The 72,089-nt window shown below is 43.4% G+C and overlaps 1 protein-coding gene across 3 annotated transcripts; it reads right to left on the bottom strand.

Annotated features, from left to right (window-relative positions):
- Nucleotides 1-25,834: 25,834 nt before the first annotated feature.
- Nucleotides 25,835-55,546, bottom strand: GATA6 (GATA binding protein 6). Of its 3 annotated transcripts, none has more exons than XM_037031811.1 (8): nucleotides 55,245-55,546; nucleotides 52,728-53,890; nucleotides 48,174-48,340; nucleotides 44,513-44,638; nucleotides 43,497-43,584; nucleotides 43,298-43,401; nucleotides 27,162-27,293; nucleotides 25,835-26,997 (listed from the first exon to the last, which is right to left on the bottom strand). In XM_037031811.1, the coding sequence occupies exons 2-8, from the start codon at nucleotides 53,851-53,853 to the stop codon at nucleotides 26,944-26,946; spliced, it is 1,797 nt and encodes a 598-aa protein (XP_036887706.1). In that variant the 5' UTR covers nucleotides 53,854-53,890; nucleotides 55,245-55,546; the 3' UTR covers nucleotides 25,835-26,943. The 3 variants fall into 3 exon arrangements, with proteins under 3 accessions (XP_036887706.1, XP_036887707.1, XP_036887708.1); XM_037031812.1 differs by lacking the exon at nucleotides 55,245-55,546 and adding an exon at nucleotides 54,605-54,689; XM_037031813.1 differs by having other exon boundaries at nucleotides 25,835-27,293.
- Nucleotides 55,547-72,089: the final 16,543 nt, after the last annotated feature.

Here is a 72,089-nt window from a genome sequence, read left to right as displayed (position 1 = left end):
CTGAGGCCCAAGCTCACTATAGAGACTGCAGCATGAGCACTGGACTGTGAGTCTGGAAACAGATTCCAGGCCTCCCGTTTCCACCATTCATCTAGAAGGTCACCTGTAAATCCCTCCAGCCATGAAGCAAGTGATGCAATTGCTGGTTAGGAATAAGGACTCTGGGAACTGCCATCAGAAGCCACTGGGTTAGCCTAAGAGACATGGGAGCCCATCTCCGCTGGTAGAAGGGACCCCTCTGCCAGGCATCCCTGCAGCCACTACCTGTTCCTTTGAGGAGAAGAACCAAGAGGCTGAGGTCTGGAGAGGACAGATAGTGTCTCAGACTCTGTAGGCCTCCCTGCGGTGGAAGCTGGTCAGGAAGAAGTGATCCCAAAAAGTGACAGAAATACAAATTGGAGAGTAAAAGCATAACTGCAAGATATTCCTAACCCTAACACTAAAGTGAAAGGATTATTGAATAATATTAACTTGACACAGCATTTTGGAGAAAGGCTCATAGGGTTTCATAGGAGGAAGAGTTTCCATTGCCCTTGCCTACAAAAACTTTAAAAATCTTCGTTAGATATTTCTCTGCCACTTTCTCATCTGCTGTCCCCCCTCCACTACCACACGCATTTCTGTTTCTGCCCCTCCTCCAGGGACTGCCTGGTCCTGCTGACTCCTGTCTTGTTGAATTTTTTTCCTCTTCCAGCCCCACAACTTCAAATTATTTTTGCCTCCACTCTATAGAGCTGATCAACTCCAACTACCTTGTAATCCAAACCTGACATATTTCTAAAGAGGGCACCACAAGAAGCTGTCCTAATAACACTCAGCATTGTTAGAAGGCAGCTGTTGTTGTAGAACAGCCAAATGGTCCTTAGCCCAGCATCCATTGGGCCCCCTTTCAACTAAACCCATACCCCCCTCCTGACATCTACCCTCCTCCATCCAGCCCTGTGCTTCAGTAGATGCTGACCTTTATCCCAGCTCCAGTGGCAAACACCTTTGCCAAAGGATGGGTATAGGACTAATCAGGGACCAAAAAAAATGATGGCAGACTTTCGGAGAGTTTCTGGGGAAGGAATTTCCTTGCTTTTCTGAGAGAGCTACAGGATGCCAGCTCTTAACCCTGACTGCTAACTGCTACCCGCTGCCATGCTGCAGCCTGAGGTGAAGCAGCCATGCGCTTGGCAGAGGGAAATGACTGGAAGCACCTTGGTCTTAGACCATGGTTTTGAGCCCCTGGATCTCTACCCTAAACCAGCCCTACCTCTGATATCTAATTACTTGACCAACTACTTGTTTATGCCAGTTCCAACAGACATTTTTATCCTTTGCAGTCAAAAGCATTCTGAGATAGGACTCATTGTTTCCTATGTGTTGATCTTCATGCTCAACTAGACCACAAATTCTTGGAGGACAGAGATGTAGATTTCTTTTGTACTCCCCACTGCCCTTGGGACAGCACAGCATGGAGCAGGAGGTCCAGCTTTTGACAGTCGGCTGGTTTGTTGGTATAAGGTCCTTGAAATAAGGGTCCTTGGTGTTTGTACACCACCCTGTAGTATCAGTTTGAGCTCAGACACCCATCAATAAACAATTATTAGATATTTAAAAGAGTGGCTTTGGATATTCTAGAATTTTAACCATTTGGGAGTCATGATTATACATTACAATTCTGAGCCTCAGGGAATTTGAACATTCTCTGTCTTATTCTCTATGTTCCTAAGAATCAAAACCCACACAGGCAGGATCTGGCAAACCCCGAGTTTTTAATAAATGTATTGTTGAATTTGGAAACATGGATTTCAATGAACATATTAATGAACTTTCTAGAAATAACACTTTCAAGGTAAATTCAGATGAAAATTCTCCAAAGTCCAAGACAGAAATAAAAACTAGCTTAATCAAGCAACCAGTCAGTGAGTGGCACTTGCTACCCCATAAGATGCAGACTATACCATTTCAGGAACCACGCAGCAAACAAAACATTCAGAAGCACCCAGAGACTGTGAAAGAATTGCAGCATACAGCAGCACTGTGCACCAATTCCAACCAGACTCAGTGGTGTACATCTTTAGCAGATACATTCCACCTGCACAGAAACCCTGCTCAGAAGCCACACACATCCTCCTGAGCCTTCAGTTAAGACTCTGCATGTACAAAATGACCTAGAGTTTGTGCTGCATTTAGGAAAAGGAAAATGTTAGGATTTCTTACAATGCATTAAAATTCTCCTGGATTAACCCAAGCCAGTGTCTTGGGAATTCATGTAAAAGCTTCTGCATATTTCAGCAATCAACATGCAAATTTCTATTCCCAGCTCTGCATGCTCTCTAAAGCTTCATCCTGTACCCAGAATCCACTACCGCTCATCTGGAACTTCCATGCTGTCACTGCAAAGTCCCCAAAGCCCCCATTTGCAGCCACCCTACCTGAAAATAAACTTCACAGTGTTTCCCATCACTCACCCCACAGACTGCATTTACCATAATGGAATGCTTAATTTAACATAGGTATTTGTTAACATTTTCAAAGTGTTTATATCTACATTGTACCATTGATCATGAGTTTCTAAATGGTGAGGATCTTGTCAGAGTCACTCAAACTGAACAACAGGGAAAAGACACAAAGCAAGGGAGCCTTTCATCGTTCCTTCTGCTTCGTCTGGCATGCTGCTTCTCTAACACTCAGTGCTGCAGAATGTACCCGGCCTCTGGTCATCTGCTGTCTCTCCCTCCTTCCCCATTTCAAAATGGATCTGTCCTTTGCCCCAGCACCTCAAACTTCTCCTCTCTGCTAAATTCTCCAACAAGCTACATTATAATGAGCATGTGTTTCTATGTTATTCCATCCAGTTGGCATGAAAGCAGTATAAACAAAGGGAATTTGAGGAAACATGACGAGGAGATATTTTGACTCCAGTGGCCTGCAGAGTTCCATCAGGTGAGTATCTGTTTACGTTGGTAAGTGTTAAAGCCAGCCTCAGAAAATGCCTGCCATGGCACCCTACAAAGAGCAGAGCTTAACTAGCTGGTGTTAGCAACAAGGCTATAACAGTAAGAGTCACTTTTCTATAAGTACTTCTTTTACTGTTTACAAAGCACTTTCACATACATTATCTTATTTTAATCATGATCATTCACACACATGCATGGAAACAAACCCTTAGAATCCAAGTGGCTCTTTAAGCGCACCAATCAGCATGTTTTCACACAGGACAACAAAGCCATTTGTTATTTTTTAAGGCAATTACTAGAAATCCAGGGAAACTACTATTTTGTTTGTAAGTTGACTCTTCTACTTCCTCTAGAAAGAAACGACCTGAAGTTATTCTCATCTTATTTTCTATTATTGTTTTGCTGTATATTATTTTCTATTATATGATCATCTCCACACCTTGGGAGGGAAGGAGAAGCTATTTCTTCCTGCTAAGAAACCTGATAGCAAGGCAAGCAACATGTCAGGAAGCAGTGTTCTTCCGCAGAGGAAATGCTTATGACTCTTTGACCCTCACGGACTACATAAAGGGAAATATCCTTCCTCATCCCCTCCCCCACACCTCCATTGCCCCATTTAGGGTGGGATGAGAGAAGTGACTTCAGAGAGAGGGTGGAAGCTGGGGACCCAGGAAACAGGATTGATTTCACCAGGCATTGCCAGCATGTTAGACCCAACCCAAGAGATCAGTTTCCAGCCAGGACCTCTGCACCGTCACACAAACACAAACAGCATAGGGGTGTGCCTGCCGAACCTCCAGGTGGTAGTGCAATTCCTGCCTTCTCCCCAAACACGTCCATTCACAACTCCCTGGATTGCGACTGGGAGTAGGAGGCAGAGAGTGGAAAGGCAGGTCAATCAGATACTTAGAGATGAAACATCCCAGGTGTGAGGCCAGAGGCCAGGTGGCTCTGCATGAAAGAAAGGTGGCAGTTTTTGTTTATCTACAAAATGCAGGAGGGAAGGACTTGCATACTCAAGATACCTGTTTTTCTATTCTTTCCATCCAGACTAAAAGTCCAACTTCTCAAATCACCGGAGAGAGATGGGATTTCACAATACCTCATGGATACAACAATTCCTAGTCACTGCTCACCAAAATTTTACAGATCTTCACAAAATATCCCAGGAGATAAAAAAGCTAGTCAGGTTAGGTTTTATAGGAGGAGTACTAAAGGGAATTCAAGAGTATTGCACAGTTCACTTTTGAGTGTTCCCAAAATTTTGCTCCACAGAATATATGAGGTACTGTAGTCAGACTAAACGGAGGAATGCTGAATATGTTTCTCCTCCCCCACCCCGTGAGGGTTGGGGGGACATACTCATTTTGGATGAATGGATGAATGGATGAATGAAAGGATGGGTAAAGTAAAATCTCCATATCAAAAGACAAGAGATAACAAGTGTTGGTGAGGATGTACAGACAGGGAACACTTGCACACTGCTGGTAGGAATGTGATTGGTACCACTACAGAAAACCGTATGGAGGTTCCTCGAGAAATTAAAAATAATCCTGGCTGAGTGGCTCAGTTGATTGGTGGAGCATCAGCCCAGTGTACCAGAGGGTTGCAGGTCCAATCTCCAGTCAGAGCACATATGGGAGACAACAGATCTCTCTCTCTCTCTCTCTTCCCCCCTCTCTGCTCCAAAATCAATAAATATATCATGAGGTGATGATATAAAAAAAGAAATTAAAAATAGAACTATGGTCCAACAATTCCACATCTCAGTATTTGTCTAAAGGGAAAGAAGTCACTATCTCAAGGAGATGTGGGCATCCCTATGTTCATTACAGCATTTGTACAATAGCCGTGTCATGAAGACATCCCAAGTGTCCCTTCTACAGGGAGTGGGGGAAATGGGTGAAGGTGGTCAAATGGTACAAACTTCCAGTTATAAGATGGATAAATCCTAAGGAGGTAATGTGCAGCATGTTGACTAGAGTTAACAATATTGTACTAAATACTTGAAAGATGCTAAGAGCAAATTTTAAAAGTTCTCAAGACAAAAAAAATTGTAAGTATATGAGATGATGGTTGTGTAGATTAACATTAATGTGGTAATCATTTGCAATATATATCAAGTCACTACACTGGACACCTTGAATTTACACAATGTTAAATGTCAGTTATATTGCAATAACGCGAGCCCCTACGTGGTTGCACCTAGGTGTGCCCACCTGGAAGCCTTAGGCTGCAAATAGTAGCAAGTGAAGCAGCCACCTTGGAGACAGCTGATGCTCTTTGATGTTTAATAGTCTGTCAACCTAAGATCTCTCACATATATTTAAAAGCTTGTGTCTGTTTGGCACCTGCAAACTAAACAGGCCCAGAAGAGTTAAGTTACTAATTCAGCATTAGGTATAATAGGCATTTGCGTAAAAAAACCTACACATTAGAAACGTGTTACAATAAACCTTCCCCAGGGAAGAATGAGATTCTTTTAAGTAGAATTACAGTGACCACTACAATTTCTAGCACATACTCAATATACGTTCATTGAACAAACATAAGAGAATAAATGAATTTCAAACTCTCTCCGTTGAATTTTCAGACACATGTGGCAGGCTTCATGTCAGTTACTTTTCCAGCTAGCCCCTTGCTTACCAGATTCATAGAATCACCAACTGGAAGAGATAATCTCAGAGAGATAAGGATATAGACTTCCCACTTCTGTTAAAGTCTGTCTGGTTCCACATTTTATGACCTTCAGGAATTAACATTCTAAACCTCTAGCCTTGTTCTTTTTAAGGAATGAAGTTAAGTTCCATGTTAATCTCTAAGTCCTAGAAGACCAGAATCATGAACCTCTAATCATGCTACATAGGACTTCTGAATGGTTCTCTCAGCCACTGATTGGCTGACATCTCAAACAAATGATATCTACAAAATGGATCTGAACCCAGGCCTTTACCTCCCAGGGTCAAAGAACCGACTGAGCAAAAGAAGCCAGTGAAGCAAATGAAAACAAATTGAAGAGATGACAGGACAAAAATGTTTGAGTCCCAGCCTCTCAGTTGCTCACAGAACACTCCAACCATGGTTGCCTGGCTCTGCTCTGCAAGGCCCAGTCACCTGCTGGCTCCTGAGTGGTGCCAGCCCGAGAGAGAGCCAGACATGGAGCTAGGACTCCCTGCAAACGCTACACATGCAGCACCCACCGCCATCCCTTCCCTGGTCTGCTCCCCACCTTAAAACATGTGTTCTGCACAACAGGGTGAACATACTTAATGCCACACATCTATCTGTACCCTTAAAAATGGTTAAAATCTAGGTTGTGGATTCTATTCCCAGTCAGCAGAGCATGTGTGGGAGGCAATCAGTCCATATTTCTCTCTCACATCAATCTCTCCCTGTCTCTCCCCCTCTGCCTCTCCCTTCCTCTCTGGTCCTTCCTCTCTAAAACTAATGGACATATCTTTGGGAGAGGATTTTTTAACGGTTAAAATGGTAAATTTTATGTTAGGTATATTTTACCACAATTTTTTAATGTAAAAAGAAATGTATTCACTACCAGTTGAGGACCAAACCTCACATATGTCCTATATTAGAGACAAGTTAGCCTTTATAATAATAATAGCTAACATTTATTGAATCCTCATTAGGGCTCTCATTTAAACACAGTCACTCCATGTGGTAGAGGTTAATATTATCACTATTTCAAAATTAAGGAAACTGAGGCACGAGAGATGAAGTCACTCACCCAAAGTCACACAGTAGTAATAGTATATAAGTAATAGATATACCAGGAGACTCTAAAGACATAGATAAGCAATGTAGGCAATTTAATTAACATGCAATTTAAATAGTATGTTTATCTGTTAGAAATTGACAAAAATATTCATTCCTGGTCAGGCACCAAATGTATGAAGAACAGCCTAAATCTTCTGGACACACAAGTCGGCATTTTCACAGCCACTCTGCAGCATTTCTGGGGCAGTGAGAACAGCCTAGAAATGACTGAGACGCACCAACTCTTCTTCAACCCACGGGTCAGAACATTTCTGTTACGTGCCTCACGCGCTTCACGTGGTGTCTCATACGAGGCCATGGTGGCTGACTGGGCTCTCCTTCTCTCCCATCTTCCAGCTCTTCCCTAAAAATACCCAAGGCTGCCTTTTCAGAGCCACGTGTACTGACTATTTCACCAATACAAAGTCCAATGATTTCCCTGGAATTTTAACAACATAGGAATGATACCCACGAGACAGACAGAAAGCCTGTAAGAAGAGAGCGAATCATAGAATACTCATGAAAACAAACAAAAAGAGGGTGAGCTTACACCAGAAATTGCCACCGTTTCCCTTATCAGACAAACAGCATGACACTAGACAATACGTGATGCTGAGTTTCTATTCCCACTCAACAGCTTATAGCCGGAATCCATTGCCCTCATTTGCCCCTCTGTCCACTTCTGTAAAGCGGAAACAGAGCCATACCTACTTCACAGGCTGTTATGAAAATAGGGAGAAAATGCATATTAAAGCAGTTGTTGAATTATAGAATATGTAAATAGTTATAGGTATCTCTCCTTTGCAATTTTTTTTAGACTTTTTTATTTATTTACCTTTAGAGGGGAAGGGAAAGAGAGAGGGAGAGAAATATCAGTGTATGGTTGCCTCTTGTGTGTCCCCTCCTGGGAACTGGCCTGCAACCCAGGCATGTGCCCTGACTGGGAAATCGAACTGTGATCCTCTGGCTCACAGGCCCGCACTCAATCCACTGAGCTACACCAGCCAGGGCTCTCCTATGCAATTTGTATAAAAATAATAGCAAAATAATAAACATCAACACATTTCAAGAACAAAAAAGATTCTGCATTAGAAAGAACCCATTTGTAGAAATAGCCTATTTATCTAAGTTGTTTTAATACCTATGTGAAAGACTCTTAGCAGGGAGGATTTTTATTTCTATCCTACTTGATGTAATTTCTACTTAACTAATAAAAAGATCTTACCTAAAATTTTCAAGGGAGGTAAGGTCTATTTCATTAACATCTTAGGGTAAAGTTAAATAAATAAATACTCTTTGTTGATGTCCCCAGAGAATGGGTGATCTTACCTGCTTGACCCTAGAAGAGGCTTTTATACTAGAGAAATCCTACTAAAGTTTACCCTCCATTGAGAAACGTCAAGTATTGAACTGCAGAAATTGTCGAGAAGCCCCAGTCCTATCACCCAGTGTCACGGCAGGGTTGCTCCAGAGGGGTCTGGGTGTGATTCCCTTGTCTCTAGCCCTGAATTCAGCCTGGCAGGGCTCGAAATGCTCCACGAGGTGTTGTTCAAGTGGACAGCACCCCATTCAAGCACCTACTCAAATGCCAATATCCCCCAGTAGCAGAAGCCCCAGACACCTTCCTGAAAATGGGGGTAACCACTCTCTTCTTGGGAAGGCTCTCTCCTTGGTGGTCTTCCCAGGAAAGCCCACTCATTCCCAGCACAGGTTCCACCTCCCAGAACCTCCACGTACACCTTCCAATTATTAACACCTTACAACACAACCTCCACATTTGCCAAGTGCCAGCAGCACTCTCTGTTCTCCACAGCGCATGTAAAGGCAGGGCCCTTGCCTTGTGGGCTAGTAATGTAAAGAGGACAAGAAATAATATTTACATAAGACATCAGATCCAGAGGCTGAGATGCAAATGCATGTTGTTCCCTCCCATCATCCCATTGGAGGGCAGATCAGCTTCAGAAAGGGGCCGGGACCGAAAAGATGGGTCATTCCGGTGAGACCCTTCTAGGGATGGGGAGATAGATGTTCTGGAGGAGTCCAAGGAGCAGATGTGGACTGAGGAAAGATAGTGAGAGAGAGACTGGGAGGAAATGCAGGCAGAACCTTAAGTAGGAACCCAGGAGAAATATTTTAAAGGGTCTGAGAAAGCACTTCAAAGAGCAGACTGGCAGATGGCTTGAAAGCACCAAGTGTCTCCCTCCAACCCCATAGAAGCAGAAGAGTGGTACCACCTTCCCAGATCTCTTTTCAGTCATCATTGCTGGTATTTCTTTAAGAAAACAATTTCAAAGATGACGAAGTAGCTGCATGCCAAAATGTGCTTGGCCACCTCAATAATAAAAAATGTAAAAACCACCAAATGCCCACCAAAAGGATTGGTTAGTATATTGAGGGTGTTAATGTGATAAATATTGTGCAAACATTGAAAATGATCATTATGGAGACAATGTATAAGTTGGAAAAGTATATATGGTATAATATCAGGAGGGGAAAAAGTACACTCAATGGGTGTGTTATAATGAGTGTACTTTTGCAATGTGTTGCAATGCCAAATAAATGTGCATGTGGGCAAAGTCCAGAAAAAATATATACATTTTTGCGGCAAATATAAAAATACTGTAACCACATTAGGAAGGTAGCATTAAGGGTTTTTTTTTTTCCCAAGTTTTTAAGCATTCTTTTGACATCCATCCTTTCAGTTTAAAAAGTCTTGATGGCCATGGGATTTCGTTAACAGAGACATTCTTCCAGTGTTAATCCAAGCATCTCAGAAGGGAGGAAAGTGGAAGGATGGGGGTGGTTCTCCTCACACACCCCCTATAACTTCCACTACTTTAACACAGTAGTGGTAGCAGTAGCAGGGTGCTAATTGGTAATTTCTCACATTTGCTAATGAATAAGCCACCTCCGGAGACCTGCTGGAGGTATGGAACACAGATCACGTGGGCCATGCCCCTTCCCCTCAAAGTGAGTTAGTGGCTTGAAACTGAAGTTGTGAAAGCCCAAGATGCTAAACAGCCACTTGGACCATTTGCCTCAAATTCTGATAACCTGTCTTCTCAGCAACTCCCAGGACTCCCTGAGAGTATCATGGTTTTACCCAATTTCCTTGTAGTTCACTGTTCAGATGAAACCTGAGGGGACACTCCCAAGCCAAGCCCAACCGCTTCTCTTGGCCTTGTTTTACCCAGCATTTTGTTTCTTAAAACTTAGCACCATGGAAAAAAGTAGAAAGTCTATTTAAATGCTTGACCGCAAGAGCACAGCCAAATGAAAAAAAAAGTCCTCTTAAAGAATCACTTTGCCCAAGTGTTCTCCACCCAGATCTTAAATCTCCTATGAAAGTTCTAACTTTGGGAAATCTCACAAATGCAAACACATGTACACAGGGTTAACTCTCATCCTCAAAAGCCATCAAGTAAAGCATCACCTATTTTGCTGAACTAGTGATTCTTCAAGCAGCCCAAACCAGAAACTTCGGGATGCACAGGGAGAGTCCTGGGAACCATAGCCCACATCACCTATGTCACCCCCCAGAACTAGCTGAGAAAGTCATTTCACCCACTGAATTTCTGTTTCTTCACTATCCATAGGGTGAGGAACACCCACCCAGACTCCCTAATACCATTATTCACCCATCCATTTATCAGACACTGTCAGGAAAATCAAATGAGGTACAGGAATAAAAAGTTTTAAAATGCTTTATATATACGTTAGTAATATTATTAAACAAACTAAAAGAAAAACCAAGCAAAGCACATTACATGGTACGTTTCAGGCATGCCAACTGCCCCCAGGGGCCTGGAATGTATATTAACCCAGGTCCATGGCAGCTTGGTGCTAGCAGAGCCCTTTACAGACCCACCACGGGACATAGGCACCTATTGAACAAAGGAGAAACACAGCTCAGAAAACCAGAGAGAAGGAAAAGCCAGCGCCCAGCACTTCTGGGCAGGCAGGAGCCCAGAGCCAGGGCCTTCAGGTTCTCATTACCGGGTAGCACTGCCTGAAAGGGCCTAGCAGGTTCCTGCTCTCTTCCACCAACTCCAAGCCTCAGGCTGCTCGCTGTCAGCCATTCAGGGCCCTGAGTCACCCACACGTCGACGCCCTGGGTTTCCCTTGGATCCTCTCCCAAAGGTGCTGCCAGATGATGAGATCATGGCACTTGACAAAACCCTCTCTTTCAAAAGCACCTTTTATCCAAATGGACAAAAAAAGAATTGAACAGGCTTTATCTTACTGGCTGTGCCACCTTTGGCAAAGCCTATGGCTCACATATTCAATTATTGCTGTTGTTTTAATACATATTTTTAGAGCTGTTTTAGGTTCACAGCAAAACTGAATGGAAAGTGCAGAAAGTTCCCATATACCCTATCCCCCCCCCACAAGCATAGCCTCCCCTACTATGGCCACTCCCACCACGGTGGTACATTTGTTACAACTGATGAACTTCCTCATCACTAAAAGTCCATAGTCCACATTGGGGCTCACTGTTGGCGTTGTGTGCTCTATCACCTATTTAGTTTTCAAGGGAGGAAACAGGCAAGAGGATTTCAGAAATGCACACACCAATCACTAAGCAAGGACTGCACCCTCCACAACCCGAATGTCTCTCTCTTTCATCCTTAGCACCAGGCTTTTCTTCTTCAACTGTCAAGACAGGGAACAGTTGATGTGTATCGACATGTGGTACAAGGTTTTGTTTTGTTTTGTTTTAAGTCATTTAAATCAGGGCTTCTCAAATTTTCACAGGAGTATGTATTCCCTGAGAATCAGGTTATATCCAGATTTTTCTGGGCTGGGTCCAGGGTCCCCTGAGATGGGCCCTGATCTGATCCAAGAAACTCTTAGGTGATGCCCATGCTGCTGGACATCAGATTGAATTTTGAGAAAAGGAGTTCTGCCCTTTGAGCACCGGCCTGGGAACCGGAAGGTCATGGGTTTGATTCCTGGTCAGGGCACAGGCCTGGGTTGTGGGCCGGGTCCCTAGTTGGGGGCGTGCGAGAGGCAACTGACCGATGTATCTCTCACACATCAGATGTTTTTCTCCCTCTCCTCCTTCCTCCCTTCCCCTCTCCCTTAAAAATAAATAAATGAAATCAAAGAAGAAGGAGGAGGAGGGGGGAAAGGAAAAGAGGAAGAAGAGGAAAAGAAAGGGAAGGAGGAGAAGGAGGAGGAGAGAAGAAGAAGAAGGGGAAGGAGAAAGAAAGAAGGAAGGAAGGAAGGAAGGAAGGAGGGGGAGGGGGAGAGGGAGAAGAAAAAGAAGAAATAGTAGTAGTAGTTCTGGCTTCCAGGTGGAAGGGGTGGAAGCTTTCAAGTTAAGTAGATTTGGGTTCCAATCATAGTTTTCCTCCTTACTGGCTTTTTAACCAATTAAGCCCAACTTCTCCTGGCTCCAAGAAAAGGTAACTGCCAATGATTGGATCTATAAAAATAGGATGATCCAAACTTCCCTTTCAGAATTCAATGAGATCATGAATGCGAAGTTCAGCTCGGAGCTGGCAGTCAATGAACTGAACGGTAACTCTCATTACCGTTCTTTTTGTCACTGTTGTCCTTATCGTTATACAGGTATAACCGCTTTTTCTCACAAAAGCGAAAATCCTCTTTAGATGTCTTTTGGCTAGTGAAAACTGGCGTACCAACGTAGGACTTTGGTAAAAGCCAAGTGGCAGACTGTGAACTTTCGGGACGCAGGGACACTCTTTGCTTTACATCATTTCAGTTCATGAAACTTTCAGACAACAGGAGAAGCCTGTATCTGATTCTGACCTGTTTCTCCTTTACTCATCTCTGTATTAAAAAGCATATTAACTACTTTTAGACAAAAGCCAGACATTTTTGTAAATGTTAAATACATTGCAAAATGTTTTCTCCCACTCTAGATTTTGCTAACAATTAAAAACAGGGTTCCCTCTCCGCCCTCGATCTTCTCCCTCAAGGCTCTGATCCGTACCTCTGCCTTCCCCCGCTGGCCTCAGATGTATTCATTTGAAGTATATAATGTAAAATTTAGACGGAACTCAAAGAGGTCTCAGCCAAACTGTCTCATTGTTTAAAGAATATTAAGGTCCAGAAAGATTAAGTGATTTACCCAGAGTGACAGTTACCTTTTCTGAGAACCAGAAGAGGTTGAACTTAATTGATTAAAAAGCAGGCCTTTACACTGAGGCCACCCTAATGCCTTAGCGGCCTACATCAACCAAAACCTAAGCTTGCAACTGCCTCAAGGTTAAAAAATTGAAACCTAAGGATAGCCAAACACAAACAGCCAACTTGACTTTCCCAAATAAGGCAACCTGAAGCTGTAGCCAATCAAATACTTGCTTTGTTGCTGCATCTTCTCTATAAAAGTCTTGCCCTGGCCTCCTGTGGTTGGAGTGCTCCTAACTATTTCCCGTTTTGTGTTGCCTGATTCAAATCAGTTTTTGCTCAAATAAATTCTTAAAAATTTTAACATGCCTCAGTTTATTTTGTAACACACCACTTTCTTTAAATGAGCTTTGTACACAATAAAAGACAACTCTCATATATGGGGAACAGTGAGAGGAAAGTGATACATGGCAGCACACTCCAAAATATCACTTGCAAATATAAAGACAATCCTCTAGATCTGTTGGTTCCCAGAATATGAGATTTCACAGGCCAAGGGGAGGGGGTGCAGAGAGGAATTGTAATTGGAGACACAATCAGCTTTTATTTTTCAAGAGAAAAAACTGTTTTCTGTAGTCACTATTAAGTATTACCATTATAAATGAAAAGAATTTTTAATACCAAAATATCAAATAAATATAATCCCAGAATAAGGAACATTCTTATCATTTTAACCTTATAAAAATTCAATTATATCCTCTATTTTTCTCATTGTACTGCAAACCAGCAATCAGAAGTGACCACTGGTTCTTAATCTACTTTGAGTCACAAGTGCCTTTGAGAATGTGATAAAAGTAATGAACCCTTCCCTAGAACAATATGCATGCCTGCATACATACAAAATTTCACAAATAAATCCAAACATATGCAGGCCCCAGATCAAGATTACCTGCTCTCAGATGACAATTTAGCCTCCACCTGACTCCCTAGTGACTTTACCCTCTGACCCTCATTAATGGCTCTGACTACCTCTACAAGCTGTAGGACACCCAGGACAAAGTCTCACACTCAGACAATGAGGCCCTCAGGTCTCTCCTGCAAAGTGGCATGAATTTTTATGAGAGAAATAAGGAGTTTCTTCTCGTTTTGCCTGGACCCTGCCCATCAGTGACACTGCCAAATCCAAAAAGATTCCTCCAACAGCCTTAAGCCCAGAAGATCACCTGGATCCAGGACCAAAAAGCTCCACCTGGTGGTGTAAGGTCATGGGAACCCTGAGAAATAGACTGAGAGAGCAAGAGCCACTCTGAAACAAGGCCAATGAACACAGTTAGGTCCATCTGGGTCTCATATCCAGATCATTTTCAAAGCCCTATGAAGGAGGCAGCAAAAGGTAGAAGAGCTGACAGCTGGTCCAGGTTCAGCCCAGTGGGCAAAGGTGTAGGAATGAGGTGGAGAGCATCTCAAAATCATAGAAAGTGTCTGGGGACACCCAGAATATATGTTGACAGGCGCACACACATCATGATGTATGCAGTTGTCGGGGCAGCATCACCACAGTCTGCTTTTCATTGATGAGCAATGGTGACATGCTCCCTGACCTTCACTGGCAGGTAGGCACTCAGGACTGCTCAGAATGGCTTCTCAGCTGTGTCTAAGATAATCAAACCTACCTGCACCATCCATCCACCTAGTTTGTAGTTCCCGAGGTTGCACAAACCCATTCTACAGCACTATATCCCTCTGGAAAAGGGCAGAAAGGAAGAAGATATATTTACTGCAGGCCTCAGAGACTGTGTTTTAAAGAGGCAAATTGTACTTGCAACCTACCCTTTCACCCCCTCCCTGAAAGGTCGGAAAATATAGAGCACCTTATTTGTGCTGCAGAGGGAAGCATTTGCTGCCTACTCGAGTAAGGATTCTTGGCTTTGATACCTGCAGGATTTAGGAAGAATCTGGTAGCTAAACGGATGTTATCCACAGAAATAGGTCTCCTTATATAGATTATTAACCCTTTTTTTTTTTTTCAGACAAAAGTTGGGGGAAATTCTTAATGGTGGCAAGGTGGGGGAGGGGGGAGAGGCTAATGAGGTGGCTTTGGAAAAGCAGGGAGCCCTTTAAAGAATTAAAAACCAATTCTTATCTGGAGAATGCCAAAAGAGGTGATAATTTGACATATTTAAATGTAAATGCATGGTGGATTCAGACATTTGGCTGTGGCTTAAGTAGCCACAGGTAACTGAAAACTGCCCCACAACCCCACAAGGGGTTCAAAGATACTGGTAATGCTCTGTTTCTTAAATTGGGTGGTGGATGTCTGGGTATTTGCATTATCATTATTCATTAAACTGAATGCAGGTGATACATATGGTCTTTTGTTCATAGATTTCATTAAAGTAAAAATATTTAATTAAAGAAAGTCTTCTCTATTTCTATTGCCTGTTCTCTCTGAAGTTTGCAGAATCAGCTCATTATCAGATCAGAGTTGTGAGTATACCTTTTCTTGTCTCTGTCTCTTTAGGTCTGTTGCTCTGTCCTCCTTTCCTTTGTTTGGCTTCCTGTTTCCTGACCCTGCTGGAATGTGAGCAGTAAACCTTCAAGAAGAGAATGTGGGAACAAGACTCCCCTTCCACTTTAACTCAAGTGGGCCTTGAGTTAAAACCAGCCCTGTTTGAAAACATCTCGGTTTACTCCATGCGAAAGTGGAGTTGAAACAAGTGGCTGTGCTGACCTGGCTGGTTTGTAGTAACCAACCCGAGAAGACAGGACTTAAAGGGCCCAGGTGGCACCAAGTCCCAACTGCAGCTATTTAGGGAGTTTCCATTAAAATCACATTTAGAATGTAGTAACGTGACCCCAGTCACAATTAAAGGAAAGAATAATTTAAAACCTATCTTCTTTGAAGAGCAGAACAGTTGAAAGAAACTGGTTTGTGGTAATTAACAGCAATTTAGGTCTTGAATGAAACCAGGTGGAGAGAGAGGGTGAGTACATCCTGGTCCAGCACAAATGATGCTGTAAAAATAGTAGTCATATCCTTGTGCTCAGCCCTCCCCAACCCCATCCCCAGTGGAGGGCAGTGCAGGTGGGGGGCACCCCTCCCTGCCCACCCCCCTACCCCCCACAGCTCTTACCTTCCAGGATGTTTTCTGTGCCTGGGCAAGAACTTTCCCCCAGCAACCCACAGAGGCCTGTTTTTATTTGTTATTTAGAACATTATTTACCATTATTTCTATCACTGATGGTATCCTAAGTCTTTTGATATAACGTATTTTAATTATTATTTTTTCAATATACAAGCCTTTTGAGGCCTTGGAGAGTTAGTAACAGGAATCAAAACACAGGATTAACTAATTCAAATCTGTTGACTTCAACCTATTTCTGGGATGCCCATCTCTACTCTGACTCCTCCCAAAATTGTTCTCAACTTACAGTTCTATTTTTAATTCCTCTCATTGGTCCTTGAGAAAAAATATTTCCTGTAATGATTCATCACTTCTTCCTTGAATGGAAGAAATGCCAATTCCTAGAGTACAGACTGTCTGTTTTTAAAGTAAAGCGAAGGACTACGTGGCCTAAGCATCGCGTTTCCTATGTGACAACCTCAGAAGATGACCATATCTTAATGGTTTTTTAATTTGGTAATGGCAGATAGATTCCTTGATTATCTCTGAAAGTAAGCCCCTTGCCTCAAACTTACTAGTGGCCCTGCAAGACTCCAGAATTTCAGAAACAAACCAAGGTGGGAGGAGGGGGGCAGACACTCATTTTTATTTCAGGTTTACTCTATGTCACTTGGCAGTTCACATACAGCATTTTATTTAATTTCACAATTCTGTGAGGAGGGCCACCACTTCCATCTTACAGATGAATAAACTGAGGCTCAGGGAAGTTAAATATTATGACCCAGTTTGCACAGCTGGTAAGTGGAAAAGCCAGGATTTAAGTCAAGATGTATTATTCCAAAGCCTCAGTTTCTTCCCATATTCTCTATACTCCTGAAGTTCCCTAAATTTCAAGAAGGCTAATAATGCACAGGGTGAGTCTACCTATCCTCACCCTGGAGCTTGTGCTGAACATGTCTTTATAATGAGATGAACTTTTTAAACATATATTTTTTAATCAAAAAGTACCTATTGAGCACTCACTAGATAAATGACATCATCACATCACAGTGATAAAAAGGCATCACTTTTCTGCTCAACAAGCATGTGATGTCAATTCTTAATGCTGCCTGAAAACATGCAGCCATTTCCAAAAAAGTTAAGCGATCACAAGCTGTGGTAAATTACTGACAAGTCTCTGCAAACCATGTACCAAAACAAGAGAAACCCAAGAGTGAGAAGGGAACTTAAAGCGCATCAAGTCTAAATGTCACCCTTTCAGGACAAGGTTAACAGACGCCCAGAGTAACCCAGTGGCATGGCCAGGATCACACAGCTAGACCGTGGTGACCCAAGCCCAGGGCTGAGCAGAAGTGAGTGGTCCCTGCACTTCAAGGTACACCTTTCTGCAAAACTCCCTCCACTGCCACCACCACCCCTGCCATTAGAACCCTAAGAGTCAACAAGAAATAACCAACACAGAACACTGGTGCTGAGTGTGTTCCAACAGATCCCTTTGACTGAGGCCCAATTGCTAAGGATCAATGGCCAATCTAATGCAATGTGATGGGTAATTATATGTCAGGTTGGCTAGGCAATGTCACCCAGTTTTTTTGGTCAAATACCAGTCTAGATGTTGCTTCGAAGGTATTTTTTTGATGTGCTTGACATTTAAACTGTAGACTGAGTAAGGCAGATTTACCTCCGTAATGTATGTGGACCTCATCCAATCAGTGGAAGGTCTCATGAGCAAAATCTGAAGTTTCCCAAAGTAAAAACTCCTCCTTCAGAATGTAACATGGAAATGATGCCTGAGTTTGCAGATTACTGCCCTGCAGAATTCAGACTTAAGACTCCAACATCAACTCTTAACCTGAGTCACCAGTTTGCCTGCCAGCACTATGGATTTCAGACTTGCCAGCCACCATAGTAATCATGAACCAATTCCTTAAAATAAATCTCTCTCTGCAGATAGATAGGTAGATAAAGATGACAACACAGGGAGATATACATACACATACATATACACATACATGTACATGGTTCTGTTTCTCTGGAGATCTCTAACAGATGGAGCATGAATGAATGACATTGTTCTAGGCTGCGCATGTAAACTAGAAAGCAACTAACTTAATGAGTAGTGCCTGTCTTGTGAAGGCACTGTGCTAGCACCCTGCCAAGGGTTACAAATGCTGCTCCACCCCTCACACAGCTGAAGTTGAGTAAGGCTTCAAGGCTGATGACAGGGTTATGAGGTGGTAATGTTGCTCTCCTTTGCAACCACCAAACACTGAAGCCTGGAGAGGTTCAGTAACTTAGTCAAGCCACAGAACTGGTGTGTGCAGCCAGGATTCAAACCCACATCTGCATGATTCCAAAGTCCACAGTCTTCCCACTTCGCCATACCCCTGATTTACCTACAACATCATGAATGTCAAAAAGGGAGGTTTCAGGAAAAATGGAGTGGGCCACAATGTCAAATGCTCCAAAAAGGTCAAGAAAAGAAGGTTGAACTGAGAGCAGCTCCCTCCACTGCCTCCACCCAAGGTATAACCACCACCCTAAGGCTTCCTGTGGTCAGTCCTAAAAGACTACCTTGCCCCTTTGTAAAAAAGAGGAGGCAACTTCAGGAGTTTCTCCTGGAAGGCCCCAACTAGAAATTCTGCCACTAAATCTAGTGGTATCGGGGTCAGAATTGTTTGTTGTAAACTTGGTCCTCAACAAAATGTAAATGGAAGAATAGAATAAACAAAAAGAAAGTCCTGGAGAAACTACAAAGAATAGGGAGAGTGTAAGAAAGAGTAAATGCATAATAACAGTTATAAAAATGTTAAAAATTATGTAATCTATGCCAATGTGTTCCACATAGATCAATTGGTATTTGGCATGGCTTTATAAATGATAGGTAATACACAACAGGTGCTCCCAGTGATTTTTCATGAACAAGGCACCCCATGTTATCAAAATAAATGGTGCTCTGCATTAAGTACAGTGGGTTTATAAAGTTCACTCAGTTGGAGTCATCACTGTCTCAGCCAGCCCAGCTACTGGTCACTGCCCAGTTGATTGGAGCCAGAGATCTCCCCTCTGCCAGATTCAACAAGAGGAGAGCATGAAGAATTCAGTCTCTCATTTACAAGCTGCGAAGCCTGCAAAAACTTTGCAGAGTATATCTGTCCATTTGGTGATAACTGATCTCCAGGGGCTCAGAAAGGGAAGCTGTTTGGGTTAGCAAGTGTAGGTGTTTGTCCTCGTTTCCTGCTCTCACAATGCTTTCATTTATTCCAGTTAATGCAGCCTGATGATTCACTGGAGACCAATAGTCATTTGTGCTACTCTCTGGAGGTAGTAACTACAAGCTGGTGTGTGGGGACATATGCAATCTTTGAAAAACCATATTGGTGCAAGTGTCAGTAGCTTGCTAATTCCTAAACTGATTAATGAAGCAATGCTCAGAGTAGTAAGAAGTTACCAGTCTCTGCCAAAGGTCAAGCTTTTGCTCACAGTTTGGTTCTCAAGTTTCATGCAGTGACCTCTCAGCCTAGCCCAGAGCCAAGGTCACTGAGCCAGCAGTCTGGAAACCCAGGTTCCACACTAAGCAGCAAGACTTAACCTGTAAGACTCACTTTCCTCAACTAGACATCAGCAAGATCCCTTCCATCTCTAAAGTTATATGAACCCGTGATTTAAGTGAACAAGTGCATTAGGGGCTATGTATTTTCTTAATCAGACAACACCAGGAGCACGGTTTCCCACCAATGTTCAAACAACCAGAAGTGCAGATAGAAACTGCATACTCCCCCAGAAAATGCAAGAGAATTGGCTGGGGGAAAAAAGACATGAAAATTTAGAGTGATTCTGGGAAACAAACTTAATACATGCTCTTAGCATAAATGACCAATCAGAAGAGATATACTAACATCAAAAAGTGTGAAATACCTAGGAATAAACTTAATGAGAAACATGCATAAGACCTACAGGAAGGGAAGTTTAAAATGCTAATGAGGAACAGAAAAATAAACAGATGAAAAGACATGCTTCATCTTGGACAGGAACACTTAAGGAGTAAAGGCATTAATTCTACATAAGTTAATTTAAAATTTTAATATTATTCCAATAAAAATGTCAACACGGTTTTTAAAAAGTCAAACAAGCTGATTCTAATGTTGGTATAGAAAAATAAATAAGTGAAAATAATGATCAAATTCTTATTTTTTTAAACATTAATGAGAAGAAGCTAAACCTCTAAATATACTGCAAAGCATAATAGCCAAAGCAATTTGGTATCAAATCATGAATAAACAGATCATCGGTACAGAATAGAAAAATCCAGAAATAGACCCAAATATATACAAAAAATTTATATTAAGTATATATCCACATAAGAATTTACACAAAAAATGCATATATGAGAATCAACATATCTTTTAAATTCCCATTTGAGTCAGTGAGAGGTAAATTAATTATTCAGGAAATTATACTGGGACACGTAGGCTGCCATTTAGAAAGACATAAGGTTAAATATATATTCTACATTTTACAACAACCAAAAACAAAAATTCTGGATGGAAACAAAATGTAAACCTCCAAAGCAAAAACCATAAAAATACTAGTGGAAAACATAGAATTTTAAAGAACAATCTTAACAGTGGAGAAGGCTTTTCTAAATATTATACAAAACTTCCAAAGCCATAAAAGGTAGATAAATTGAATTACCTTTAAAAAAATCGTCATGATTGTTTTTGTATAAACAAAGTCAAATGAAAAATCAGGAATAAATATTGTTAAAGTATATTTCAGACAAAAGCTAATTTCCTTCATATGCAAAGAACTTCTTAAATCAATGAAACCAACAACTCCATAGGAAAAATAGGTAAAGAATATGAACAGAAATGGGCAAAGAGTTCACATAAATGGAACTACACACAGCTCTTAATCATAGGAAGATGTTCAACCTTAGTCACAATAAGATGCAAAACAAAGCTGAGATGCTAAATGACAAAGATCTGGGTGTTTGATAACAGACATCTGACTAAGGGAATATTGCCTGGGAGAGTGCAAATTGGAACAACCTCCATCAGAACAACTTGGCAATATCTACCAAAATTGAAAGTAGAACTACTCCTTGACTCAGTAATGCCACGTCTGAAAACTCACCCCATAGGTACATTTGCATACGAGATAAAAGACACAGATATTGGATAATAATTGCAGTATCACTTGAACAGAAAAAGACTGGAAACAAATATATCCTTCAACAGGACACCAATTAATTAATGAATACTAAGTGAAAAAAGCAAAATGCAAAGCCATGTGTACAGTATGCTACCACATATGTAAAAAACATCGAATATATACACTTGTATATGCTTCTGTACGCATTGACAGTCAATGTGTCAATACAAGAAATAAGTTACATCTAGGTGAGAAACTGAGTGGCTGGGGAACAGGGGCAGAAAGGACAATTGTTTTTCACTGTATTCCAACTTATAACTTTTCTAATGTTGTATTATTCCAGAAATGTTAACTAATGCAAAGGCCAAACAACCCACAGGGTTTCCAGCCCTGCACAGGGCCTGCAGAATCAGACTCTCTGGGGAAGGAGTCAGGGGCTATGCAACAGGCACTGTGTGGGATTCTTGTGCACCTAGAAGTTTGAGAACTCCTGACGCAGAGCATCACTAGTAACCCAAACTTATCAAAATAATAATAGCGACAATGATGTAAACAGTAATGAACACTTACTTAAAAAGATAAAGCCTAAGCCACTGCCAAAATCTTGCACAAGTGTTCCTGAAAGCAATTCTTTGGCACAATCACAATGTTATTGAAAGATTTTACTTGAAAATGGAGTATTCCTTGTTCTCTCTGATGTTCAGTCTTAATCAATATTAATAATTTCACCAGCTTTTTAAACTTGCAAAATGCTTTTGAGCGAAGAGCATAATGAGCCTTACTTGAAGTTACAGGTAAACGAAGTGACTTGCCCAAAGACAGCACAACACCTCCAAACTCAAGACTTTCCAGCTAACAACTACATGCTACCTTATGTTTTCTGAAGAAATCTGTAATTCAAAAAACCGTAACTTTTATGAGGTTTCTCAATCTAGGCATACTGGTGTTGCAAATCACAATTGTGTGTTTCTAAGATGCCAGGGGAGACAGAAAGGACATCACCTCAAGCCTCAGGCAATTCTGCTTCCCCCTCTGCGTTTTTCAACTTCTTCCCCTTTAAATTAAGAAGACAATGTGGTAGAGTGGTGAAGAGCCTGTGCTTCAGAACCAGACTGTCCCTGTGTAATCTTGGACAAGTTACCACACCTCTCTGTGCATCTGCAGAAATATCTGTAAAATGGGATGGCAACACCTCATTCACTTGGTATGAGGATTCCATAAATCAATATATGTGCAGCACTTTGTATAGAAACTGGCACAGGGTAAGTAAAAATATTTGCTATTATTTCAGACTAGTCTTGGAGTGCTAGAACAACAAAATCCACAAAAATAAGGGTAAACGCTAAGGAGGGGTTGGACAGACAGGGAGGAAAACTCTGTAATGGGTAAAGAGAAGACACAGAAGGCAAACAGCAATGAAAAGTTGGTTGTTTCCAAGAAATAAAAAACCAACTACAAGATATTGAAGCAATGGGCCAAGCAAAGCAAAGCTGTTTTTTCCTTGTTCTGCGGACTGTTCAACAGCCAGACATTTCCATTTTCCGGTCTGGGTCCGTATCACTGTTTAAGTTTTCTATCAGAGATTTGGTGTTAGGGGGTGGCAGCACCTCCTACCAAGTCCCTCTGTTCATTAATATGACCAGACTCACACCCTCTGCAGCCTTAGCCAACAGGAGAGCTTGGCCAAGAGCAGATCAAAACCTGAGGAGGTGAGGGAACCAGGAGAAAGCTAGGAGATTCCAATCCTACCAGCTTCCCCAGTCATGGCGTAGCCTGCAGAAGCCCCTCAGACTCGGGGGACTCGGACCAGACCACAGACCCACCATCTCATTACCTATAATCAGCACGTGGGCCTGTGGGCAGCAAACACAGATGGAAGGGACCTTCAGACTGTGCCTCGTGGTTTCTCCTTTGTGTGCTTGCTGCAGAGACTGAGGTCCAGAGAGGAAATGACTTGCTCAAAAGCTAAGGGATATCTAGATAATTATCTTACCACAGGGAACCACTGGTGACTGAAATGTAAGCCCTTCTACTAATTAAACATCATTTCATTTTTAATTGCTGTATTTTAGCCATTTTTAAATATTCAGCTTTTTATAAATCTCTTTAAAATAGTGGTATCAACGGCGAAATGGTCACATCCCTGTGACAGCTGCTGAGCAGGAAGAACAGTTAAGTACTGGCTGTCCTCCTGTGCAGATCTGGGAGATGCCATACTGGAGGTTTTACACCCACCTGCAACAAACTAACTCTTTTAGAACCTATTTGGAAACTATCAACCAGAATTTACCCAAAGTTCCTATGTACTTACTCAGGCTTCCAGCCTAATAATGTCTTATAATTGAAACGACTGTAGGCACCATAAGATTCCTCTCCTCTGCAGATCCTACTAGGGCTAGCACCCAGTCCCTACCTCCAAAAGCCTTGGGAGATGGGCCTGCTTTAGCTACAGCTAATGTTTCAGCCACATAGAATCCAACTCAAGGCCAGAGCTCTACAGAATTTTTATCTGTAAACCCTGTTTTCAAAGATTTGATCTAGCAAATTTATTAGTAGTTCTCATTTAAAATTCCCCAACTCATATCTGACTGCCATTTAGAGCTTCCAAACAGGAGATTCCCAAGTTGACTTGCTACTTCAACCCAGAAACAAAACCCATTTTAATTAGCGAGAACTGCCTTACTCTGAATATTTGGTCCCCACTCTTCACTCTCAGCCTCCCCCCACCCACACATACCCCTCTAGTATTTGCTTCTCAGAGTCACAGGGACCTGTTGACCCCATGGACAGTGCCAGGGCACAAAGAGAACACACCGAAACCACCACACTGCCCCAAAATGAAAGCAGTGTGGGATCTGGCATAACCACCGAAGACTTGCTGTATTGCCCTTCCAGCAGTTAACCTATCTATAATCTGAAATTACATCAATTTTCCAAGGACTGGGGAAAACATTTCCCATGAGCAAGAAGTTAATTTATTTGCAGGGGGAAATGAATAGCTCCCTTTGCTTTCCTGACCCTCCCATAAGCACCAGGAAACAACACAAAGTGACCCTGAAGAGAAACCCCAGACAGAGCCTTCGGTTATGTAAGATGACCTAAAATCAGCGGAGAGTGACAGAGGACATAAATTCTGCAGCCCACAGTAATGCGTCTGCCGACTCTTGAAGCTGGGGGGAACCTTCTATGTAAATGTACTCCTTAGTGAGAAGTGACTTGTTTTTGCCCGTTATACTCTGGGGGAGGGGGTGCCAAGATTACATGTTTGGAAGAAATGGTCAAACTTCCACTGAATACAATCACAGGTGAGAAAGTTCCCATTGACAAAGCCTAGATCAGTGGAGTTTGCTGTGTTAGGACAGGCTACAAGAAGCCCTCTCCTTCTCCTTCTGCCCTTAGTCCTTTATTTCACAAAAGCTGGAATTCTTTCCCCCATTGTGTTCTAAAGAAAGAGGAGCTTTAGCAACCTAATGGCACTTTAGGATTGGAAGTAGCAACATCTGAGACCATCCCCAGGAAAAAACAAAAAACATCATTTGGAAGCTCCAATAAGAAAAATTCATTTCTCAATCAAAGCATATTAACTCTAACAACTGCCAACCCACCAGAAAGCACTCAAAGTAATGAAAACCATAAGAGGAAGGAGGGGCAAAAATGAGGGGATAATTTTCTTTTGCTGTCAGACCAGCCCTGTTCTATTAAACAATCAGCTGAACCCCCACTGTTATCTCTCAAGCATCCTCCCCATCCATCTCTGCCACAGCCTGGGCTGGGGGGATCCCCCGTTATCACTCTCCCCAGCATTGTTGAAAAAGTGCAGGTGAGCAAAGACACATCAGATTCTCAGACCGCAAATCTCTGATTCTGCACAGGGACTAAGACATTCCAAAACCCCATGTGGTAGGAGTTCCTGCCACTCTTCTCCAATCAAGTTCACACTCACTGCTTACCATGCACCAGGTCCTGTGCTAAGCACTTTATATGTACTCTGTCCTGAGTTGTGAGCTATGTTACTGGCATCATTTTACAGATGAGGAACATGAGTTGGATAACTTGCCCAAGGTCACAAGGCTCATGCATGCAGAGCAGGACGTGAAGCCTAATGATCTGGCTGCAGACCCAGCACTCTTAACCACTGTTCTAGCCCACCTTACAGTTTCAGGATGCATAGGGGCTCAGTGGCTTCCCCAGACACACACCTACCCCAGCCCTGAGTCTGACTTCCAACACCACCCCACCACAAAGGAACACCCACAGAATGGCTATAATCATGGAAAGAAGTCAAAAATGCCCCACACTTTGGAGCCAAAATGAAATTACACCATTGTGTTGTGGAACAGCTTCTTGATTTCCTGAAATCCGCCCAACGGTGAAGAAAAAGCAGAGACCGTTCAGACCATTTCATAGCTCCTGGTGAGTGAAAAAACTTCAACCTCAGAGAAGCTTTCAGACTTAGTGGCACTTTGCAAAATGAAGGTTCCAGAAATGAGACCATTTCTAGATGATAAAGTGTATTTCATTCAGAGGGAAGAAATTCTGGGCTTTTTCAAGGTTTCTAAGGGCTGATCCTAAAGAGAATGCTTACAATCTCAGATAATAAGGTATAGTACGGGGTCCCTTTCACTTATAAAAATTGTCCCCAATGCAAATTGAAAGTGACAACTCCATGTGCCAACTTCAAATAAACCATGTTATAAAACAGCCCCAAAAGGACAATTCATCGAAAGGAAGACTGTAAGGCAATTTGCAAACCTCACATGCGCTTGTTTCATATGAAAATCTATAGCCACATACATTATCAAAATGAAACTAAAAGGGAAGGAAATTCACTGTACAGAAGACAAAACAATACCCTTTTTATTTTTAAAACTCTGGTGAAATAGGTTTCCATATGACATCCCATTTTTAAAAATGTATGTAAACCACCAACCTGCCTGTGGGTCAATCACACTATAGAGGCTTCATCTTGGTGTGTACAGATGCCTAGAGTATTTACAAATGGTGTCTGTTAGGTAGTAAAGTTTTGTTGCAAATTTTCCAGCATGTATTCCACAGTAAAATAAAGGCGAGGGCGGGGGGCGGTAATTGGTGTTCTTGTATAAGAATTCTTAACAAATGAGTAGAGGCAATTTTCCTGAGAGAAGATTTGTTCTTGAAATACTTTTCTTTAACAATTGGAAATACAGAAATGGGATGTAGTTGTAAAAGAAGCATAAGAATGTCTAAGTTAACATTTTTCTTTTAAATTACTTAAGTACCATTAAGTTAAAATGTTTACATTCATTATAAAAAATGTTGTTAAATCTTATGCAAATGATTTAACACTGATTGCTGCAACGCAAATTGCACTTTTTAAAAAAAATTATTGTATACATGGAAGAAAAATATCTTGTTTGCTACCCTGTTTACAAATTCTGACTGACTGCAGATCAGTCACACGATATGAACTTTGAGAAACGTCAGTCACAGTGTACGTTACAGTTATAATGCAGTCCTGCAAACTGAGTGATACTTTTGACAAGTGACCTCATGAACCGACTCAGCCTCCAGAGATGTGTACCAAATGGCCTCAAATGGTCTTCTTCGTGAACACATGTGAAATCTGGGTGTGGAAAGGCATTAATAAATTCCGGAATAACCAAAATCGATCAAAAGAGGCACATGATTTGGGGCAACACACATTAAAACCTTTTTTAAAAATCTCAAAATTCCTTAGCAGACAAGGCCCCAGTCCTGGTCCAGGTTCCTGGAAGTGGCCCAGCGGATGCCCTGGCCGACCCACAGGTAGGCTGGCTGGAAGTGTGGGGCTGCACTGGCCTTCCCAGGAAGCGCTCCATCTTCTCCCTGGCTCTTCACTGACAGGGGCTGGCTGGTAAGGCAGAGCGAGCCACTTGGGAAATGCATCTCTTTCAAAATAAAGGCACGGAAATCACACGTCAGAGGAATGTTCTGTCAGCATACTCGCCCCGGTTTGCACAGCGTGGCATAATGGCCGCAGGTCCCAAGGGCCCTCCCGCTCCAGGCAGCGGGCTCAGGCCAGGGCCAGCGCACACCATGAATCCTGTCTCACCGAGGAGGACGTGACTTCAGCTGGCGAGGCCAGGCTGACACCTATATACAGCCCATCTTGACCTGAGTACTTGAGCTCGCTGTTCTCGGGGTTCGTGCTTTCTCCTGCGCCAGACATCACTGGGGCACCCGCCTGGCAGAAGATGGGGACAGAGAGGAGGAGACAGAGAAGGGGAGAGAGTTATCGATAAATCTGTCAGGCATCAGCTCCTGCTAGGTAAACACGCAGGGACAAATGAGATGGGCAGTGCAGCCAGAGCAAGGGCTGTTCACTGTGCTGCACAGGGCCATCGACCTAACCCGGGAGATTCCAGCTCTCAGACACATTCTCCTGTTATCTGGAGAACGCACGGCAGTAACCACACAGCAACATGTGCAGCTGGACCAAAGTAGAAAAGGAACTGGAAGACGCCTATTTGTAAAAAGTGCCAAACCCTGAGATCTCTGACAGTGAAACAAGCCACACCACATAGGTAAACAGACCCTAATGATGCCCACACAATCTAATCATTTCAAGAGAAAATGCAGAGCATAACATATACACGCTCACACACAGGGCAGAGCCACAAGGCTTAGCAATTATGTCAAAGTCTAGAAGAGAAAGCTACACAGCTCAGCAAAGCCTGATAAATGAAATTTTCAAGCACTGACTTCATGGAAAATTAACCCACGCATATACAGGTTTTAATATCTACATTATTTACCTTAATTCTTTCCAAGAAGAATGGGCTATGTTTGAAGCAGATCACAGTATAATGAAAATGCTACATCCTGTATCCGTCGTGATTGTGGCAATTATTTCTCAAAGCAAAAGGTTACCTTTGTATTGTTTCATTCCTTCCTTCCATCCAAATGAGAAGGGCCATGTAGAAAACATATCATTTATTTGACATAATTTAGTGGGATCAAGCCACAATAACTAATCATGTTTAGACTATGGTTTGAGAAAGCAGTTGCATTTGGCTCTTTTAAAAATCTAGCCATAATCACATATGTTTAAATTTTGCCTTGTGCCTTCTCAAAGCTCAGAAGCCTGTCATTTGCTCTGTGCTTTCGGGGTTCTATCCCATAAATTACTGGATACTTGGTTTTTGACACAGGTAGAATATGTTGTACTTCTCAAAGCATACCTTTCTTTTACATACATAATCCCATTAAATCCTTAAAACATATTTCTGGCTGAATTGATGTTACATTCACTTCAGAGAAAACACAGGGCACCAGACACAGGCTGAACTCAAAGTAAGGTGCGCCAACCCCTCCTGGCTCCTGAGGCCTGGAAGACAATGTAGTCCTACTCTTCCCTGGATAAAACCTGATTTTTTTTCTTCAATCCTCAAAATAATCACACAAATTAGTCAAAGAACATGTATGAATGACCCATGGACAACAGAGTGAGGATTGATGGTGGGAGTTGCGGGGGCTAGGCGGAGAAGGGAAAAGAGGTAAAATATTGAGACAACTATAATAAAATAAATAATAAGAAAAGTTAAAAGTTAACCACATGATGCTAGGAGGTGGGGCTTCTGGAAGTCTGACCATGTGACTTCCTGTTTTTCTACCCCAATATCGTACCCGCTGGACAGACCAAGTCTAGTCCTTTATAGGTATCCAATCCTTCCTTTTCCTAGGAAAAATGAGTGTCTGTAAAAATCCAGCAACGATAGTACCCCTCCTCCTAAACTTCTTTTTAAGTAACACAAACTAAAAGACTTAAACTGAGGGCATTAGGAGCATAAAAAAGCAAATTTCAAGAAGTCATTGATGTGCCTAAAATTTTAAATAGATTCTTGTGAAAATTTTGAAATAGCTGAAATAATCCTGTCAAACACACTAAAGCTATGAATTTGGTTACACATATGAATATGGTGACAGCTCTGGCCAGTGCGGCTCAGCTGGTTGGGCATCATCCCACAGAGCAAAGGTCACTGGTTCAAGGTCAGAGCACATGACTAGGTTGCACACTTGATCCCTGGCGGGGCACACATAAGAGGCAACCAATTGATGTTTCTCTCTTGCACTGATGTTTCTCTCCCTCTCTCTCACCCTTCCCATCTCTCTAAAAGTAAATAAATATTTTCAAAAATATATAGTGATTAGCTTTAGCTCTTAAATCCAAAATCCCCACAATGAGCAAAGCCAATGTGGATCCAGATTTTTAACCCCAAAGAAATAAACAAAAGGATGACATTAGATTACAAAAGGACTCCTCATTTTACAGTCTTCATTAGCTATTATACAGCTAGTAGAAAGAGTGAGTTCTTTTATAAACGATTTATGCCACACTCAACTTTGCATTGATCTATTTCTTCCCCCTAAAAGCACATCTGCATTTATCTGACTAAATCTGACTTCATCATAGCAAGTACTATTCTCTAAAACGAAGAGGGTGCCTGCATTGGCCCGGGAAGCAGCCCACCTCAAATGGCCACAAGTGCTAAGGACAAGCATGGGCTTTCAAGTAGTGTCCTGGTTCGGCCACCCACAAGCGTGGTCACCTCCCCAAGTCTCCTTCTCCATAACTGGTTCTGTCTTACCTGCATCAGGTATGGCAGTGACAATTAACTGAGATGTTCGTAAAAGCATCAGCATGACACCTTGCCATGTGGAACATTCCACAAAAAGAAGATACTGTTACTGGTGAGGAATGGGTGTTCAGAATGGGAGGCATGCAGGACATGAGAAACCCGTTCCCAGGAAAACCAGCCAAGACAGAGTGTTAAGTAAAGGAGTCAAAAGAGACAATGTGAGAGAGGCAGACTAGAAGGCCCGGCCTGGCACTTCCTGTGCCTCAGTTTCCTCACTATAAAATGGGAAGAAACAGAGGCATCTATGTGTAAGGTTGTTGTAAGAATTAAATTTGTGAGTATATGTAAAGCTCTTACAACAGTGTGTGGCAATGGTAAAGACTACATAAGTATAGGCTACTATTAGCAGCTTGTTATTACTGTTGAGGATAGAGTGTAGGAATCTCCACTCTACCTTAATCTCCCAATTCTATTCTTCACCAGTTGAGTTACCACCATAATTGGTTGGGAGCAGTGGAATTCAGAGCTAAGTGAAACCCACCTCAAGAATGACCTTATCCTAATTGTTAGAGACAGCTCTTTGCAAGCAAAACAAAAAAGACAAGAAAAAAACGAGGTGCTTCCACAGCCCTTCAAATGGCTCACTGGCCCTTTTTTAAATAAGCCCCATTAAAGAAATCTTAATATCTTCATTATTATTCTTATACCTGAAATAATTCCAAAAGCTACCAGTTGTAATACCTATTGTCTTCAGACAAAAATGTTAAGCTATACAGCAGGCCAAGAGTCCTATTGTCAATGGAGAGGCAAACCACAAATTACAGAAATTAGTGATGAGTTCCTTAAAAAAAAATCAGCTGTAAGGGGTTAATATACAAAATTTATAAGTAACTCATAAGTAACTTATAAGTAACTTATGAACTCACCACCAAAAACAAAGAAACAATTAAAAAATGGACAAAGGACCTGAATAGACACTTCTCCAAAGAGGATACACAGATGGCCAATAGACATGACAATATAGTCAACATCACTAAACATCAAGAAATATAAATTAAAACCACAATGAGATATCACCTCACATGCTGGGGAGAATGTGGGGAAAAAAGGAACCCCTGTGTACTGTTGGTGGGAATGCAGATGGGTGCAACCACTGTGGAAACAGTGTGGAGTTTCCTCAAAGAATAAAAAATGGAACTGCCTTAAAACCCAGTGATTCCACTTCCGGGAAATACCTGAAGAAACCCAAAACACTAATTTGAAAGAATATATGCACCCCCATGTTCACTGCAGTGTTATTTACAATCACTAAGATATGGAAGCAACCCAAGTGCCCATCAGCAGATGAGTGGATAAAAAAGCTGTGGTTCACTTACACAGCAATACTACACAGCTGTAAAAAAGAAGGAATCTTACCTTTTGCAACGGTATGGATGGACCTGGAGAGTGTCGTGCTAAGTGAAATAAACCAGTCAGAGAAAGACAAGTACCATATGATTTCACTCATATGTGGAATCTAATGAACAAAATAAGCTAACAAATAATATGTATATGTGTGTGTGTGTGTGTGTATATATATATATATATACACACACAGATATATATGTATAAAATCAGCTGATTTGAAATCAAAAGCAACATCTGAGTCTCTGAGAAAAACTGGACCAAGTACTTGTCCTTAAAGCTTGAGAACCATATTTATAAATGGAGATACACTCTTTAAACATGAGCTACTACAATGTAAAACTTTTATGTATCCCAATCATCTCTCAGTAAAAAATAAATTATGATTTTTATGTAATGACACATAATAAGATCTGATAAAATCATGATAACCCCAGGTCCCTCACCCATGGCCAGCAAACCTAAATTCTGATACACACCTTAGAAGGGAGTTAGCAGAGATGTCCGAATTTTACACCCTACTTAGCTCTGTAATTTCACTTCTGAAAATGCATTATAAGGAAAGAATTTTAAGGAAGGGAAAGGCTCTGCACAGGAAGACATCCATTGCAGGTTTACTTATAATAGTGGAAACCATAGAAATAATCTAATGTGTAATAGTATGAGAATGATTTGGAAAAGCAAAGTACATCCGCTCAATAAACTATTATGCAATTATTAAAAATAATAAGATCACGTGGCAAAGTGGAAAAACTCCTGTAATGTAATGTTAGGTGAAAAACAGCAGGATATAAAATTTCTATGTCATAATTACAACTTATCCATGAACACACAAGAGTATTTTGAGGGAACCCAGGAGGGCATTTGAGAGGGGACCATTTGAGAGAGCTCCACCTATTAGCCATCTATGCCTTTCTTTGAATATTTTAATTGAATGGTATAAGTACTTTGGGGGAAGAATAGAAGACACCAGCACCAGAAACATGAGGCACAAGCACCCGAGGAATGAGCCAGCCTGGAGGGAGTCATAAAGTAGCACGAAAATATGGGGAAGAATCAGAGTAGAGGCACTGCAAGGTGGGTCGGCAGGGGCCTCATGCGCCCCAGGATCCCCCTCCTATCACCTGGCACAGGCTGGCACTCTGCCATCCATGCCCATGTGAAACATAGTTTCACAGAAGGTGAAGCACCAAATGCACCTCGTGGGTTCACCAGTGGGTTCACCAGTGGAACCTGAGCTCCTGAAACTAGTATTCTTCCTGCAGTAGACCACAGTTGGCACAACTCTCCTTAAGAAATCTGGCTTGTCATGTCATTATTCATCTAAATGCCTTTTCCTCATTGGCAATAATCAAGACCTACCTAATGAGAATCAGTACAATTTGGGGGAGAAAATCAAAGAAAACTTACTGTGACCCTGGACCCAGTACACACACACACACACACACACACAAATACAGGTCGAAATTTCAACTGGTCACTATGTCTTCCCACATCTAGTTGAACCCCTGAAGGACTTCAGTTCAGATCACAGATATCTCAACACAGCAAAAGCAGACACCTCACCAGGCTACTCCACCAAACGTTTCTGAACCACGGCACAGAAGAGCACTTGGGAAAGCCTGCAGCTGAATCATCCTTCCTCCTTTCGGGGAGCTCAGGCAGGCGGAGGTCCTCGCTCTTTCTCTGATCAAAGTGCAGTGAGGGTGGAGCAGAAATCTGTTCTGTGTTTCCATTCACAGCTTATCTGCCCTCCACCCTCCCACAGACAACTGAAAATGGAGGCACTTCCTGTTGAAAAAAACTTGTTATCAGCACCAGTCCCAGCCTGGGCTTAGCACTGAGCGCAGGCCAAGTTAGGTGGGAGACGGCTGATGGCCCAGCAGCTGGGCTGGAAAACTCCCTCCTATAGGAATAAGTGACTTCAGGGGCAACCCTGCTGCTGCCGACAGGGACATGGAAAATATCCACTAGCCCGTGAAGTAGGCACAGATCAGGTTTAAATCACCAGAATTTTTGCCCGTGAGAATAAATCTTTGTTAGTTTTCAGACAGATATCCAAAAAGTCAAGGCTTTCTGAATTGATAAATTCGGGTAGTTAATGCCCAGCAGTGCCTGGCTCACCAACATTTCCAGTTCTTTCTTTGCCTTTGTGGTGCATATCCCATAATAGGCAGACAGAGCGTCAGCCTCCGGCGGAGATGCCCAGGGAGGCAGCTCTGGAAAGGCAACAACATCTGAGTAAAGAAACCCTTCAAGGACACAGCCTATCTAGAAGAACAACAGCATAAGTTCTCTGGCTTGTGAATTGTAAACATGCATTTCATTTTTTAGAAAGAAAAGCAATAAGCAGTCAACAGGGATGTGCTCGGTCTTCCGCGCTGTAATCGCTCCTAATGCAGCCCCGATCTGAAGAAAGAAAACACTGCACCACAGGCAGGTTGCGGGTGAGCGTGTGATCATCTCCAGAGCATAAGACTTTGATGATGACCACCACTGCCTCCTTAGCTCGCATTCAGACTGTCAGCTTCCATGGCCTCTGATCTGTCCTTCCTACACATCTGAGTAACTGTGTGGTTACAGCTTTTTCTTGTGTGAGGGGAAGCCAGCCGTCCCTCATTGCCAAAGCTCTCTTCTCTGCTTTTATAACCTCTGGGTTAGACTCTCACAGTGCTTTACAGTGGCCTTCCTCAAAAAGAAAAAGTAAAAACTACATGTAAGTTCCAACAAAGAAACACTTTCAGATAAATCTAAACGTCCACTCTAAAAAACAATGCTCATTTCAGTTTGAATGGAGGTAACAGAAACAGACAAAAAGTGAATTCAAAAATTTCAACACAGGAAGATTCACAAAGTGTTCTGTCTCCATTGGGAGATGTAAAAATTGTCCATCACAACAAAACCCTCTAATTCTCCCCCAGTGGCTCAAACCAAGCAAAACAACATGAGTACCTTCCCTCACAAGAAGAGAGTCACCGTCACTTCAGCTGACAACCTGACTCAGTTTTTAGCAGAATGGTAATTTTTTGTAATCTAACAAACAAAGTCCTAACTGGAGAGCTTGCTGGCTGCCCCTGTGACCCCTCTTGCCCCTTCTGGGCCTGAGTAAACTAGGTTTTATCCATACTCTAGGATGCTGCAAGGACAGAAAGAAAATTCTATACTTACAATGTCCTCTGGACAGAGGAGCAAATTGTTTTGCACCTCTATACACACTAAAAGAGAAAGCGTGTTGTCGTGCAGAAAGGCATGGCCCAAAATTTATAAGTATACTGGGGTTGTCAGTAAAAATACTAATGTACAAATATAAATTGCAAGGGGGAGGGAAGGTTCATTCTACAGCTTCAAGTCTTTAGCATACTGAAAAAAGTTTTTCTTCTGAAATGAATCAAAACAAAACAGATGACTCTATTTTAGTCTTCAAATTAGCTGGTAAAGAACCCTAAGGCAAAATTTAAAACCTGGTGAATTATGATCTTTTATAACAAAACTGGCTTTTCAGGAGATTGGATGAGTGTCTTTATCTCACCATCTCAATTAGAGAAAGCACATCATAGTCCAAGATCCAAGCAGCATTTACAAGAAAGCAGTATAAATATACTAAGTATCATGAGGAATGAAAAATTGTTGCTATCAAAAATAAAAGCAGTATTTAAAATATGGTTACTTTGCTAACACAATAGCTCTCCATCTCTGAATTCCCCTGTTAGGAAAGTAAGGATTTATTTCTGATGTCTTGGGATGAAAAGCATTGCCAGGCCAATAAAGCACATCTCTATTAATTTCCAAGATTAAATTTAAATAGCGCTATTCTTCTTGAGCTTCAAAGAGGTCCACAGGCATCTCCCACTTATGCTATACAATGCTCCTAAGAACCAGATGGTAGGAATTACTTTTCCCCGTCGGTGGAGGAAAACAGAGGCTTTACAAAACCCTGGCATCTTACTAGAGTCACACAGCACCTGGCTGCCCAAAACTGTTTCCTTCCAGCTGCTAATCCGTGAACCCCCAGAATAAACTTCATGCCATATTCAGGCTTCAACATCAATCAAGCAACTAAACTTAATAAGAACTTTAAATTCAAGGTATTTATGCTTAATAAGATAAAAATGATGCTAGAGGGTGTGCCCCAACTCTGGGGAAACCACACCAAGCTACCAACAAACAAAAGAGGCGGCGCACTAAGTAAATATGCAGTTAACTGTGGGCAGATACGGACTTGGAATCGTTTGCTCACAAGACTCCAACAGGACCTCGAAATCAATACCTGTTGTTTCTTTGTCCAAATCCTTCTTAAAATCTGAGGTCAATAAAACAATCTCTCGGTGCCCAGTCTCACAAACTCCAAGTGCTGGGCCTAGTATGGTAAGTAGCAGCATTATGAGTTATAACATACACTAGCTACCACCTGTCTTTGGAGATGCTTTTTTAAATCATTAAAATTTCAGAGAAAATTAACAGGTAGGTCTAAAACTGAACAGAGCTAACACAGTGTATTTAATTCATATTCATTAGATTTTCATATTGCTAGTAACTCTTTTGGCAGGCACCCATGAAATGCGTAATAAATTACTTTTGTTCCAGTAAAGGAATTCATTTTCTTCAAAGATTCATTTAGCAATAACATTTCAAAGCATTCTAAGCCAAATTTCTTAAATTTGGCCATGTTTTCCCATAACATTATTTCAAGCTTTGTGACAATTTTGTATATTCTAATAGAGGCATGGAGAAAAAACTGCAAAGAAACTGTCGCCCACAAAGCAAAGTTGTGTTCTGAGGCCACGGGAAAAGGCGAATGACATTCTGCCTACACTTATTCTTTACCTCGTATTCTAATGTTTTCAGATTGTGATAATGAGTCCCTTATTAAATAAATCAGTCCTGTGATAAATTAGATGAACACATACACTGTAAACTATTTAAAGTGCAACACAGTTTTACTGTTTCCTAATATATATAACAAAGCCATTGGATATTAAAGTGGTAGCCTGTATTTCTAACTACTTTTTATCATCCTCCCTGTGACATGCACACACGCACACACACATGAAAAGAAAACAGGAAAGTCCACAAAAGGCCTTGAGATCAAAAGGAAAGTATGCAAACTCCGCATACTTCAAGGTTCCCTGCCAGGGTGACGTGTGACTCTCCCAGTGAAGGCCAATGTGGTCAGACAGGAACGTGAGTTATTATAAGGGGCTGTGGGAGAAGTAAGAAAGGGAGCCTGGCACATAGGGAGCATGGAGATAAAATGCCAGCAAAATATTTATGTTCATGGCTTGTAGCAAGTGGGATATTAATAACTATGATGATTGGTCAACTCCTGGGAGTGGTAACAGCCCTGGACTGGGAGCAGGAGACGTCGGTTCCAGTCCCGGCTTCAACGTGGGCTTGTTTTGTGACCTTACAGAGTCACTCTGGGCCCTGGTTTATAAATGAGGCAATAATAAGGCCTAACCGCAACTCTCTCTCAGACCCTTGTGGGAGATTAATGACTTTGTAACTTTTTCTATTCATTTAGAAGAGAGTGTCTTGGACTATAAACCCTTGGAGATAAAACTGACACTTGCCTATTAAAAAATGCATTTACAATGATTTTGTAAAAATTAACTGAAGGCAATCTGAACATTCTGAAAAGTTCCAATTAACTTAGCGTTCGCTGTATATGAATTTAAATCACAGCATTAAAAGAATTTTAACACTTAATATTTTACAAGAATCTTTCTAATCACATTAGAAACAGTAAATTTTACTTTTTTTTCTAGTACCCAAATAGTATATTTGTACTATATATAGTACCCAAATGTCTCATACTATACTACATTTCATTAATAAGTATAATAGTAAAAAGAAAATTTGTACAGTGTGACTTTTATATATTTGGCCATGAGTAAGTCAGTTCCTTCTCTGGCACTATTTTTCCAACCGCTTCAGTGGGACAATATTTAATGCTGAAAATTACTAATTAAATTAGTCAGATTTAATTAAGAAAATATAATTCCTTCTCTTTAAACATTTCAGTATCACATATACTACATACCATGTAGTTAATCTAGCATACTATGGTGATAACAACCTGGGTCCAAATCCAAGCCCTTAATACATAACCTTGGGCCTGTTACTTACCTTCTGAGTCTCATTCCTGAGAATAGAAAATGATAATAATGTCCATAAAACACCTGGTACATAAAAGTATTGATAGAAGCTGGTTTCCTGCCTTCCTATGACCACTATCTTATAAATTAGAAAGTGTGAGAAAGGGAGAAAACTTCTCAAAAGCAAGAGCACAACTGATAAAATGCAAGACTAATCCACCAATGTCTGGCTTTCAAGGACTCTAAAGGCTCTTATGGAAGAGTTAAGTTAGGGGCTCAGCAGGAATTGTTTTGTCTCTGTTCTAGCAGCCTCTGGAATCAGACCCTCTCTTCACAGCCAAATTCCTCTAAGTGAAAGCAACTCACACTGTATAAATCACCTTTCAGCTGTTTAATGATTATAGGAACAGTTAATAATAATAGGGACTATTATTTTGTGGCCAACCATAATGCCACAGTAAATTCAATTACCTGGAGAAAAAAGACAATGCAGAATAAATTTGCTAATAAAGAAGTAAGCTACAGGACTAATAAAGTGTTGCTTTCCAATTTTTTACCACAGGATGCAAATATTTAAAAATCTATATAAAGAATTTTAAATATTAACCTGCAAAGCACCAAACTTCCCTTCAGAAGGCCTTATGAAGACATTCAGGCACCCTAACAAGCATCAGTCCCTCAACCACTGCCTGTAGGCTACAAGCACTTATGGGTGTGCATTAACTCTCTCAAACCACTTCCAGCACAAGATTTAGCACCATGCAGCTCAAGAGAAGTATGTCTTTTGCCCTGGCTGGTGTGGCTCAGTGGATTGAGTGGACCCTGTGAACCAAAGAGTTGCTGGTTTGATTCCCAGTCGGGGCACATGCCTGGGTTATGGGCCAGGTCCCCAGGAGGGTGCATGTGAGAGGTAACCACACACGGATGTTTCTCTCCCTCTTTCTCCTTCCCCTCTCTCCAAAAAAATAAATAACATCTTTAAAAAAAGAAAAAGAAGTACGTCTTCTGACAAGGTCTTTAAATAACATTATTATCAAGGGGTGACTACAATAAGAAAACAGGTCTAGCTAGGAACATAGCATCTCAGAAGAATAAATGAGACAGGAATGAAGAAATCTATTTAGCAAGGAGAAACTGACCAGAGTGGGTAAGGTCCACCCAGAGGCACGGAATCAGTGGGGGAGGAAGGTGAGACGAGGTCCTCATCTCAGACTAAGGTCATCTGCTCTCTTGGGGAAGTGTATCACCAACAACAAACCACAAGGTGAAAAAACTTTTCCCTATCACTAACACACCAAGCCTAATATGTTTCCCTTCATGTCACGTGCCAGCCACCCTAAACCATCTCACCCTGAGGAGCCCTGGGGACGGAGAAACTAAACATTATAAGCTGTGAGGTCAGGGCATGTCACCAGCTTCAAGGCAGACTTTTTTTTCCTTACTCTTTGTGAGGGGAAGCCCTGCTTGTAAAATGTATGAGTACGAGCATGCTAGCATTTGTTTACATCAATTATCACAATACTCCCAGCTCAGAATGTTTTAATTGTTGGGCGCTAGCACACAGAAACACATTTGTGACTGCAGTAGGGGGTAGAGAAAGTCCGCCATTTAGAAACGAATGTGGTTTGAGCCCTTCTTAAGGAGGACTCTGCCTTCCACCTATTTTACCAGCCTCATCTGCCTTTGGCTTCTTACACACTACACTGCAGACACACTGAACCCCTAAAACCGTCCCTGAAGTCCCATAGATACCCATGCTCCTCTTCTCCCTGAACACCTTCATCCCACTGCTTCCCCCACAAAAATCCAACCCAGTAACTCGAATTTCCTCTCCTCTCTGGAGCCATCTCCAGCTCTGCATTCAGAATTCACCACTCCCTGCTTTAGCTTCCTACCATAGTTTGTCGCTCCCTTAAAGCACTTCCAAATCTAACCAGCAGTCAGATCTGTCTATACCGGCCCCCACGACTACCACCATCTTATGAAAAATCTGAAGTCAGGAACGCTGTTTTACTCACTTGTAAACAGGGCCTCCCATAGTGCAATGCTTTATAAATGGAACAACAACTATAAAGCAAGGCCTAGTCATACACACAGGGTGGGGCAAAGGGTGTACGGTTGTTCTTATGGAAAAGAATACAACTAATAATACAAGGATAAGCTGTGTCTCACATACTCACAACTGTAAACCTATTTTTGCCCTATCCTGTATGTTCAGTGATTTCTTATTCTCAGACATTTTCTTACTGCATTTTTCATCCCCAATTTAATCTTTCCCAACTCGAAGGAAATTAAGAAATACCTTAAAGACTGACAACATAGGGGAAACTTATCTTTAAGTTCAAAAATCACAAAAGAAAAATGATCAACTACCAAAAATTAAGTTTAACATATTTCTTAACAAAGATTCCAAAGCAACCAGATACGGACTTTTCAATCCTGGGCTGTACAGCAATGGGTCTTCCTGATCCATTGCTACACACAAAACAAACTACCGCACACAAAACAAACTACCTTCTCTCTACCTCCACCACACACACCCCCCACACATAGCCTACAACACTGATCCAGTGACCATCAGAAGGAATGTCTTTTTTCTTCCCAGGCAGAGGTCTAGTTAAAACACAAAATGGCAACAAGTATGGAACATAAAGCTAAGACATGCAAAAAAAGTCCAAGAAATGAGGCTTCAGTGCAGTGCAAAAATTATTTTTGTGGCACTTGTCCTGGAAGAATGCCGAATGTTGTACACAAAGAAGCCTGCCCACCTCTTCACCCTGCTCAGGAAGGAGCCCTGGAGGCCCCTTCACAGTGGCAGAAGACTCAGCCCGAACACTCAGCCCCTGCCAGGCTCACTCAGGAACCAGGCCACACCAGAAACCAGTGCCACCACCTGAACATGCCCACACGCAGGGCAGTGCAGGGACAACAGGAATGAAAAGAAGCCTGGTGGGAATGTCTACTGGTGATCTTCTAGAGTTGATTTCTCAAGGTGAATGAAAATAAACAGCAAGTTTGGTTAAGACTTCTGCAGTGGTCTGACATCCTTGCAAGTCCAAGATATTAAGGAAATATTCAAATATTCAAAACTAATATACAAATACTAAGGAAAAGTAGAGCAGTCCCATTGCCCTTTACATCTCTCAGTGGGAGAATATGTGGCCCCAGTTCCTATCTTCCACTGGACGCCCAAGACTGACTTTTGTTTTGTAGCTCAGTTGTCCCTATCAAGCTAGGGTAACTCTAATTTCCCCCAAAGGGGCCACTGGAGATCAGTGGGATGTACCCATCATCATAGGAGGCTTATTATACACCGAGCCAATGGGGGTGTCACATACCATGTACCAGACACAACCTTGCTATGTGGATATAACATTTTCCTCACCTACAGGCCTTCACCAAAACCCTGTAAGTGGTCAGCACAAACTGCAACTGTCCCCCAACATCATAAACCGTGACTAAAAAGGGAAAATGACACATCTTTGTCAACACCATCCCCTTTCACAAGTGCTTCTTTCTGCCCTCAGCTCACAGATAACTAACCCCCAGCATGCTCTTCACAGCTCCTCAGCTGCCGGTGGTCCCGCGCACCCAGAAGGCTCTGAAAAGTGCTAAGGGACCAAGAAACACATACTGCACTCCTTGGTAGTGACTTGGGGAGACACCTAGAATCTACAATTACTCTTAGAGGGGCAGAGTTTCCAAAGGCAGCCAGCAGACTGGCTTCTGCCAAGCAGGCACAGCAGGTGGGAGCTGTCAGGCACATCCGTGATGGGCAAACCAATGGGAGAAAACCCACACCCCCAGTGCCAGCTGAGTGCCTGCGAAGCAGGCCAGGAGTGGGTCTCTGGGTAAGGGGAGGAGGGTGTGCTATCCACCCCACAAATGCCCACACACTGAGAAAGCTGTCGGGGGGGCGTTTCTGGGGCTGTCTGCAGCTCTCACGGCCTGTTCCTCGGTTCCTCAGAGGCTGCGCAGGCCACAGGAAGGATGGAAGCTTAGAGCAAAAGACCTCTGTGTAGAACTGTTCACAAATCCCCTAATCTCTAAAATCCTGTTGCTTTGCCTGCTGGCCTTAGGGAGGGAACTGAGCATTCTGAGTCACAGGTGAGAGATGCTGGGACACCAAAGTCTGACTCCCGAGGTTCCTCTTCCAGACAGGCCAGGGCCAGACCCCTCCCAGCCTTTTCCCTGTTCCTTCTCTGGGAGGGCAACTGACTGGACTTGCAAATCGCCAGCTTTGACCTTTTACATCACAGAACCACAAGAACAGAGTGGACCCCACCTGCAAGGGTTGTGAGTCCCCAAAGCCCATCGTTGGGCAAATATCTATTTCTCTGCCATTTGCCATTCAAATCTGGCTTTTGCTATGCTTTAAACTGGACTGTTTTACCAATGAAAGTGACTTAGAGCTTACCGCAATCCTCATTTCTGTTAAAGAAGGTAGATACCGAGGCTGAAAACCTTGGCTGTTCCCTCAAAGCTTTGGAAAAGCAGAACTTGGGCCTCATTTAGCTGGATTTAGGGCATAATAAAAATTATTTTTAAATAATTTTGACCTTTTCATTTCCCCACAAGGACCTGTTCTATTTACCACTTTAGATCCTTAAAATTACATGTAACCCTCCTGTAAAAACATCATACACCAGAGTCTAGCTTTATAAAGGCTAGAAACATTCTTTAACCCGTCTATAACAAACAAAAACAAAAGGCTTTTCCCCTTGTGGTACTCTGATCAAAATTCTTATTTCATTAAAGGAAAACCTCAAAAGAATTTGGGTCAGAGGACAAAGGAAATAAATATAATTTTAAGCACAGTTTAAAATTGTTTCCATGGTTTAATTTTCATTTGGTTAGGTCTGTGAAAATACGACAAAAGAAAAAAAGCCAGCTCTGTGGTTCCCAAACCCTGACTGGAAGACTCCTCAAGGGCAGGGTTTCAATGTCACCTGGGGGCACTTGGTCATAAACACAAATTTCCAAAGCCCCACGCCCAGATCTCTGACTTAGAAAATCCAGGGTGGGGCCCAGGAATGTGTAGTATTTCTAAGTACCCCAAATAGGACAAAGCCAAACGTAGAGAACAATTACTAAGTAAATAGGGATGTTTAAGGCTGGTGTTTCATCCTAAACTATTCTCAGTATCTGGGACATTCTGCCCAGGCCCCACCCTGGACTTTAATGAGACTGAGGGTGAAACCTGGCCGTTTTAAAATATCACCCAGATAAATTTAGGTAGGAAATACTAGGGTGGAAAAGTGCTCTTTCTTCACTTAAGAAAAACTAAATTCCAATCATAACTTTACAGAAACTAACTTTGTGGTGATCTTCATAAAGAGCTTCACTCATAAACAAAATTGCTGACAGGTTTGTAGCAAGGCTGAAAGAAGCCTGGGGACAATTAAGGTGCATTTGAAGAAGGCAAGGCCTTCTTGCAAGAGGACAGTTGGGTAAAGAAAGATCAGTGATACAGCACCTGACACATTATGATGAGCTGTGTTTTGAGTAGATGATAAGGAGGTAAGGAAAGAAGGAAAGAAGAAAGGAAAGAAGGAAGGGGGAAAGAATGATGGAAGGGAAGGGAAAATCAAAAGCAGGAGTTGACAGGATAAACAAAAGCAATCTAAAGGTCATGGGCTTTGGGGTGTAGGAAACCACTGAACTGATAGTTTTTTTTATCTACATTAGAAATACATGCATATATTATGTATATATTACCAGGTGTATATATTTATATATATTTATTTTTATATATAAACTATACATATTTCCAGGTATGTGTGCATACATACATACATACAAATATACATGCACACACATACCTGGAAATAAAACAATCTAAAGCACTTCAACCCGAAACTTCTAGCTTTTACTCAGATTAATTTAACCATAAAAGTATGATATAGCTCTTAATTAAGAGGTTTGTAAAGTACTTAAGTTAGTGCTTTGTTCACATTTAAATGTAATTTCCTCTAAAAACTATTCTTAGGTATCAGCTAACTAAACTGAACTGTTGGTTTAGTTACTGTGCTACCCAATAAGATAAAATTTAAGATAATAAACTAGACGGCTACCCAGTAGTTTGGAGTCTGAACTATCTTAGCACTTACCCCTGAGGCTGTCGGTTGTGTTGTAGGGGAAGTATTTTTGCTGCAATCATCTGAATTAGAAGAGGTGGAGGATGGAGTCATAGGAACAGAATTACTGCTACTACCTGCAACAGTCAAAATTAACCTCATAAATATACATAGACTCTTCTGTTAAGGTTAGCAAATACTTTACAATCAAATAGCATTTTATTATATTTACCAGAGCAAGCCTTCGACTTATTTATGTTCTTAGGTTTTCGTTTCCTGGTTTGAATTCCCTCTTTTTTCATAGCAAGTGGTCGAGGCACCTAAAAAAAATTTTCACATAGGCCACATGGTTAATAAATATTATGTTGAAGAAAACCCAAACTTTAGCTAGAGAACCAACATCGGTACTGAAAGCCCTGATTTAAAAGAACTTGGCATAAATCTCAATCCAAATTTTATGTACACTCAGTAGATTCCAACGGCACAAAGACTACACTTACCCCGTCGAATGCAGATTCCTTCAGAGCAAATGAGATGATTTGCCAGGGAGATATTATTCCTTCAGTTAATGCTTATCACTTTATACAACTTCAATTATAGAGGAAAAGCACTGAATGCACACTTTTATTTCAAAGAGCTCATGTGCTCTCTTCTTCCAACTGTACATACAAAAGGTTATTTTCCTTTTCAGGATAGATGTGTTTATAATATTTTGTGCTATTCTTAAAGTGAAATATAGAATTTTTCTAACTATAATTATCAAATACAGGGTGGCAAAAGTAGGTTTACAATTGTATGTGAAACAGTTTATTCTTATTATTTATTATTCTATTATTTTCCAGACAACTGCAAACCTACTTTTTCCTCACTCTGTATATTACTCCTTCAATAAAGGATTTTTGAATGCATTAAAAAATTAAGATATAACATAGTTACTGTGCCCTCCTAGTTCTTCCCATAAGGGTTACTACAATTTTACCAAATCTAAAATATACATTCTTCACATTTTAATATTTCTAATATTGTCTCACAGTGGATGTGTGTGACAGTTTAACTGGCAGCATTTTTGTTTCTTTCTGCCATCTATGATAATGGTTTGATATAATATCATCCTAGATTCAATAACATGCATATAAAAAAATCAGTTTTTATTTTTATCCTGTTTCTTTGCTGACTTTTGTAACTGAAATCCTTTACACACCACACTAAACACGTATGTATGCACTATGAGCAGAACACGTGGCGCACCCCATGGAGCTTCATGTAGAGTCCGCAGGCATTGCACACAGGTTCGCCCTCCGCGTTTCTGCGCCACAAAGTGGTCGTTGTGGTGTGACAGTTGGCACAAGACAGTCCCAGCCGCCGGGAGGAAGGCTAGAAAGCAGCACAAGAAAGCAAGTGTATAGTTATTAGTGATTTTTATGTATACACTACATATACAAATGTATCGTGTCCCAGCCATCAACAAGCATGTACCTGGTTATTATAAATAAGAGGTTCACTGAGAAAAAATTTGAAGTGTAATTAGATTGATCTTCTAGGCCCAAGAAACTTAAGTTTTACATCGTGTGCTTGATCCCAAACACACATTTGATTTGCTCCAGCATATTAATGTAGATTATAAAATAACCAGGAACAAGTCACAATGTTGGCCAGTAACTGCACCCACTGTTGTCAGAGGTCAGAGGTGTAAGATGCCTGAAATGCTACTGCCACTGCCTGCCAACCAGGTAAGCAGCTCCGGGCAAGTCTGTTTCACCTGAAAACTCAAGTTAATCAGGTCTATCTCTCATGTGCAGAGGACCAAACCGGAAACTTTTGAAGAATCTATATATTAACAGAAACTGACTTGGGAAAACGTATAAAATGTTAGTAAAGAGATATATTTTTAATATACTCCATAATTACCATAATCAAACACTGCCTGAATTTTTATATCACTCATTTTTGCAAAGGATAAGCAAATTTTCTGGCATTATTTTAATGCTGGCATTATCTTATATACAATGATAGTAATATATTTTATTTACCCTGCCACTAAAATAACGAACTTTTTTTTCACACAAAGGGTTAAATGATACCATCAGAAAGTCAACCCTGTTACAGTCACGATGATTTCCATTTTCCCTTATGCCCGTAACATCCTTAAAGGGTATTTATTTTCCCTAAATTATGAGAGAATGATAGAGACCGAGATTTTTAACCTAGTATCAGCCTCCTCCCTAGAATGTCAAAAATCTAAATTTGTTTGTAAATTGCCTAGACAGGCAACTAAAAAAATGGTGCCATGATTCCTTTTTAAAAAGCCGTAGGGAAAATCCAGAGACCAAAACAGGTTGAAACTTACTGAATTTGGGAAGTTAGCCACACTAAGAGAAGAAGTTGTAAAGAACGCACAAAGAAAACAAAATGTGAGCGTATATTGAAAATTCACAGATTAAAGGACAGATGTCCACATATTTTGGTGGCAATTTTAAAAGACACCATTGAATCTGTCACTTATAATTCACATCCTGTCGTATTACTCTTTACAGACAAATCATAAAAAGAACGGGATACTGGTAAGCCTCCTAGCACAACATTTTAAGAAGCAAGCACTAAGAAAAAAAATCAATTTGACTTTTGGTAGTAATGAATACACTTAGATGGCAGGAGACCTATTTGGGAACTGCTTTGCTAAAATGATAAAAACATAAAACTTTGCTCATCAGGGTTTCTTTTTCTTCTTCCTTTCTGGTTAAAAAATAATTTCCTAGGAGAACACTCCTTTCTCTTTATAAATGTAAAATCAGAAAACAAGGGACAGGAAGGTTCATTTTATAAACAGGCCATTTATGACACTTTCCAGTGGAATTTGGAGCCAATGTGAAGCAAAGTTGTTATCAGAATTTGCCATTATATCAAAGAACTTTATGACTGTCAACTGCAGATCCTAAGTGAAGCCAGTCCTCATAAACATGTGAAATGAAGGTGAGTGGGTTGTAAAAGCTCCTCGTAACAAGTGATCTCAGTTATATTCATCACTGACAAGGAATTCAGGTTAACCATAAATCTCTTATTTTGCAATGTGATTGGTTCTGTACTGCTGGCTAAACAAACTTGGGTTCAACATTCTACTTCTGATAACTAAGGCAGGTCCATCAAAACCATAAATAAGAAGCCCACAAGGAGAACTAATTGATAGACACACCCTTCAATTGGTATGATTTATAACCCATTTACCAGGCATATTGGCTGACCTTGGTTACTGCCAAGACAGCTGCCACACAGAAGGGAAACTAATTGATTCAGAGATGTTAAAAACTGTTTTTCTGATAAGTTATTTTTACTTGTAAAAGCCCACAACAAATGGCACTATCTAAATATGAATGCTACTAGATTCAATTTATAATGCAACTGGAACTGAAATGGCTACTATTGTACCAATTTTTTACTCAATCTCAAGAAAATGTTACTTCCGAGCTCAGCTAGTTCTCAGTTCAGTGCACCATTCCAAAATAATAATAATCATAATAATCAGTTTCATTGTTAATACATAGCCTAATACATGAAAACAAAGAATTTCCTTGAAACATTTTCCAGCTACTTTTTAAAATATCATGCTTGTAAGAAAAATAAAAACCATAGGGAGTCAGGCAGGCAGGCACTAAAATTAAGGATGGCCTTTGAAAAAAAATTAGGGTGTGGGAGGCTGTAACAAGTTTAAGGCACATACACTCATTAAATTAACCTTGGCCATTTTGTTTTAAATGCATTAAAAACAAAACAACCATAAAACTAATTGCTTCTCCTTAAGGTGTCAGACTTACATTGTGATGCAATTTCATGCTAATCTGTTTAACACAAAACAACACGTGTAGCATTTATTCCTGCTAATTAGAGTATAACAATTAAATAAATTACCTGGACATTTAAGATGTCTGGCATCTAACTGTAACATTTTTTACTTTAAAAGGTATTAGAGTGTGTGTACTTGTCTATACAAATGTTAGCCTTACCATGGGGCTCGTGAAAGCTTTATTTTCTCTAAGTATCCTCTCCTTTAAAAATGAGAATAATAAAGATAATAAGAGATTGATCCCTGAAAAGAAATGAGAATCCCCACACTTTAAAACAGCAAAACGTGTTCATATTGACGAAAATCCTCAACTTGTGAAGAACAGACTGCATTTTTTCTCAAGTTCTATGTAGTTCTGAACAGCCAGATTTCAAAATAACGAAAGTTAGAGTAAATAAATTTTCACCAGACTCAAGGGCAATCCAAAAGATGGATGGAATTTGCGGCTAAAACCTGTTTCACTCCAAGAAGAGGTAGAAGGGACCCCGAGGTATTATAGAAGGGACAGAATCAAAGAAACCTATGAAGCTGGAGAGAGAAGGGGAGTGTGGGGATGTTGTCATGTTCTACTGGGAGGTGGAGCAGGGTGCTGTAAACGAGCATTGTTTTTCAAGAACAAACTCCAAACCAGAGCAGAGCGCATAGTGGAAAAAAATCTCTCCTTCACCTAACCGGGGTCGGTATATTCAACTCTTTCCCTCCGGGGGTTACCAACACTACAAATTTCTTGTGTTTCCTACCAGAATTATTTCAGTGCATTTACAAATACATAGAGAGATATGTAAATATAGATTTTTTGTATTTTAAAAAAATGGTAGTACCCTACACCTTTCTCTCTTTCATATAAAATGTCATTCCCTATCTTAAATATGGGGAAAAGACTGTTTTCCTTCCACAGACGTTGATTTCAGGATAACCTCCAATCCGGCGCCAAAGATCCGAATCTTCATTCCAGCGCTCGAGTCAGGCCCGGGAGGCTCCCTGCAGCAAGGCACCTGTCTCCCGCCTGGGCGCCCCAGGCAGACTGGGCCGGGCCAGCCCGCAGGGAAGGAGGGCGGCAGCCGCACTCACCACGCGCTTCTGGGGCTTGATAAGGGGCCGGCTGAGGCCGTTCATCTTGCTGTACAGGCCGCAGGCGTTGCACAAGTAGTGGCCAGTGCCGTCCCGCCGCCAGAGCGGCGTCTGGATGGAGCCGCAGTTCACACACTCGCGACTCTCGGGCAGGTCCTCCAGCAGGTCTGCAGTGAGAAAGGGGACCAAGGCCGGGTGAGGCTGCGCCGCCCGCCCCTCCCGAGGCTCCCGCCGAGCACTCCACCTTCCTAGTGCTGCCGACGTGCTGCCCGCGCCCTTCCCCACAGATCTTTCTGCTCAGTAGCCAAGCGGGGAGCCGGCTGGTGAGGTCCCTATTGATCGCTGACCATTCTCTGCACCCTCGGGCGCGCCCAGTAAAACCCAGCAAAGTAGAAGTCAGTGCTGGAAGCCGAGCCCAGGTCATTTGCCTTCTACCAACAAGGACCTCAGGGTTGAGAGGAACTGTAGGGAGATCGATTTGGGTTCCCTGACCCCTCCTTTCCGGCTGTTCACAAGCTTTTAAAAACTGAAATCCATCATTATTACAGTATGCCACTTGCCAAGCGCAAGCAAACCATGCTGCGTGAACGCTGCTCACTGACCCCTGCTCCCACCCACAAGGACCCCAGGACACCGGGAGACTGCCTCAGTTCCTTTATCTTCTTTTTCTTTTAAAAAGTATTTACCATATCCGCCACCCTTCCTATCCTCCCTCTAAAAAAGACACGTGAAATTACAAATCCTGATCTTGAGCATTTATAACCAATTAAATAGAACGTGCCTCAGATCTCCTCAGGGAGGAAATGCACTAATATTAACAAGCAAAGATAAACATTGAGTTTTATTTTCATGTCACAACAACCAAACACTAAAATATTCTGATTCTAATATTCTGATTCTGGGTCTAATTGTTTCTGTCTGCAAAATTTCTACAAACGGTTCATATTTTATTGATCCAGAAAATTACTAAGACCACCCCAATGCTAAATACAAGTGTTTCCTATTTTCCTACACTAAAATTTCAACTTATTCAGTCTTTCTAAAAATTGTGTTTGTGTCATTTCTACTTGGTTAGTTTTTGGAGTCCACTACTAATCAAAACCTGTTACTTAAAAACAATCTTAAGAGTAAGTGGTTGTAAAATGCATTACTTACCCTAAATTAGTTAAATATGAATGAATAAATATTATCTAATGAGATATATACTTATTAAGTACTTTTTAAATAGACTTTTAAAATTAAATATTTCCTGTTTGGGTTATCAATATTACAAAGGATTTAAATGTCCCAGTTGTCTTTCTTTAAGAATTTCTGAATCAGTTTTAAAAGTAAGTAAACATAACCCTTTTTTATTTGAAGACGGTGTGCTGTTGAGCCTTTCTATTCCTTTTCATTCCTGCACACTTAACTGTTTGTTGTAAAGATATTTAAATGTGTCTTTGGCATAAATACGCTTTAATTTCATTTACTATTTACCCTACAAAACAAGTATCCTTCCTCAAGAAATAAGTTTAAAAGAAACTAGCATCCTACATAATTTGAGTTCAAAGTTGTCATGGGGATACTGCAACTTACAACATCACAAAGATTTATTCTTCTCCGCCCTAAAAGCCACTATTGACTACGGTAATCAGTAAAACGCTCAGGACTTCAAGGACACTGAAGTCAAACAAGGTATTTGTCTTTGTTGTTGACTTTAAAATGTTACCTATCAGAGCCTCTCTCAGTAGAGGAGTGAGGCATTCCCTGGAGAAACCAGACCCGTGCCTGGCCCCCTTCTCCCCCCACCCCCAGATGAGAACAATAAGAAGAAAACAGTGTGAATTCTCCAGGTATATATTCAGTCACCTGAAAACTTAAAGTCCACTGTGGATAAATAAAATTTAGGAAGTTTGTCTATTTTTAGTTAAATAAAATCTATAGCTACCATTCCCTCCCTACCCTTCCCCACCCCTCACTCAGCAGCTACAATTGTATAACTAACTAAAACAAGAAAATTCTTTTTAAACTAAAATTATAAAATCTGACAGTGCTGGAAGCCTCTTCCTTCCTCAGTTTCCCCCTACTCATCATCATCTTTCCTAACACGGCTGCTTCGGGTGCTCCTAGGGAATGACAGACTCAGGAGAGAAGGGCTCAACCAGCAAGTGTCTCCCCAGGACCCAAAGAATAGAACACAGTTAGTGGGAGCTTAAGAGAGGGCTAGGCTCATGGACTGAAGGACTGTGAGGACACTGAGTTCCCCCAGGACTCCCCAGCTACCAACTACCAGCTACCAACTACGAGGGAGAGATGTATGGAGCTAGTTCCCAGAAGCCTCCCCACTGGGCAGGCTGAGAAAGCTCAACACAGGTTTTAATCCTGCTGCTTGCCCAAATCAATTAAAGAGTGCCTCCAGAAATGGTTTGTTTTAAAAATAATAATAATAATGAAGTGGAGGAGCAGGGACTCAAGCTAGGAAGCTGGAAGGGAGAGAGGCTTCGGGGATCCAGGTCTCTCTAGCAAAAGAACACCTGTGAGGACAAGCAAAATTAAGAGTTATTCGCACCCCCTAGCCCCAGATGGATTTATTCTCAGTAGCTTCCTGCCTTCCTGACTCCATGCAAAAAACCTGGGTGATCCCAAACCCCTTCCCATTTTTGGTTGTTTGGGTTTTTTTTTTTCCAAATATACTCTGGGTCTACGGAAGATTTTTCTGATTTTGCAGTGTCCTATCCAGAAAGTGAAAACATTGGTGAAAGGATCGGCTAAGTTTGAAATGAAAAGAAACATAACTTGCCTGCAATTGCACCCTGCCTCTAAAAGGATTGTCCACACAGGACCAAGTACTTTATGTCTTTTGGGCTACTTCTCTTTCTCTCTCCTGTGAAATGCTGGAAGACTAGCGAAAATGAACTTGCAGATCACACTAAGGTGTGTCAGGGAACAGGCAGAGCTGGCTACACCTTGCTCCAACTTAAGCTGCCCCCCGCCCAACTCACAAACCCTTTCAGCTTCCCTGCTAGACTCCAGACTGACAAAAGCCTCACATCCCTAACACCCACCCCCTTCCCATCCTTTGAATAACCCACACCCCGCTTTCCTCTGTCCCTGGAAGCCAGACGTGCGTCCCTATGCAGCAGGAAGGGTGACAGCGCTCTGATCTCAAGTCTCTACTCAAAAGTTTAGCAAATCTGCAGGGCCCATCACCCCCTCATCATGAAAATGGTCTCCAGAGCCAGCTTTGCAAGGAATAAAGAGAAAATTTGTTGGAGACCAGAATCTTAAGAGCAGATGGAGCAAGAGAGGAAGAGCTTGTGGCCCTCTCCCACCGTTACCAATGCTTTTCAAATCAGATTCTTCACTTTCAGGCCGCTCGAGATTCCAGCATGTCTTCCGAACACAAGGCTGGCAACGCCTCATATATCCTAACTAATCAGGGCCCCTAAAGGACTTCTTGTCCCAAAATGGAAGGCTGAGGCTCTCAGACCTGTGGTGTAAAAGCACCAGGTGAAATAATTTAGGCCAATGCTCCTCCTTCATCATTGCCACCTCTGTGACTCCCACAGATCCCCTCAAACAACAGCTAAAGAAGAAAAAGCTTTGTCATAGGAGTCTGCCAGCTCACGAAACAGATTAAATATGAAGTAAGCGAGACCTGTGAAAGCACCAGGATGCTGTGGCTAAGAAGCCAAAGGGCCTCTGTCAGGCCAGACAACACAATTCGCACCCTCCCCTGCTCTGTGAACAAAAACACTTCAAAATGGGCTGTTTCCAGGTATTCTGAGAATTGTGTTTTCGCAGTTCACCCATAAGTTGTCCTGGTCACTGGAATAATAGTACCAGAGGGCCTGGAAACTGAAGAATTGGTGGGCTGAATTCGAGAGGAAGAATAGGTTGGGGGGGGGGCGGGCAGGCGCCTCAACCAGCCCATGCCAGACCAAAGGGCCCTCCACCAGCTTTCCAGTCCAGGTGCCCTCTGGCTTCTTCCCCTCTCACTGAGGGGGAGGTGGGGATGCCAACTTGGTCCTTAGGTCTTTCTCCACTGTGCAGTCTTTTTAAATACTCTCCCTGAGGAAAATACACTCAACTCATCACCTTTACAGAGGTGGGTTGAGCAAGGCTGTGTATTTGAGGACAGGATGAATTAAGGGCCCAACACGCTCCTAAACTGACCCCCAAAGGCATCTCACGCTTCCACTCACGCAAAACTAGAGTCTTCCACAGGGCTTAAATCCCATCGGTTCCCTCCAAGCTCATTCCTTCCTACCGCCCACCCCATTCACTACTCATCAAGTCCTTTCAGCTTCTCCTAGGCGCTGAGGTATATATGCGCATTCAGTCTCTTCCCTGGAAAGGAACTGAGACAGTCCGAAAAATAGAAGCGCCACATCAACACTGCCAGACTCTGGGTCATCCAGACAGAGGTCAGCAAATGCTGCCTTGGGCCAGTCCGACCTCTGGGCACCCCGACAGGAAAGCCCAGAAAACAGGGCCCAGGTCAAGTAGCTGCTCCACTCCCGTTTTCGCCCCAAGGCCACGGGTCCCACCCCTACGCGGCGGCTGGGTCCTTACCCGAACTGGGGCCCCGCGGCATCGAGAGCGGGGCTCCGGCGCGGCTCTGCAGGCTGTGCAGCACCGGGGTCTCGAAGGGGCCGGCGGGCCAGGCCGGTGTCAGCGGCGCACCCACGTAAGGCGAGTAGGGACCCGGGTGGTGGTGGTGATGGTGGTGGTAGGTTCCGTTTAGCTGCCGCGCGGCCGACAGCGAGCTGTACTGGTGCTCTCGGCCGCCCATGGTCGCCAGGCCGCCGCCGCCGCCGCTCACGCCGCCTGCGCCCCCACCGCCGGCCGCGGCGTAGCCCCCAGGGTCCCGAGCCGCGCCGTTGGCCATGGGCGGGCTGGAAGAGTAGGGGAAGCGCGCCGAGACGTGCGCCGCGGCCGAGCCCGCGCTGCCGGGCCCAGCTGCCCCTCCGCCGGCCGCGCCGCCTCCGCTGCCGTACGGGGGGCTGTCGGCCGAGGCCTGGGGCCAGCCTGGGTGTGCGCCCGCGCCTCCAGCGTGGTTGGCCGGCCCGCTGCCCGCCCCCTGCAGGTAGGGCAGGCCGGGCAGCATGGAGCCCACGCGGGTGGTGGGCACGTAGACTGGGGAGCTGGCCGCTGCCGCTGCCGCTGCGGCCGCGGCCGCCGAGTGCACGAAGCCGCCTGGCGCGCCGTCGTAAGCGGCCGGCCCCTGGCTGGAGAGGGCGGCGAGGGTCTGGTACATCTCCTCAGGCTGCTCGGGTGCGAAGGGACTCAGCTTGGCGCCGCGGCTGGACCACAGCAGTTTGCTGGCGGTCGCGGCCTGATCAAGGTCAGTGAAGAGCAGTAGGTCCTCCCAGCTGGACAGGGCGCTCCCGGGGCCAGCGACCCCGGGCGCCGAAGGTCCGTGCGGAGCCCCGAAGGGATGCGAGGCGTAGGGGCTGAGCAGCAGCGAGCGGGCCGGAGGTCCCGCCGCCGCCTCCGTGTCGAGCTGCGGCGTCCTGCAGTTGCCGGCGCTGCGGGGGCCGCGCTCCGCACCCCGAGAGCAGCAGGAGGAGGAAGAGGAGGATCTGGGGGAAGGAGGCGTGGAGGACTCCCGCGCTGGAAAGGCTCCGGAGTCGCTCGCGTCCTCACCCGCGGCCTCGAAGCGCTTGGAGAGGCACCAGCCGTCTTCAGTCAAGGCCATCCACAGTCCGGCGCTGCTGCAAGCTGACTTCTAGCTCCTGGGGCGAGGAAACGGGGGCGGGAGGAGAAATGCAAAGGCGTTACCGGGAGCGCAGGCCCTACAACATCGCACTTGCACTCCCTTTCCTAGCTGATGAGGCTCCTCAAAGATCCCGTTTCCGCCTTGGGAGTGAGAGCGGGAGGATAAGACGGGCTGTGACGTGCGCAGCAGCCACCGGATCCTCCAAAGACAGGGTTTAACCGCCCTCCCACACCCCCACCTCTCTGGTACCCTCGCCCTCCCCACCCTCTCGCTCCGCAGCATCCTTCATCCACGTGCGCGCCTGATCCCAGGGGGTGACTGCGCAGCTGGCCGAGGTTTTCCCTTCTCCTCAAAAAGGCTCCCTCCGGGCCTTTCGCACACAAAAGAACTTTTTAAGTAGCGTTTCGGGTCGGCGCTGCCTTATTCTCCCTCCTCACAGGTGTCCCTCGCCCAGTATTAAGGTCTCCCCCGTGGAAATCGTTAGCTCAAGGAAGACAACCTGTCCCGAAAACGAAAGCGCCGCGTTCTCTCACACGGGCTCTCCCAGAGCTTCCCGGACTGAGCTGACAAGACGGAACGCAAGCCCCGGAGAAAAAATACAACTCAGCCCTGGGAAGGTGGGGCCTGGGGCGGGGACGGTAGTCGTGGACCTTCCGGGCACAGGCAGCGAGGGGCGCCCGCAGAGCCGAGATTCACGCCCAGCCGGCGTTCCCGTGGCGGCGCCGCACACCTTCCTCGCAGCTCGAGTTGCAGCTACCGGCGCGTGCGCTCTCGCCGGCCAGGCCACCCCAGCCCACTCCGCGACCATCCCCAGCAGTGGAAAGGCCAGGCCGTTCCGGAATCGGACGTACGGGGTGGAGCGGAGGGCAGAGGAAAGGCGGGGGGACGCGAGACCGCCCCGGAGCCGAAGCCACCCCAAAAGAGAGAGCAGGAGGAATGACAAGGAGACTCGGAGGGTTTTAAGGACCGTGGAAAATGCAGCCGGGCAGACCTCCTCGGGGCTGCCTGTCCACATCACTTGGGCCCATTGGAGATAACCGCACTAAAATGAATGCTCACACACAGACCCGGGCTAGAGAGCGAGAAAGAAGTCTCTCTGCCCGCTGGACTGCGACTCCCGCCCCTTTGCGCCCAGATAACTCGGAGATAAGCCTGCGCTCAGATAAGCGCTTGGGGGAGAGGAAAAGACACCAGAAGTTGGCACGCGGGTGTCCCGAGAACCTGGGAGCCGCTACAGCCTGACAGGAGTGGAGAAGCGAAACACCCTCGGAGCCGACTGCGGCCCGGAGCACAGAACCAGGGGGCCCGCGACGGGCAGGGGTTGAGGGAAGGAAAGAGCGGAGCACGAGCAAGAGAGGAAGCAGCCGAACCTCGGGTGGGCGCCGCGCATGGAGAACCGTAGCGGTGAAGGGTGCTCCCGAGCGCGGAGAGAGGCCGAGGGCGCCGGCCGGCGAGCGCGAGTCCGAGGGCTGCGCCGCGCCGCCGGTGAATAAAAAGGAGAGAGGAGGCGCCTCTTACTGCTCTGCCGGAAAACTGCAGCCCGCGCTCCTGATTGGACTCACCGAGCCCTAAACAAACAGCGCTCGCCGAAGGGTGCCAGGCTGTAGGTCTGAACTGCGCTCTGCGAGCAACTGGGTGCTGGAGGTGAAGAGGAGGAGGAAGAAGAGGAGGCGGGAGCGAGGGGAGGAGAAAATAAAGGGTGGGGAGGGGACGGCGGGCTGCAGGGGGAGGGGAGCGCGCCGCCTGGGCAGACAATGAGCGCTACGCTGCCTGCGGGTGTGAGCCGAGCGGTCCCGGGAGTGCAGACTAGTGCATCCAGGGGGCGCCGACCGCGAGGACGCCGGGGGAGGGGCGGAGGTGGCCGAACGCCAGACTTGCCAGGCGACCCACATGCAACCTTCGGCGAAGCACTTTTCTCCGCCACTAGTTACTCACGCACTCACAGAGGGTGGGGGAGGTTGGCACAGGAGAAACTGGCTCTGCACAGCCCAGCGCTGCCACCACTTTGGAAGGGACGCGCCAGCTGCTGGGTCAACGCTCCCCCAGAATGACGGGGGAAATGCTTTGCTCCGCCGGCCTTCCCTGCTCCTCCCTCCACATTAAATGTTTTTCCTCTGCGTTTGTGTGTGATCGACCTTAAACTTTTCCCGACCTCTGCTCAAGACCCTGGGGCTCAGAGGGTCTTGGTGGCTATCGAAGTTAAGGCTTCCATGGTATGGGAAAGAAGGAACTCGAGTGCTCAGCTCCCTCTCTGTGCCCTTCTTTACAGAAACAACTGAATTTCTGGCAAGTGCACGTCCGTGCTCCTTAACTAACCTATGGGACTTTCAATTAGGGGTTGTGATACACTTACACTAGTAAATGCCGTGCTAGGTTAGTCCGCGGCATACAGAGGCTGCAAAAGGGCTTCTACGCCAGCAGCGCCCGCACATGCTCTCGGAGTTTGGGTGTCTCCTTTGCTCTGAGCTTTCTCTGGAGAACTTCAGGTAAGTCTCACATAAATCGTTGTAAAGAGGGGGGTCACCTTCCCTGAACCCAGCGTGACATACCGCTTCCCACCCACCCCCACCCATACACCCCTTCTTCACTCCCTCCAAATGGTTATCACAACTGTGTACAAACTGATACGGTCCTTAGCTGGCAAAGGGACTGGAAATAAACGTCCCGGGGTTATCAGCGCCGATCTGTCATCGGCGAGTCGCACAGCCACGGGTTCGTCCGCCGCAGGAGCCCTGATACTAGGTCTCGCTCCCTTTTGCTCACAAAAAGGATTTCTTCCGACAGCCATGACCCCAGAAGGCTTGTGAGAACTCTAACCAGGGCAGGAGGAGTTGTGTGGGAATGGATTTTTACACTTTTTTTTTTCAGGTAAATCGAAGTAAATGATTTTCTAAAGGTCAATCTCCCTGAAAGTGTTGGGCTGTTTTTGTTTGTTTGTTTTTGTGTTTTTCACTTGGGGGGAAGGAGAGGAACCTAAGCATGGTTAAACCAAGGGTGGGTAGGAAAATCGTAAAATATGATTTCAAAAGATTGTGAGACCTGGTCTCTCAATATAACTGTGGGCTGTGAACCTGTGTGTGATGGGGGGTGGGGGGGGTGGGGCGGGCAGAGAGAAGTGGACAGGGCCTGGCAGTGCGATGGAAGCAGGAGCAGAATGAGAGAGTTCGCGATGCATTCTTTCTTTTTATTTCATTCTCCATTGTAAATTGTTGCTAAACACCTCTGAATTTTAAATTGCTACCGAGAAGGTCCATAAACCGTTGTCATCTAATTTAGTCACTTTTACTACATTCCTCTCAGCCTCCCGGAATCACTGTGGTAGCCCCCGGTTTCAGCGGTGGCCACGTTTCGGAAGGACCGAAGGGAGAAAACTCTGGAACAGAGACTGGAGGCAGGAGCAGGATCCGGGGGCTTTCGGTGTGGACCTGAGTTCATCCATCCAATGAGACTACCAGAAAAGACAGCCCGACGACCGCCGAGCGCGTAACTCGGGCCAGGCCTTCCAATGTCTGTCTTTTGGTTTCTACGTGAGTTCCGACTGCATTTTTCAATGGACTGACCTTTGCAGAGCCTCCTTTGTGAGCGGTTACTGAAATGCTATGGACAGTCGATTTCCTTTGAGTCTAGCTGTTTCTAAATGTTTTTCAGCTTTGCTTTTAAAAGGAAAGTGGTTTTTTTTTTTAAATTCAAATTTTGGCGAGTTGATTTTCTAATGAAGACGGGTTTACAAATATTTTGGCCAATTAGAGTCCAGGCTCTGAGGGGCCTCCAAGCCTGAGCCCCGAGGAGACCCAGCCCTGAGCAAATCTAATGCCTACTGTGTTTCTTTTTTTATTTGCAAGTACCGGGGTGTCCATGTGAATTTCCCCGGACAACAGCTCACCCCCAGGGACCTGCTTTTCTCGCAGCTCCACAGCAGCAGTGAGGGTGAGCTGGCTCGGGCACCGCTGGGACATAGGTGAGCGTCAGGACAGACACTGAGGGAAAGTCTCCAGTGCGAGGGTTCTAAGGGCCCGGGAAGGGACTCGGCATTTTATCCTCCAGATTCCCAACCTCTTTGTAACATTGCCTAAAACAAAGAGCGGGAGGGGGAAAGTCATTGCTCCTTTGCTGGGTCACAAATCGTTTTTTGTTTTTTTAAGATTGGTTTTCCAACCAAAGGAGGGAATGGGTAGTGAAACGCCTTCCTTGTCAGTTAATTTGAAAATAAAACAAAACCATTTGACCCGTAGAGTTGATTCCGACCGAAAGTCAGGTTGCCTGACCCTTCCAGTTTGCAGTTTTCCCAACGCATCGACTTTGGCCCTGGGGACAACACCCCGGCAGAGCGGCACATTTCCAAAGCCAGCCTCCACTGGCCCTGAGCCCTTTGAGTTTTCTTTGAGCACCCCTGCGGGTCTCAGAAGGTGGGGAAAATAAGGGGTGCAGAAAAATTGCGCCTCAAATTAGAAATCCAAGAGCTGCAGAAGGCCCCCATAGTGTTCCAGATAGACAGGCAGGCTCTTCGAAGTTGTTCTGTTTTATTCGTGGCTTCTTTCCTTAAATTTTCTCCCCTTTCCTTTCCTTCCTTTTTTCCTTCCGCCTGTCTCTTCTTCTAGGGTTTGCTCATCTGAAACGGAATCGTTTCTCTCCGGACTATTTAGACCCCAGGGGTGGCCCTTCCGAAGTGAGCCGTCCCTCCCCAGCTTCCCTCCCCACCTTCAGAGAGAGGCTGGCTCCGGGGCGCAGGCTGGGGCGCAGCTTGTCCCCAGGACTGATTTATTTGGGCTGCGCCACACTACTCGTCGCGATTCGAATTCGGCCAGAAAACAGCAGCCAATGGGGCAGGGGGCGGGGGCTGTGCTGCCAAACCAGAGCGGGTGTTCGGGGACTCAGTCCCATGCTGCTGGCGGAGGAGCGGGGAGACCCCAAGAGCCGAGTCGCCGCCTGCCTTGACCCCCGCAAACTCACGCTCACTGCGCGGTCGTTTCCCAAGCTCCTAGCTGCTCAGGGGACGTTTCAGAAAGAAAAGGAACACAACTTCTGACTTAAACCATATTTTTAAATTGAGTGTTTTTAAACCAGATTTATGGTGTCTTCCCACTGATACCATAATTATTCCTGCTCCGCAGATGCTATGCAGAAGGACGCGGGGTCACCTCGGCGCCCCCAGCCCCGCCGGCCTCTGAGTCCACTCGTGGGGTCTGGGTAGCAGCGTGTCCCCGACCCCCAGAGTCTGTCGGTCCAACCGGGGCGGTCGCCCGGAGTCTTGACGGTGGTTTCTTAGGAGGGGGAGGAGAGCGTTTTATTTTTTAATTCTCAAAAACCCCAAAATACTCTTTGGAAATGTCAGGTGGCTGCGGCTGCGTGTACCGCGAGGCCTAGAGGTCGCCCGTACCCCCTCGCCACGCAGCTCTCGTTTTGGGCGCGGAGCAGGCAGCGCCACACCCGGCCCTGGAACCCAGCTCCCCGAGCACCGCGGCCGCCCCGCGCCCCGCGGCCAGAGCGTGCCCCGCAGCCCCGGCTGCTGCCTGCGCCGCCGCCGGCCGCCAGCGCGGCGCGGAGGTGGGCTCAAGGCGGCGCGCGAAAGGTCACAGTGGTGGCATTCCTCTCGGTGAGCTGTTTACGTGACTTAATGTGCTTCATACTCGGAGGGTAAGTCAGGGCCGCGATAAGGGGCGGCCGGGGGAGGGTCGCGGTAAAAGCCCCGCGCTGGGCGCCTTCCCGCCCTCCCCTCGTCCATTAACCTTTCTACTTTCTTCTCCCCTCTCTCTTTTAAAGCTCGTTATCTGGGCCACCCAATGACCGACGAAAGATTTCTCCCTCACTGCTTCTCCCAAGGCCTCTTTAAACCAAATAAATTTAGCTATTAAGGGCCAAGATGCCTGACAAAAGATCGAAAGGTGTCTTTCCGTGATCGCCAAAAGCAGCGAAGGAGGAGCGGGTGGCGCTGGGGTCCCGATAAAGGCGGCGCCGTCCACCCTGCCCGCTGCCCGGGTGCGAGCCCTGCGCCCTGTGCCCTCAGGACGCACCTCAGCGCCCGGCTGCGGGGGCGAGCTGGACCCGAGGCCGCATCGTGGGGACGCGGAGGTCCCCGGCCTCGGAGCCGGACTGCCAGACCCTGGGGTGCAGGACCCGGGTAACTTCGGACGGGACTGGGCTCCCAAAGCAGTCCCCAGAACTTTGCAGGAAACTTAAACCGAGCTCTGCTGGGCCTAAATTACCATCCCATTTTAATTATTGTCTGATGCTGAATAACACTGCAAAGCCAAACCACCTCTACCCGCCCCCACCCCCGCACTCTCCGTGGCTTTGCTGAGGGGCGCTGTTACTTCTCCTCCACGGCTGTGGGGGGCAGACCTTCTTTTGACCCCGTTGAGCGCGGTGGCTGGATCCTGGAAGCTGGATTCAACCCAAGATAATAGGAGGGTGTGGACTCGCAGACTAACAGTGTGCAGGTGGGAGGCAGAGGTCCAATCATTCAGTCATCCTCAGGTTGGGTTTGGTTATGAAGTATGGTATTTATTATCATTATTAATTACTACTGGCATCACTACATAAAGCCTAGGGCTGCCAGCTGGGCCTGGGCCCTGCCCCTGAGGTGATCCCGTCCCTTTCACCAAAGGTGAACAGAGGAATATTAGGTTTTTTGATCCAGGACTGGAAAGTGGGTTTGGGGAGTGTGATGCTATGTTTTGGAGTTTCCCCCAAGGCCCGAATAAACCTTTTCTACCGCTTTGAGTAGGCAGGAGGATAAAAGCTGGGCTGGCATATGAGACTCTCTCGGCCTCCCTGCAGTGGGGCTTCTTCTCACATCTTCTGCCTTCCCCTGTCTGTTCTTCTCTATCAAAGATGGAGACCATGCTCTGAATTCCAAAAGTCAATCCAGTATCTTTAGCTTCTGTCTGTCACCTCATGCTGGGCCTCCGAGGTTAAAGATGCCTCTCTTTTCTCCTCTCCTCATCCAAATAAGGTGAACTCCAAAACTGAATCCTTTCTCCTCACCCAGCTCCTGGAAAAGGAAAAATCAGATCATCAGAGAGGGAGGGATCATTTCCGCACCCAAGAAGGTGAGAGAGATGCAGAAAGTTCCAAAGACCAAAAACTGGGGGCTTTCCTTGGATTTTACTTGCATCCTTAAGTGTGCAGGCAATGCCGGTTCTAGGGCCAGAGTGCGGATGCCCCTGCCCCAGAGCTGTCTCGGATCAGAGGCCTTTCTGACTGGGGTTTTCCCCTGTGGGGAGGGTGTAAAGGGGCAGCAGAAAAGGATAGGCTTCTGGAGATTTGCTAAATAACTAAATGTTCCTCCTTGAATCAATTTTTTAAAAGTGCCCAAGAAATAAAAAATGACTGCATTTGCCACCAAGAAACATGACCTTTCCATTCAGCTATGTTGCAAATATGCAGAGAATTAGAACCAAAGGGTTGTCTACCCACATGCAGTCCTCCAGTGTCCTGTACTTACCCAGCAGTACTGAGCACCACTGCACAAAGAAGAACTAGAAAAGCTGGCCTCTAGTTTTGAAGTGTTTACATTCTACCAGGTTGGCACTTCTGTAGAGCTGGTCAGGCAAAGAACCACAGGGACCTTTCAAGACAGAGGGAGACGACAGCCTTTTTTCTTCTCTAGTGAAATACCGAGGCTCCAATTTTCCTCTACGCTTCATGATTAATTTGAAAAGAAGGGAGTTGCTCTCGCTCACATACCCAGGACTTTCTGGAAGCCAGAATCCTGCTTGGGTTTGGATCCTATCGCGTCCACTTACTAGCTGTGTGGCCAGGACACACTGTCTAACTTCTCTGCGCCTCAGTTTCCTCATCTGTAAAATGAGGATGATATGTAAAGTGCTAATACTGGTAGTACCTGGCACACAGTAAGCACTGTATATGTGTCAGCTGTTATTAGCAATATCTATATTGTAGTAGATTCACATATACTACACCAAATTTTAACTTCTTGTGTGACCTAACTGTCCTCTGAACCTAATTAATTCTCAGGGAAGAACTTCTCCGGGATTGCCATTCACCAGAGATCTCAAGCTTTTCCCATGCACCAGCAGTGAGGACTTTATTTATTGCATTGTGGTAAGAAACGGGAGGAGGGAGTTGAGACGAAGAGGTCCTTTACTTACTTTTGATTCCTTTGAAGAGGAAGCATTCCTTGTTCCCCTTGCAAATGCCGCCAACAGACCAGTATCTTCTACAGGACAAAGATAGTAATCTTAAGGCTCATCCTCTGCTCCAGGAAAAGAATCCCAGTCTTAGCAGGACCCTCTCCCTGGAACTCCTTTTTGGCAGTAGATAGCAGTGAATTAACAGACGGGGCCACGAAGGAGGGCAGCTATGAGGACTGGCACTGGATATCAGGGAGGAAAAAAAGAACTAATTAAATTGACCTGGTCAGCTAACTACACTTCTTTCGTGCTTTTTTGCCTTTCAATTTGTTATCGCAATGTATTAGGAGACTTATTCTACTTTAATTATGTTTTTGTTATTGAATAAAAATATATCTGAGGAGCTATGGAACACACTATTTTTTGCCCAGTTTTACTGAAAATGGAACCCATTGATGACAGAGGAAAATCTAGGCCATTCTAGATGTTTTCCACCCGATTTTTTTTCTTACAGTGTCCTGTCTTCTCAAACAAGATCTAAACCTTAATTAGGAAGCTTTAAAAAAAAAAAGAAGTCCATGGGACATAACAAAGAATACTCTTCTCTAGATAAAATGACAGGAAAAGAGATTTGTTTCTCAAAAGGCAAAGTCTGGAGCGAACATGAAAGCCACCCCCTCCCTGCAGGTTTTCAGCAGGGTTTGTACCCAGAGCCTGTTTTTCTCTGGTCCCTGACAGTCCTGATCTTCTCTACATCTGATTTACTGAGTGCTGTCATTTCTTTGCTCTTTACTTTCACAATCACACATTTAAACCTGATAAAGTTCAAGACCCTGAATACTTGCAGTTTTCCCAGATTTACAGTCCTCCTGCCCCCCATCCCAGCCAGTGGTCTGGGGCTGATTGAATCCTCATGGACTAAAACCTCGGGGGATCAGCAGAAAGCCAGCTGGTCCAGGAGGGTCGCGTCCATGGAGAACCGGCTCTATTAGCCAAAGCAGGCTTGGTAATTTTATTCTCCTAGAAAGTGAATGGCAACAGCATCTTCTCACTTTAAATCCAACTTCCAGTTTTTAACCTACCTATGGACGGGTACAAGAACTGTAACTTGCAAAGTTTAGAATTGGTGAGAACTGGGTGCAAAAGCATGGTTAGCTGGCTTGCGTGCCCGCTTTTCCCGAACCTACTAAACAGCCTTGTGATGGAGGGCAAGCCACTTAACCTCTCAGTGCCTCCATTTCCCCATCTGTAAAATGGCAAAAATATTACTTTCTACGGACATTAATCACAGACTACTGACTTGTATGTAGTAGTGGCTCTGTCAGGGCCCCAGGAAAACCACTCAGATATGTCTTATCTGGCTCGTTGGACTCTGTCAGGTTGAACAGAAATCTATACCAATGGGCTATCCGAAAGGAATGATGTGACTCCAAAGGCTGAACAGTTAGCTTAGGCTCAAGCTTTCAGACTTGAAAACCTCTGATAGAAGATGCTCTCTTAATAATCTATTCTTTACCTGTAAATACATAATAAGTCAACTAAATCATAAAACAGCAATGAAAAGTAATCACTGACAATGGATGCTACTATTTCAAATATGGTTACTATCTGGGGACTTCATATGTACTAAATAAGTAATTATCTTATGTGATTTAATATTTTCATTTATCTTGAACTATTGAGAATTTTCCGAGTAAGGTAAATATTGTAGGTAGCAGAGGTTTAAATAGGTCTTTTAAAAAATAGTCATGTTCCAAGTCTATTAAATAAAAAAGGTGTGCTTTTATTTTCCCCTTTAAAATTCATATTCTAAAGAAAGCTAAACTGTCATAATACCTAAGGGGAAAATTGTAGTTATCTATTCTGCTAGGGAGGGAAGGAAGGAGAAGGAAGCCTACCTTCTTCAGAAGGCATTTTTAAAAAAATTTATCCAGTCAGGAGATACCCACTACAACATATTCGATGCTGTTGCTTTTTCTTGACCATAGCTATATTCAATTCTAATAGAGGTGAATAAAAATAAAAACTTGACTTAATGGATATCAAATAATTTTATTTAGCTACTCCTGAGCTAGATTACTGCTCTACACAAATTAAAGACATGCAATTATCTAACAAAAACCACTTTTAAAGACCGACTACCACAAAACCAGTGGCCAGCAGACTCTAGCCAAAAACCACAGTGTGGAATCACAGTTAAAGCCATCAACCTCTGCATTTCAAGATCTCAGCATATTTTGGGCAGAAGTGAAAAAGGCTAAGTGAATGGGGAAAAGCCTACCAAGGTTTGAGCTGGTGGGCCCACGGTAAGACCTGTCTATACCTCAACACTGCAGTGAGATTAAGCTCATGGGGGTCAGGGTTCAAATCCCAGCTCTGCAGCTTGCTCTCTCTCTCTCTCTGGCTGTGTGCCCTTATGCAAGTTCCTTAATATCTCTACCTGTCATTTCCTCATCTGTAAAAAGGAAATGATAGTAATGGTAGACACCTCAAAGAATAGTTATAAAAACTAAGCAAGTTAATATTTACAAAGTACTTAGAAGAGTGCCTAGCTCAAAAAACAAGCTATTTGAACTGTTTGATAAATAACTAAAAACATGAACTTCTCCTTAGGTCTACAGCTTAAGGAGAAGAGAGATGAGAGGGAAGAAAGAATACACCACGGCCTCAAAAAAAGTTAGATAGGAAGTGATCAAAGGCATTAAAAAATGATACAAGAAAAAAACCTTTGAGGATATAAGACATTTCCTATTGGGAACTATTTAACAACATGAATGCACCCTTTCTGAATATAGCACCTTCAAATGTGCTGTCTTCATAATGACAAATGTGCCAATAATTTGATCTGTGAGTGGAGTTGTGGGCTTTCACCCACCATATCGTGTTTACACAGATTTAAAAGTGGAGGTTGCAGAGGCAATAGAACACTTTCAGGGCACAAATATTTTATTTTATTTTTTTTGAAGATTTTTATTTATTTATCTTTAGAGGGGAAGGGAAGGAGAGAGGGAGAGAAATGTCAATGTATGGTTGCCTCTCATGCGTCCCCTGCTGGGAACTGGCCTACAACCCAGGCATGTGCCCTGGCTGGGAATCGAACTTCGATACTCTGGTTCACAGGCCCCTGCTCAATCCAATGAGCTACACCAGCCAGGGCAGGGCACAAATATTTTAAAGTCTAATAAATATAAAAGGTTCTTCTGGACAGAATTGGCACACCTTCTCCCTTGAGGAAGCACAATATGTGGCTAGTGCTTGGCCTGGGGCTGCAACACTCATTCTGTCCTCATGAGCACCCCAAGTTGCATCCACAGTCTCAACTCTGTGACTCTAATGATGATGAAACCTATCACATAATTAGTGAAGGCTGTCATATGTATCTCTATCACACAATGGCCTTAATGGCCTTCTTCTTTCTCCACCCATCACACCACACTCGCACAATTACGGCTGTCTTCTTTATGCTCATGTAGCACTGTTGTCATTGTGACATGTGGTAAATGACAGATGGCTCATCTTTACTGTGTCCCTGTGATCTCATTCATCTTTGGGTCCCCATCGATACATACCATATGTAGCACATAGCATACACCAAATGCTTGTTGTGTGATAATATTAAGATTTAGATACAACGCTCCCAGCCTGAAGCATGAATCCCATCAATGTCATACCATTCTACACTAAAGACAATGAGCTCTTTATATGACTTTTTTTAAAAATATTTTATTTATTTATCTTTAGAGGGGAAGGGAAGGAGAGAGGAGGGAAACATCAATGTATGGTTGCTTCTGGTGCATCCCCTGCAGGGAACTGGCCCCTGCTGGAAACTGGCCTGCAACCCAAGCATGTGCCCTGACTGGGAATCGAACCGCGATCGTCTGGTTCGCAGGCCCGTGCTCAATCCACTGAGCTACACCAGCCAGGGCCTTATATGACTTTTTAAAATCAAAATTCTTCTACATTCTCCTCAATAGAATACTCAACCATATTTTTAAATATATTTTATTGATTATGCTATTACAGTTGTCTCAATTTTTCCCCCTTTGCCTCCACCATCTGGTACCCCCCACTTCCTCCAGCAATGCCCTCTTAGTTCACATCCATGGGTCATGCAGATCATTTCTTTGGCTTCTCCATTTCCTATACTGTTATGAACATCCCCTTGCCTATTTTGTACCTACCAAGTTATACTTCTTAATCCCTGCACTTTTCCCTCATTCTCCCCCTTTCCCCTCCCAACTGATAACTCTCCAAATGATCTCCATGTCTATGATTTTGTTCCTGTTCTGCTTCTTTGCTTAGTTGGTTTTTTTAAGATTGAGTTGTTGATAGTTGTGAATTTGTTGCCTTTTTAATGTTCATAGTTTTGATCTTCTTTTTCTTAAAATAAGTCCCTTCAACATTTCATATAACAATGGCTTGCTGATGATGAACTCCTTTAGCTTTACTTCGGGAAGTACTTTATCTCTCCTTCCATTCTAAATGATAGCTTTGCTGGATAGAGTAACCTAGGCTGTAGGTCCTTGCTTTTCATTGCTTTGAATACTTCTTGCCAGTATTCAAATATCTTCCTAGCCTGCAAAGTTTCTTTTGAGAAATCAGCTGACAGTCTTTTGGGAACTCCTTTGTAGATAACTCTCTTCTTTCCTCTTACTGCTTTTAAGATTTTAAGATTTAACCTTTGGCATTTTAATTATGATGCCTTTGTTTGGTCCTTTTGGGGGCCATCTTGTTTGGGACTGTCTGTGCTTCCTGGACTGGTATATTTATTTCCTTCATCAAATTAGGGAAGTTTTCTTTCATTATTTTTTCAAATTAGTTTCCAATTTCTTGTTCTCTCTATTCCCCTGCTGGCACCCCTATGATTCAAATGATTGTACTTTTGATGATGTCCCAGAGGCTCCTCAGCCTATCCTCATGTTTTTGGATTCTTTTTTCTTCTTGCTGTTCTGATTGAATGTTTTTTCCTTCCTTATGTTTCTGATCATTGATTTGATTCTCAGCTTCATCCCCTAAACTGTTGGTTCTCTATAAATTTTACTTTATTTCATTTAGTGTAAACTTCATTTTTGCCTGAATCTTTTTTATGCTGTTGAAGTACCCAGTGAGTTCCTTGAGCATCCTAATAACCACCATTTTAAACTCTGTACCTGGTAGATTGCTTATCTCCATTTTGTGTAGTTCTTTTTTCTGGAGTTTTCTTCTGTTCCTTCCCTTGGACCATATTTCTTTGTCTCCTCATTGTGGCAATCTCCCTGTGTTTGTTTTTGTGTATTCAGTAGAGCAGCTTTGACTCCCTGTCTTAGTAGCATGGCCTATTGTGGAAAAGTGCACCACTAAGTTAGATGGGGCAGAAACCTAAGTAATTGTGAGGGTGGGGCAACCAGAGTTGCTACTCTGTTGCTCTATGTGGGGGAGGGCACAGAGAGGGGATAATACCGCTGCCTGGCCTCTGGGGTTTTATTCAGAGAAAGTTGTCTCTTAGCATTCATTCACCCTGATGCCAGTCACTTCAATTTCTCCCCATACGCCACTGGTGTCCTTCCAGCTGTTGCCCTGGTGCTGAATCACAGTGAGTCTCTGTAAGTCCTAAGTCCATTGAGGAACCTTTAAGAGGAGACACTTGAGAATCCCACAGTTTCTTCTGCCACCCCGCCCCCCCACTGGTTTTTACAGCCAGAAGTTATGGGGACTTATCTTCCTGGTGCTGGAACCCTGGGCTTGGTGGTCTGGTGCGAGGCTAGGGTCCCTTGCTCCCAAGGTATCCCTCCAGATTTTATCTACCAAGCGTGGGCATGGGACCACCCATGCCACATCTCTGTGCCTCTTTGTGCCTCTCCACACCTCTCTGCATCTCTGCCCCTCCTACCCATCTCTCTGGATGAATATGGCTTCTTTAATTCCTTTTTGTCAGACTTCCATACAGCTTGATTTTCTAACGATTCTGGTTTATATTTGTTTTGTAGTCTAGTTGTAATTTTTGCTGTGGTTGTGCAAGGAGGCAAGCCATGCTTACCGGTGCTTCCATCTTGTCAGCCAGAAGTTTTAAACATCAACTTTGGAGGTGGGGATTCTACAGGGTCTGGCACAAATAGCACCTCCTTTTATCACAAAAACTGTTATTACAAAATTACAAGCATGTAATTCTGAATATAACAATAGCACACTCAAGCATACCATAGGACATTTTAGGTGAAATGTTCAAATTAAAACTATAAAATTATTATACCCATATTATTACCCTACTAGCCATGCTCAAACAAGCCTTACTTTTGCCAGACCCTGTATATTGAACAGAGCTGGTAATGAAATGATATCTTTATAAGGGATTTTGTAATCAATAATCCTAATGCAAAAAAAAAAAATACTGGCTGTAGCTTGTGCTCCTTGTATCCTTAGTCCTTAAAGGAGATATTGTGAGGCTATTGTTGCAACAGGCATTGTTCCTTTAATTCCCAGGCTTTCTCATTTTTTATGGACTTTATATTTCACTGTGTTCCACTATCTCCAACTTCAAAATGCTTTCTCCATTTTCTCTCCTAATTCACCCACTTAAGAATATTATATTATATGTATTCAGAATTCTGTATTAGACAATATTTTTAACATACTAAAAATAGCCCTTTATAAGAAGAATAGCTAAAAGTACGAATCAGCAAGAATTTATTACAAATCAATATCATCTCCAGCACCATGAACATGAAGAACAGGGGTAACTTCCATTTTCAGTGCTGGATGCACGAACCTTTTTTGTTTTCATCACTCCAACATTAAGAAACATATTTCACTCTTCAGAGCAACTGTCTTTCCCCATTAATTATGGTAAAAGAATAGATTTATCACTGTCACCTGCCAAAAATAAAATAGGATAGGTCATACCAAATGGGGAAAGAGCATCACTTATGAAGGAGTCATTCAAATAAAATGTCAAATTTCATTTTTACTGAACTCAATTTAAGAATACTATCACATTGAGGATACTATCATTTCCACTGAGTTGTTCAGAATAGTCCAAGTTTATTTTCATTGGTGAGGACATGCCTCATATGAAATTGGTGTCCTTCATGCCATCCTTCATACTATGGATCCACCCTCCCTGGAAGCCCTCAAATATAAGAGAAACAGGGCAAGAACTGCTAAGAAAATTATGTTTAAACACTCTAACACAACACCATACAAGAATACCGTAGGTAAAGTTTCTGCCCTACAGAATCCTTTTCTAATGGCTAGCAACCGCAAATATCCTACCTAATTAAATGCACCCCAAAGAGATTCATAGCAAAGTCCCAGACCCCTATCAGTTCAACTGTACTTCTGTTCCACAACACCAAGAGCAGATGCCTGTGTTATATTTTCTCTTGACTGCTTCATCTCTCACACTGATACAGGGACTTTGGGCCACAGATGACAAAGAGGTGAAATAACTGTCTGTCACTTCTTCCTCTGTGTACCAACTCGGGCTCACAGAAAAGTCATTATTTCTGGATATAACCCTAAGCAAATCCTTCAGGGGAGACAAGCAACACCCAAACAGCTGTTCTTTTACTTACAAAGCAACTTCCTGGCCATATCACAGTGTTCTGGGGAGATTTCTTTGTACGTGACCATGCAATGAGGAAAAACAGGGCAGAGAATGGAAGCAACATGTAAGGAATATCTATTTCAATTGGTACCCTCCGAGACTCAATAATAAGAAAGAGATCTACTGACTTCTTTTGAATCAATATATGTAGGGAAAGCCCAAGGCAACAAATCATCTTTGGTCCCTTGTTCCCATGCCAAATGATGTGTAACCAGCAGGCACCCTTATCAGGCTACCCCACACTCAGTCCTTCCCTTCTTTCCTCTCCCAGCAACCCACCCCAAACAGGTGGCCACAGGGGCTGATCTAACTAGTGTGCTGTTGGGAGTTAGTGGACTAATAACCAGCCCTTCAGGGTAACATATTATTGTTTCACTGGGGACTTTGTGTAGTACGGTTTCTTAAAGGAGTGACTGGTGGAATTTCAGACTCCTTAGCAATCTAGTGGGAGAGATTTGGCAAGAGGGAATAGGGGGAATCTTTAAGGAACATTTAATTCCTACCAAGTAGATTACCTGCCACACCTGTAGGTAAGGTAGGTTTTGCCTAATCATGATTCCAAGCATGGATCTTTTTTTCAAGGCACTCTTTGTGCTGACTTGATCATTGGGGTTTTTTAAAATATATTTTAAATATATATATTATTTTTTATTTTTATTTTTTTTGGTGACTAAATACAACAATATTGTATTGTATATTTGAAAATTACTAAGTAAATTTTAAAAGTCCTTATCACAAGAAAACAATTTTTATTACTATCTGTGGTGATGGATGCTAATGCTAACTAGACTAATTGTGGTGAAAATTTCACAATGTATACAAATATTGAATTATTATGTTGTACACCTGAAAGTATATGTTATGTGTCAATTATACCTAAATAAAACATTATTAAGCTTTAATAAATTTTATTAAATCCTAGTCTAATTTAACAATATCTTTGTATATGTTTTCCTACAGTGAACATGTCAGTGTTTGTTTTTTGTTTTTTAATTTTAATTTTTATTTAATTCTTGTTCAAGTACAGTTTTCTGTCTTATATTCCCAGCCCTGCCCCCTTATTTTTAAATATATTGATTATGCTATTACAGTTGTCCTGTTTTATTCTCCCCTTTATTCCCCTCCACCCTGCAACCCCCTCCTACCAGCATTCCCCAACCCTAGTTCATGTCCCTGGATCATACGTAAGTTCTTTGGCTTCTCCATTTCCCATACTATTCTTAATCTAACCCTCTCTATTTTGTACCTACCACTTATGCTTCTTATTCCCTGTACCTTGTCCCTCCCTCCACCCCTCCCCACTGATAACCCTCCATGTGATTTCCATTTCTGTGCTTCTGATTCATTTTTATCTGTTTTCTTGGTTTGTTTTTCTTTTTGTTTTTTTAGGTTCAGTTGTGATAGTTGTGAGTTTGTTCTCATTTAACTGTTCATAGTTTTGATCATCTTATTTTTCTTAGATAAGTCCCTTTAACATTTCATATAATAAGGGCTTGGTGGTAATGAACTCCTTTAACTTGACGCTATCTGGGAAGCATTTTATCTGCTCTTCCATTCTAAATTAAAGCTTTGCTGGTTAGAGTAATCTTGGATGTAGGTCCTTGCCTTTCATGACTTTGAAAACTCCTTTCCAGCTCCTTCTCACTTGCAAGATTTCTTTTGAGAAATCAGTTGCTAGTGTCATGGGAACTCTTTTATAAGTAATTGTCTCCTTTTCTCTTGCTGCTTCTAAGATTCTCTCCTCTTTAATCTTGGGTAATGTGATTATGAGGTACCTTGGTGTATGCTTCCTTGGGTCCAACTTCTTTGGGACTCTGAGCTCCCTGGAAATCTATTTCCTTCACCAGATTGGGGAAATTTTCCATCATTATGTTTTTAACCAAGTTTTCAATTTCTTGCTCTTCCTCTTCTCCTTTTGGCACCTCTGTGATTTGGATGTTGGAATGTTTAATTAAAGTCATCCTGGAGATTCCTAAGCCTCTCCTTGTTTTTTTGAATTCTTATTTCTTCATTATGTTTTTGTTGAATGTTTATTTCTTCCTTTTGCTCCAAACCATTGATTTGAGTCCCAGTCTCCTTCCTGTCACTGTTGGTTCCCTGTACATTTTCCTTTATTTCACTTTGCATAACCTTCACTTCTTCCTTTATTTTGTGACCATACTCAACCATTTTTGTGAGCCTCCTGATTACCAGTATTTTGAACTGTGCATCTGATAGGTTGGTTATCTCTTCATCACTTAGTTCTCTTTTTGGAGATTTGACCTGTTCTTTCATTTGGGCCATATTAGTTTGTCTTGGCACAGCTGTTATATAGTAAAGTACGGAGCCTTAGGTATTCACCAGAGGTGGGGCAACCCACATTGTCGCATTGTGGCACTGTCTGTGGGGGAAGGGTCAGAGAAGAAACAATGCCACTTGCTCAGCTCTTGGCTGGCTTTCAGTCACTTCCCCCTCTACCCACAAGCAAATTGGGCCTTCTGGTGCTGATTCCCTAGTGGGTGGGTTTGTGTACATTCTAGGTCCCTGTGGGTCTCTCCAAG

The sequence above is a fragment of the Sturnira hondurensis genome, unplaced genomic scaffold (genome assembly GCF_014824575.4).
Source record: "Sturnira hondurensis isolate 20B ecotype Veracruz unplaced genomic scaffold, ASM1482457v3 Scaffold0001872, whole genome shotgun sequence".
In the NCBI taxonomy this organism is placed as follows: Eukaryota; Metazoa; Chordata; class Mammalia; order Chiroptera; family Phyllostomidae; genus Sturnira; species Sturnira hondurensis.
This window is presented reverse-complemented; position numbering and strand designations above follow the sequence as displayed.

Bases quoted from the DNA above. Each gene is read 5' to 3' on its own strand.
- GATA6 (XM_037031811.1), bottom strand. From the start codon at position 53,853: ATGGCCTTGACTGAAGACGGCTGGTGCCTCTCCAAGCGCTTCGAGGCC. The intron at 43,585-44,512 runs GTGCGCCACGTG...AATTTTTTTTAG, and splicing joins TCTACATGAAGCTCCATGGG to GTGCCTCGACCACTTGCTAT. The intron at 43,402-43,496 runs GTAAATATAATA...TGACTGTTGCAG, and splicing joins TAAGTCGAAGGCTTGCTCTG to GTAGTAGCAGTAATTCTGTT.